Here is a 72,089-nt window from a genome sequence, read left to right as displayed (position 1 = left end):
TTTCGCTCACTCGTGCTCACTTAGTCTAAAAATATACACAGGATGGTGGTTAGGATTCAATAAGTATTTATAGGTCTAGCGTTAGTCTTGTGTAAAACATATTTGCTGCGACAATCAGGAAACAGAAGCATACGAAAGAAATTGCAAGTACTAATATAGTAAACAGTAGATACATTTTTACCATAAGAAGATGAACCTACAGTTCAGATACAGTTCAGATAATATAGTAGCCCTTGCATATTTCTAAAATGTGCTCCCTACATAATTTGCCTAAATGTACCTAGCCTAGATATGTAGGTGTAGCATGTATATGCGTATGGTTATATATAAATCAAAAGAATCCCCTAAGGAAAAACCAACCCCCTCACCTGATGGTAGAGAATAAAGGACCCCTTCTCTGCTCAAAAGGATGGCTCTCTGATAAAGATGGCAGGAATCTGTTAGCATGAGCTGAAAGCCATTTTGTACTTGGCAGACATTTTAGTTAGCCATGTGCTTGCCATGTGCTTTCCCCCTCTTCCAGAGCCTTGCACATGCTCAGAGGGTCCTAGCTATTAGGATGTACCTGCTCCTGGAATAGAACTGTCAGGCTATTCTTGCTGATCTAAGGAGAAATGTCTCTCCTCCCACTTTGTTGAGCAAGCACATTTTGTATACCCATATTAGTCATTTTGTATGCTGGTATGTGCCAGGACCTCCCCTTGGTTTTATGCTGACCAACTTTTTTACAGTAAAGGATTTAGCTGCTAACTCATTTCTTGCACATTGGCCTATTGTAAAGTTGTCAGTACATGGGTTAGTCTGAATAGAACCTCATCAATACCCAAAACAGCGAGTTAGGGCAAGAGCATACCAGTTAAGTGAGCAAAAGCATATGCCTGATTTAAAGGGTTCCCAACAGAAAATGGTCACATTTAACAAGGATTAATTTAATGATTAAGTATTTAAAAACCACACCATGACCTCTGGTCGAACAGTTTTTCCTAATCCCAACTTGAAAATCGTTTACTGTCTTATGAACCCCAGTTCACTCCTTATGCCTTTCCAAGTGTCACAAATTTTACTTGACGCACCCAGGACATTTGTTAGGAGCACATGGGGATATCACTGTTTTCTTGAGATATAACACAAGTGTAGGAAATGTGCAGGTAGGGTTATCCTATTGAATAACATTATCAAGGGAGAGCAGCATTTGTAAGAAAAGGAGGCAATGGGATTTAGTTTGAATTCATGTGCCCTCATGTTACAACTAGTATAGTTGCTAAATGAATTGGTGGTTGGTTATTAATGTTTTCTAGCTAGCTAAATGTGCTATTTACCTCCTACAAGTGTATTTGTGTCCATCTGCCACAGATAGAACTGGATAGTGTTGACAGAAGTAAAACCTCTTTCAGGTTTTCTTTTTGTCGAAATGGGGGAAGAAGGCTAGCGCCTCTACAAATTAAGGGTAGGCAAATTTATGTTTTCTCTCTCTTTTTCTCAATCTCTTTTGAGCCTGTCTAAGCTGTCTGTGAAATAGCCATGAGACATTTCATTGGCTATTCAGTAATACTGTTTAAAAAATTGTTAGCATTAATAAAATGAATATATAAATATGCTATGTTACTTCCCATCCTGTCTGATGAAATTATAAAAGGATGAGTAGTCTAGATTGCTGTTCCCTTATTTGACCTTTAAGGGGAACTAGATGTGGGTAGTTTTTGTTCTAAAATTCTTAGGTAATAACACCATTATTGTTTATGTTATTCTCATGCTACATAGTTTTGCAAGGGCATTGCTAGTTTGTATTAGCTAGTCTGTGTAAATAAACTGACAGTCCTTATTAGAGCTGATGTTGCATAGTCTGGATCGTGAAAAGTAGAATGCAGGAAAGACGCCCATGTGATCCTTAGCAAACATTTTTGAAGAAAATATTGTTCCTTAGGAGTTTCTTTGTCGCAACATGTTCTGCTAGAGAAATTTATGTACCCACTATGTTGAAGTTTTTTTAGTTCTTTATGTAATAGGAATCCCTGTTAAATTAGCAGTTTTAGATTTTCCTGCTGCTCCTATAACGTGAGAGCATGGTCCTAAGCGTACAATGTAAGTGCTTTTATTAAGAAAAATCATTTTAAAAGTGTCTGCAGTCCTGTACAAGTAATGCAAAGTCTATGAGTAAAAGTGTAGAACATTTCCTTTTTCTGAAGGGTCTTCAGATTAATAATATAGGAATACACCAATATAAGGATTGGGAGTATGTCTGTATTGTTTTTCTCTTTTCCTCAGAATTTAGTAAATGAACATAGACTTCCTTAGCTGCTTCAAATAAAGTAATAGGTCCAGATTTTTTTTACTCTCAAATAGATGAAGTGGTTCTTGGGTGCCTTGTTAATATATGGGGCGTCCCAAGACTAGGAGGTATTCTGAGACTATCCTCTCTGTTGATAGATTATTTCTGTGCCTTGTCTAAAGACCTTTTGTTCTGTCTACCAATAGATATTTGCTGCCTTACAACCATTGCCAGAGGGGCCCGAACATCAGATCCAGCCTGGGGAGTCAGCGTCAGTCCAGCTTGAAGCCAAGGTGAAGGTAACCAGCACAGGCGTTGCTGGCAACTAGGACCTCAGTGAAGGCGGAAGCACTGGGATGTGAAGTGTGTACCCCTGCCACTGTCTTGGGCAAAAGACGGGGTCACAAAATCAGAAAGGAAAAATCGTGGATCAAGTTTTTGATGCCCAGCTGAGAGTCACAGACCGACCAGAATGGCGAGGAGGCTTTGCTTGAGTTGACCCCTTTTGAAACAAGGGTTGCTGTAGAGATCCTAGCATCAGGCCTCTGAATCCTGGTCCCAAAGTGAATGCAAGTTTGCACCTTTGCCTGTTGATCAAGAGTGCCTGGGCATATTGGATAATTTGTGGCCTCAACAAAAGAGCAGTGCGCCAACTGAGCAATACAGGAGTTAGGGAAGGACTTGAGTTTAGGGTACAGGTGCTGTATCTCTGGTGCCTTTTGACCTTCATTAGGAGTGACTGAACTCTTTTGTCATATGACTAAATTGTTTATAATAAGGTTTTGGTTTTCCTTAAAAAAGAATTAATGTTCTACACATTTAATTGAAAACATTTACTAAACACAAATTAGGGATTATCATTTACTGTTTATTTCAATTGCTCTTTTTGACAAAAGGTGTTTTATTGTATGTTTGTACAGTTGGATGAATGTGGAATGAATGTTTGAGAGGATGTGTGTAAATTGTAAATTGTAAATATGTATTTAGATTTTTGTGTTGCTATGTTTAACGTTTGAAATGTTCATACATGCACAATTAATTTGTGAAATCATTCACCAATAGAAAGTTAAACTAAAGAAAATAATAAAAATTTGGACTCACGACGTAATTTGGACCGTTATGTTTTGTTCATAAGGTGACCATAATAATCCCTAGGTAAGGGTATCCAGTACTGGCCTTTGTTTTGTTTTTTGGTATCTCTGGTGCCTGTTAGATTGAAGTGAATAAAACTGGTGCACTGCCTGAGACATTGGACAGGATAATTGAAAGATGTTTCCTTCTTAAACTGGGATGTGATGACTGATTTTCAAGTTGTGCAGCTCCACCACAGGAACAAGAGCCTGCCTGTGAGGCTCAAATGGACACAGGAAGTAGACTCCCCTCTGGCTGGTTGTACAGCGGCTTCAATTTCCCAAGGACTTCTTTTTTGTTAATAACGTACCCATTTGGTTGTCCCATTTTTGAGGAGGAGCAGCCCTTTGCTGCTCCTTGTCCTAATCCCTATGGCCCTGTGTGGTTCTCCTGGTCCCCAGGAACCAGGATTGTTTTTGAATACATTGATTGATACTCTAGTCCTCATAAAAGGAACACTAGAAAAGTCTATTGAAAATGTTTTTACTAGATGGTTCTAGGGTTTGCTTTTTTTTAGGGCTGGACAAATTGATAATTCTCTTTGTGATAATAGTCATTTCTCTCTCCTGCTATCTGTATGTTAATTATGACCCAATGATCTGTTCCCTTTGTACTCCTGCTTATACCTTATATATGCCCCCTTAATGAAATGTTTACAATGAAAAATGCCCACCTAGCTATAATTTAGGCTATTGATAAATTAATGAGAATAAATGAGCAAAATATTTTCTATGTTCCTACTAGATCAAAGGAATGTCTTTAGCTCATGCTAAAAGGACTATCTGTTAAAGATTGCAGGAATCTATTAGCATGAGCTGAAAGCCATTTTGTACTTGGCATCCACTTTTAGTTAGCCATGTGCTTGCCACAAGCTTTCTCCCTCTTCCAGAACCTTGCACATGCTCAGAGGGGCCTATCTATTAGAATGCACCTGCTCCTAGAATAGAACTGTCAGGCTATTCTTGCTGATGTAAGGAGAAATGTCTCTCCCCCCTCTTTGTTGAGCGAGCAAATTTTGTATACCCATATTAGATAATAGCAACAAGAGAGTGAGGAATAAACAGAGGTGCTTGTCCTTCTCCCCAGATATATGCGATACAACAACAAAGACAAAACCTCAGGCAGGTACTGGTCAGGGTCATAGCCCTTGGGAGTCAACAACACATTCTTGTTGTTTGGAAACCCCTCACCCACCTACCTAGTAGGTGGCATGCGTCATCATCGGGGCCCAGCTGGATCACCGAATGCGATCCAGCTGTGCTGCAACGCCTGTTTACAGCGGAGCGGGATTTTGTGTATAAGTGAACAGTGCTATGTGAGGTGAGGTATGTGTTAAAAATGCCTATAGGAAATGCCCTTGTAAAAGTTTTAATGAAAGGGTCCAATGGCATGGATAAAAGCAAAGATCGCATATATGTGAGGTGGTGATGCCCCTCTATATCACAGTAAAAGTGTGTATAGGTCTACTAGTTTCAGCCTTCTTCAGTAGTCGTGAGGCTTTCTTCAGGACCGAAAAGTGTGCGGTGGCCAAAAAAAGGAGTGGCCCCAGCTGTGTGTCTTTCATATCAACGCGCACCCTAAAGCGCGTTGTGTATGTAGTGGGTTGGTATACTTACTGATACCATTCGTAAAGCACCTGTAAAGAAAATAAAGCAATGCAAGGCATATCATATCAGCATAGAAACTATGACTGGAATGGTGCCTATGGTGAGTAGAAAGTGACCGGGTGCTGGTACCTGCATTATATCAAATGGTCCAAGTGCAGCATGCACGGTAACGCTAGAAAAGAAAAACCTTGCATGGCTATGATGTGCCAGCGTGGGCGTCTATCTGTGACTGATGCGTGGTTTTTTAGGTGATTTAGAAATATGACTATGGCACATCCTGTGTAGTTATATCTCTAGATATTTAAAATATTTAAAATCCGGTGTTACTATAATATGGCAAGCGCGTGGTTTATCAAGAACTTGAGAATCAATAACACATGTGCAGTGACAATACAGGACAGACTAACATGTAACAGAGAGTGCAATGCTCACGTTGTCTTTACTAAATAAGTAGCTACATGGAACCTGACTCGTAAAATGGATTACTGAGGGACCCTGTGAAAGAAATGGTTGGGTCTTAAGTGCCAAAGCGTCCGTATAGGTAATGCGGTGCTGACCTAGCGGCGAGAAAATAATGTTGAGCGCTATTTTACTCACGTTTGTCTCCTCTAGTAAAGACCATAAAACCTAAGACGAGTTGCAGGAACCGGCAGCTCGGCAGCTCGGTGGAGCTACACACTCGTACTTACAGGAAGAAGACGAGGTCACGTGATCTCAATGGCGAGTCACGTGGTAGAGGAAAAACTGAAACACTGACTGCCAGGAGCGTGGTATCTTCCTGGGAGGGTGCTGCGCATGCGCAAAGAAGTGGCAGAGAGCGGAGTCACGTACTCATAGGGGGGAGTCACGTGGTGCAGAAAAGCAAGAACGTTGATTGCCGGTGGCGTCTGGACAGGCGGAGCGCCTGCGCAAAGCGCTTCAAATATGAATGCAGGCATGCAACTATCAGAAGCCTGAGAAATAAGGGGATCTGAGCCCTTTGCCTGTGGTGTGGCTAAAGCACAAAACAATACAAATAAAAATATATATATAATCAAGTGGCTGTGCCTACGGTACGGTGTCAGAAGCCTGAGAAATACGGGGAACTGAGCCCTTTGCCTGTGGTTTGGCTAAAGCACAAAACAATAAAAATATATATATAATCAAGTGGCTGTGCCTACCGTATAAGTGTGGTGGCCACACCTGTGTATATGCCTCAGGAGATGATGAGGGAGTCCCTGAATGTGGACCCTGTAGTTTTGCCATCGGAGTGGTCTGTGGCATGTATAGACAAGGAACTGCAACACAGGCAGGGCATATCCATAACAAAATTGATCATTCTGGAAGGGAAAAGGTGTGTCCCTGAGTGTCAGAGGAACCCCTGTGCAATGTCAATAGAGAACGAACCAGTGTCACCAGGAGACACAGGAGATAGGTTGCACGGGTGGCTGATCATAGTGACAGGTCTTGGGAGGCTGTGTGTGAAGGCAGAAGCAACATGGTTAGGTTTCACTGTCTTTGTATCAAAGTCCAGGGTACCTCATCATTGAGGCCAGTATCATGGGTCCGGAGTCTATAGACCCAACGTTGTTCCTTCTCCAGAAGAGCGTTTTGTAGGTTGTGTCTATTGCTCTCTAGCTGTTCTATGACTACCCATGTCATGTCGTTCGTGGTGTGTCCTGTGGTCAGGAAATGATCAGTTAACTTCGTAGTGTTGCGTCTACATCGGATATTACTTCTATGCTCGCAAATACACGTTTTGACCTTCCTGGAGGTCATGCCGATGTATCTTAAGCTGCACGGGCATGTTATCATGTAAATCACGTTGGCTGAATTGCAGTTTGAATGTCTTTGGATTTCCCATATTTTGCCTTCTTCAAGGTTCAGGTTTTTTGTGGTCTTGGTCAGATGACAAACGCTGCAATTGCCGCAGGCGTAATGTCCCGTGATATTAGGTAGACCCCAGGAGTTGAGGACGATTGGTTCTCTGATCAGATTTTGTCTTGGGCGTGTAGATACCAGGCTGTCTCGAAGATTTTGTGATCTTTTATAGGAGAAAAGTGGTTTTTCCCATTGTATTTTCCCAGAGGTCAGTATCCTCCAGGTGCTCTGGATAATTTTCGCGACTTTGGTTGAGATTGAATTATATGTTGTTACACAGGTCAGTGGGGTGGCAGTCTCTTGTTTTGCTGTGGGTTCAAGCAGAGCTTCCCTATTTTGATTCCTGGCCCGTTTTTGTGCCTTCTGGACAATTCTCATGGGGTACCCTCTCGTAGTCAGTTTCTGTGTGAGGGCATCTGACTGTGTTTTATAGTCTCTGATCTCACTACAATTACGTCTCAGTCTGAGGTATTGTCCATACGGAAGGTTTTCACGTAGGGGTCTGGGATGGAAACTATCATACCTCAGAAGCGAGTTTCTAGCCGTAGGTTTAAAGTGTGTCTTAGTGGATAGTGTGCCATTGTTTGCTCGTATGTCCAGGTCGAGGAAGGTAATACTTTCCCTACTCACACTGTGGGTGAACCGAAGGTTGGGGTCCAGTGTGTTTATCCAGGCCAAGAATTGTGTCAGTTTCTCTTCTGTGCCTTGCTAGATGAACAAGACATCGTCGATGTATCTTTTATAGAATACCAGCTCATCATGGAAAGGCGATGCAGTGTTAAGAACATGTTTGGATTCAAAGTTGGAAACATAGAACCCCGCCACACTCTGTGCGAATGTGCTGTCCGTAGATGTACCATACTGTGTAGGTATAGTGTGCCTTCATAGTCGAAAAAATTGTCTTTTAGGGCTAGTTCTGCACATTGTAAGATGAAGCTCCTCGGTGTTCTGTGCGGCCATTCCACTTGTTCCAGAGCAATCTGGAGGACCTCCAAGGTGTCATCTTGAGGCAAGCTGGTGTACAAACTCTCAATATCCATACTAGCCATGATGGATGTAGTAGGATCAAATGGGATGTCTTGTATTTGTGCTAGTAGGTCTTTGGTGTCTTTTAGGTATGCAGGTGTTGCCTGTACCAGGGGTTGTAAGAAGAAATCACAGAACCGTGATAACGGTTCTAATAATGATCCGATGCCGGAAACAATGGGTCGACTCGGTGGAGAGATTTTATTTTTGTGAATCTTCGGTATTGTGTAGAAGTAGGGGATTCTTCTTTCTCCATAGGTCAGGTACTGTGCTTCATGTCTGCTTATGTCGCCATTTGCTTCCGCTTCGTAGACCAGAGTGTTGATTTTAGTTTTCAGCATATTTGTGGGGTCTTGGCCCAGTTGTTTGTAGTTTTTTTCATCATCCAGTAATCGAAAGCACTCATGATGGTATGCAGATTTGTTCTGTAGGACGATGCCCCCTCCCTTGTCCGCCGGTTTAATGACAATTGTGTCATTATTCTTCAGGGTACTGATCGCCGTGTACTGTTTGGCACTGGTGTTGCGGAATACTGGTTGTTCAGATAGGTCTTCAATTGCATTGTAGGTGGCTTGCTCAAATGCCAGAAGTTCGACTGGTGTTGTATGTGGTGGAGGGGTGAATGTGGATTTGACTTTAAGGTTTTTGTCTCCTTTATCCACTGTTTGTATCGTGGATTGCTCCTGCTTCTCAAAGAATGCTTTGAGCCTAAGTTTACGGAAGAACTCAGATAGTTCACACTGTAACTTGAATTTATCCAATCTGGACGTCAGTGAGAAACCCAGGCCTTTATTTAGTAGTTCCTCCTCATCAGTGGTCAGTATGTGATCAGATAAGTTGGTCACTAGTGTTTGGAAGTGCTCGGGCCGTTTTGTTTGCTCCGTGTGTTGGCACTCGGATTCTCGTTGTCTTCCCACTGTACTTGATTCATTCCTCGTCTTCTGCCTCGGCCTCTTCGGCCCTGGTCTAAAAAAGGATACAGTTGGTTTGGGTTCCCGAATTGCATTTGAGGTGGAGCAAAAGCGGGATTCCATCCATACATCATGTGCGGGTTCATGGGAGGTAGCATAGGTAGATGACTCCCAAGGGCTATGACCCTGACCAGTACCTGCCTGAGGTTTTGTCTTCGTTGTTGCATCGTATACCCATATTAGTCATTTTGCATGCTGGTATGTGCCAGGAACTCCCCTTGGTTACATGCTTACTATGCTTCCTATGTTAACCTATGCATATGTAAGGCCCCTGTTCTCTGTACTCCTTAGAATGCTTCCTACAGTGGACTGAGGGTACCGTATGATGCAGTCTCCCTCATCGGAGGTTAATACATATGTATTCTTTATTTTTACAGCTTCTGTGCCAATATCTCCTTTGTTGGGTAAAAGAACCAGGTGTATTAGTGAACCCCTATAGCAGGTTTATATTTCTTCAACTCCACAAGGGATGTGAGGCCTCTGTGTGTAGAAGATTCAGCATACAGGACCCCGTGTCAGCGTGGAAATAATGTTCCTCTGAATTGCAGGGGGAAATAAGGGTCTTATATACTAGTGGTCACTACAGGGTTTCTTCTAGAATCGATAGGTATTGAAAACAATCATAAATGTTTTGAAAACAATCATAAATGTTTTTCCAAACAATGTGATCATGCACAGCGGGCCTGTTAGCCAAGGGGGAAAAAAGTGGTGACTCTTATACAGAATATTTATGCAGTGCCTGAGGAAATGTTTATGTACGTCAGGTACAGGGATTATGATAAAAATAAGAGCCTGAAATTGAAGAGACAGGAGCAAACTGCTAGGTAAAAGGTCACCTATTCAGAACCTTCACCGTTGTGTGGATGGGACAATGTATGCAAAAAGGGGCATACATGACAGGACTTGCCTTAAGGACATGACAACCACCCCTCATGAAAAGGTCAAAAGGGTCAGCTAGGTAATAATAAAGCTAAGGCCATGAAAAGCACAAAAATCATTTATAACTAAGAAACAAAAAGCATGTCCATAAAAGAAAAGTCATATTACCTAAAAGCGTTCACAAGGTCCTCTAAACTTGTATATGAGGTTAATATTACCCACTGAGCACCTTGAAAGCCATTACGCTCGGTTAGAGCAGAGAAGAAGAAAAATAAAACAAAGTCAGTTTCAACCTTCAATTGGGTAAATGTATATAAAATGGCCGAATAGTTGTGGCTAGAAAGCAATGATTGTAGCGTCCAGCTTAAAAGCATTATGGAACTCAATTGAGATTGCCCATGTTGTAGAATAGACAAATCTTGTTCCATTATGTCAATGGCTGAGGACAAAATGTAGCCCAGTGAAAAAATACATGAAAAAAATGTGGTCATTCCATTGTCTACCACAGCAAGGCCTTTTCTAGGTTAATTCCATCAATCTCATGTAATCTCTCAGCAGCTTTCTGTTGGGAGACTTTCCATAGTTCCTTGTAGATGGCATATGAGAAGCATCTTTTACGCGGTTTCTAGGGACCTAGCAAGAAATCCCTAAGATCCATGTTATCAGACAGAAGGGACAAGTATTGGTTCATCTGTAATTGTGTTGAGGTTTTTAGCCATTCTAGGCATAACTTCCCAACGCTATAAGAAGTCACTACCCCTGGGTCGTCTGTGTGTACATAGCGTGAGTCAGGCCTATGGATACTAAATCCTCCAGTGGTACCCTTGAATCTTGATTGACACCTATTTGTGTCGATAGGCCAAACCAACCATCCCTTCCAATTGAGAGCTGATGAATTGTATATATCATTCCGTATCATTGTACCCCATACCTCCTCACTTATCAGTGTATCATTCGAAATACCTTCAATAGGTGTGGATGACAGGATGCGTGCTGTTTTCAGGTATTTTAGTTTTGCGAACCCGTAGCAGGTAGTCTATTCCACTGTTCTGTTCAGGAAGATTATCTGTAATGGTATGAGGCAAGCTCTATTTAAAGCCTCAGATCCCTGAACCTGCCATTTTTCCCCCCAATGGAGTTTGTGTCTATTGTGTCCCTCCAATATACGAAACCTTGAATAGACAGTTGGGAGATAAAAGGTGCTGAATGTACAAGCCTGGTGGTTGTCAGCATAATTATTTTCGCAGTTGCATTTGTTCGTGCAAGCTTATAGTGATATGACTTTGGGTCTATTGTATTGAACCCTGAAAAGTATGCAGATTTCTGTCTGAATGTGGCAGAACTACCTTTTGGTGGTGTCGGGCAATGTTCCTATTGATGGTCAGTCTTAACAGTGCATGTGACACTTGATTTGTCCAAAAAGTGAAGAACATAATGTTGGTAACAATATATGGTATCAAAATCAGGTGTATCTTCATACAATTCCCTGTAAGAAAATGCAGCAGATTGTTCTAAATCTGAGAGCATAGTATTTACAGTTTCAAAGTCCCAATCATTAGAGAGTGTACTCTGGGCAATGAAATCATTCAATGAAATTTTAAATACATTTGGAAATATTTTAATGTTCAGTAGGACCAAATACATCATATGAAACCCTATCCCAAACTATACCACCAGGCACTGGAACTACTGCAATATTCTCTGAGGACTGGTCTCTCTGTTCATGGTGTGATGCCATATGTGGTTTCAGGACGAAAGTTCACAGACTGTACTACAGAGTGGTATGGGAGGTAATGTCCATTCAGTAGTAGGAAAAAGACGGTTACTATACCCATCCAAATTATCAGGAACAGGATCCCTATTGCAAACCAAAGATGCAACCAAGGGGATAAAAAGTAAGTCTTTCTCAGCCAGAAATAGAATTGTCAAAATTGTTATTTTTTTTAAATGGGTGGCGTTTGCTCAGGTTCACTTGGATCTGAAAAAAAGTCATCAAAGTTGTTGAAGTAGCCAGATGCAATTCGATCTATCTTTGGGAGCTCTACAGTGTTTGTAGAACTTGCAGATGTCTCTTGTGAAGGCACATTGATGTTGATGGTATTATTGGGCTGAATTGTAAATTGCATTTCAGTTGTATTTAGATGTTGTTCAATTTCACTGGTGTAATTTGTACTCTGTTATTTGATACTCCTGCATTTTGCACAGGGGAGTCTTGAAACGTTATTAATCTTTCCATCTGAACTTCCTGTATAGTAGCAAGGGGAGATCAGTAGGTGCTCAGAATTCCATGCGGCCTACTATTGGGAATTGGCCGCATATTGTGGTTTGATCAGATCAATGGAGATAAATCTTCTTTCTTTTTTTGCCGGCAAGGCGTGGGAGAAGTTCTATTCTTGGTCCTTCAACTGCCAGGACAGGCACAGGTGTTCTGTAAGATGGCCCAAACTCCTTTTTGTGTGTGAAAAACAAGGACCCCCTGATTTGGATCAAATTCCTGGGTCAGGGTAAACAATGTGTGTAAATTAACGCACCCAGGCAAACAAACTAACTTCTGGCGCAAATTAAAAGGCAAACAAACCACAATTAATAATGGTATACAACTGCTTTAGCATATAAAGTACTTTTTAATTACATACAAGAAACATCATTCGATAAAATCGTTAACTCATTAATACGACTTGATAAAACATTTTTGCATTATCACATATGCATTCATTGATAAAAAAGGGTATGGTGTAAATAATGGATGGTTTCCTGTCTACGCGTTTCGACACTTGGACCGTGTCTTCCTCAGGACTTTACCATCATAATGCTGAAAGAAAATTTAAAAATCTTTACAATTTTGTCTTTTTATGCTAAACAGTTGACAATGTTAACTATAGTTTGCCAGAAATCAAAAGCCAGTAAATAATTCGAAATATATGATGTACCGCTTAAACAATTGGTTCAACATGCTAGTTGGTATCGTCAGGACATGTTTGCAATTACATAAATGGAAGCAGTTCAGATATATTTTCCACAGTAAAAACAGTTCAAACTATGAACAATATATACATGCTTACTTTTCTTAGTATTTCTATTAATACAAGGACAACTGACGTTTCGTGTACATTCTATCAATATAAAGGCAACTGACATTTCATATACATTCGTCCAACTTTGAAGTGTGAACCTATGGAATAACTTGATAACTATCTCACTAAGAAAAGAAAAGGAAAGAAAAGGAAAAAGGGATGAGAAAAAATGATATGAGCTAGGAAAGAGGTTTATATCTTAATTCCTATCGGGTACTACATTAATTGGGATTTAGAGAGAAAGGAAAGCCTATTTATACACTACGATGGTGTCGTTATGTCTACACCTTACTATTCACTACAAACTTAGGGGTCTACTAAGGGATCCAAAAGTGATCCTCTCCTCAAAGTAACCTTATCAATAGTACAAGGGTACGATGACAGTGACACTCACAGACCAGATCACAAGATGTGAAGAACCAATAGCGTGAGTCACCCCTGGTTTAGGATTCCCATCAACGGTCTTGTAATGATCAATGTTATCATTTGGTAATCCTTATCGGGTATTGTGTCTCTAGATCATTGAGACCGGCATACCCAGATAACCAGATACGGGGTAGCGACCCACAATCACTCGGTACTACCACATGATGTTGATGTGATGGGAAGTGCAGTGTAAAAATATATGTAAGTGGTGGTCTAAAAAAGGATAGGGAGCTCAACCAAGGTAAATTTTAATAATTGTTGGCCCCTTCCCTAGTAAAAACAAGAACAGTATAGTATCATCATCGCAGTCCACACAAATAGCTGCGAGGAGACCAACATGTTTCAGCCACTAAAGGTTTACTCCTCTGGCTTTCGTCAGGGTCTCTGTTCAAATAATATACTACTGCTTAGAAGTGAATAAGGTGTGAAAAAATATACAAAAAAACAACACACACAAGTGAAAACCAGTAAAGGATATAATGTTCCATAAACTGTATCAACTCCTCTCTTCGGCACCTGGTTGAGATTATACTGTGTAAGGAGGACAAACGTACAGGAAGATCACAATCAGCTACACTGGTCTGTAGTAAACATAATATTGTTTTACAAAAATAAATCTACTTGCTTACTCACCCAGGGTGTCCGGGGAGTGGACCTCACCTCTTCCTGGACCTGGCTCAGGATATGTGAGACCCCGCTCTACAATAACACAAACCGGCTACGTAAATTACAAAGACCAGGAGGTCAAACATTAATTTACTCTGGCGGTGAATATACTGTGTATGGAGCTTATTAACAACCATCTAGAGATACTCCAAACCACCCTCTCTCCACTCCACTATCAACTTAAGGCTGAACAAACTGTCAAATTCAATCATCCTTTAGTCCAGCAATTAACTGGCAATATGAAGAAAAGCCTGATAACAAGATAAAAAACTAATAGACCAGGTGGACCAATTCTCCTACCTGTCCGTCGTTGTCTCAGGCCGTGACTGAGTCAGGGGGAGGCACAGTCTCTCCTGTCCACTGACTACTTCACTGTGCTGGTAGGTGTCATCCAACCAATCACCCCCTGCAGGGGAGGGGGCTGGCCCTGTCGCCGCCTACACAGGGAACACTTGTCCAACACTACCAGGGTGACTCATCTGGCGCTTAGACTGGCAGAAGTGCCCATCGCTAAAGTCAGGACTAACAAATCGCCCAGTGCTCAGTACTCGCACTTCCTCAATCACCAGCTCATTCCCGGCCTCGCGCTCGTACTCACGCGAGACTCGCCCGAGTAAAACTACCGAATGACGTCACGTCGGCCATTTTGGTAGTTTAATAGTTATAACTACCGCATTGCGGACTGTCCCACATTTACCCACCGAGAACTGTGTGTCCCAAATGGCACAAACCCGAATCCACCAGGGATAGTACCGAGATAGAGACAGCCTGTCCACTGGGGGCATCCATGCCCCGCGACCCGGCCTCGCGCTCATTCTCTCGCGAGACTAGCCGGATGGAAACTACAGGATGACCTCACTGTTTCAGTGTCTGTAGTTCCCAATTCTTACATCCGTGTAGCGGACTAGACCAATGTCTTCTCGATGACGCAAGCCTGCGTGCATCGATAGTAATGCCACAATTGAACCATCGCCCCCCCGGAGGGTGTAGTCCCCTAGTACCCAGGGCTGAGGTTGAGTCATATCAATAGTGGAAAGTCAACATTGGTCATGTAGTTGACCTGAATAAAAACTTAAGGTTAGTTAATAGTGCCCAAAAACCAGGGTGACACGGCTCGCAGTCATGCCATCCAGGAGGCACCGAGGATGTCTCCAACAACCTACTGCCCTCAGCCCAACCGAAATAAATATTCACGGTCATGATTACTCCAGACCAAAAGTCAAGTTCTACCTAACCGGCCATGCAATAGGGGGCTTATGGTGATAGCTAGCCCTCAGGTCTCTCATATATTGAGCTTCATAGAGAGAATGCTGTTAGGAGCAGGGTCAGAAGGTGACCAGTAATTAGCTCTTTACCATGTGCTTTTACACACATGACCACACGTGCGCCCATGAATGGGCGATATATCAGGTCAGGGAGAACCACGGAATGTCATCGTTCAGCCCTTGTCTGTCTGTCCCCAATTTGAACACCCACTTTTGTTCGCGAATGAAAAGGTACCGGGACACATCGCTCACATGTGGTGGAATGTATGGTTTTTCCAGAACATGCCACATGAAGTCTGTTTCTGCATGATTCCGTGTGATAAAATGCTTGGTGAGTTTCGAGATGTCTTTCTTGCAGCGAAAAGTGCTTTTATGCTCCTGCATCCTCACACGCACCTTTCTCGTGGTCATGCCCACATATCGTTCATTGCATGTGCAAGTGATGAGGTAGATTAAGTTGGTACTGTTGCAGTTTGTAAACTGCCGCAATTCCCATGGCCTATCTGTACCAATGTCCACACTGATGATTTTAGTCGTTAGAGGGCAAATCGAACAGCCACCACACGGATGGTGCCCTACCACCGGGGGGAGATCCCATAATGTGCCTATCTCTCTCCTGGGTGTAGCTTTAGGTCGGGTGTGTACCAAACGATCCCTCAGGTTAGCTGAGCGTTTAAAAGCGAAAAGTGGGAAAGGGATTTTATCTTTGCCACTGTTCAGAATTTTCCAATGCTTTTTAATCACCTTCTGAACATAGTTCGATTTGGTGTTGAATGTGCTCACTAGTGTTAGTCGGTCCAAAGGTGGTTTCTCTACACGTGGTTCCAGAAGGGCAGCACGATGATTATTTGCTGCTCGTTTGTATGAGCGCTGGACCAATTTCTTTGGGTAGTGCCTCTCTCTCAATTGCTTGGAAAGATCATCTGCGTGGCGTTTGAAGGTTTCTGGGGTAGAACAGTTCCGATGAACTCGAAGAAACTGTCCAAAGGGCAGATTATCCCTCAGGGACTTAGGGTGTTGACTCTCGTACAGGAGAAGGGAATTCCTTGCCATCGGTTTCCTATACAATTCACTCTCCAGGCCCCTCGTGGTGCTATAAATTGAGAGGTCCAAGAATGGAAGTCTGTCTTTACTCATTTCCATAGTGAACCGAAGGTAATTGTTCTGCCTGTTCAGCCATTGGTGAAACAGTGTGACCGATTCACTCGTCCCTCTCCACACCATCAGGATATCATCAATATATCTTTTCCACCAAATTATGGATGGAAAGAAGGGGTTGGTGGGGTGCAAAACTGTAGTCTGTTCAAATTCATGGACGTATAAATTCGCCAGCGAAGGCGCAAAAATACTGCCCATGCTGGTTCCAGAGACTTGGTGATATATCTGATCCTCGTACATGAAAAAAATTTCTTTCATGGCTATGGTAGCCAAAGCCATAATGAACGGTACTGGAGTGATGGAGTGCAATTCCGATTCACCCAGGATGGATCTGATAGTGTCCAGAGTCGCATCCTGGGGAATGGAGGTATACAGGGACTCAACATCAAGAGAGACAAGAAAGTCCGTCTCTCGATCAAAAACTATATCTGGAATCACTCTCAGGACATCGGTGGTGTCCTTGAGAAACGTAGGCATCTTGCTGACCAAAGGTTTGAGAAAATAGTCAGCAAAAGCTGAAAGGGGTTCAAGAAGTGACCCTTGGCCTGAAATTATTGGCCTCCCTGGAGGCGGTCTCTGTGGTTTGTGCACCTTGGGTAAGGTGTAGAAATAAGGCATGGTGGGATGTTTAGCCTGCAGGAATTGTGCCTCTGCGGAAGTAATCCAGCCTTCTCCTAAGGCTTCTTCAACCAGGACTTTAATTTCACTCATCAGTCTTGAAGTCGGATCAACAGTCAGTGGACGGTAAGCATTGCTGTTACTCAACTGGCGGAGGCACTCTGCCCTGTAAGTATCTACATTTTGGACCACAATGGAGCCCCCTTTGTCGGCGGGCTTCACAATAATAGTCCCATCTTGGGTCAAGGTTTTGAGACCCTGTCTCTCCGCAGTGGTAAGGTTGTTGTACCCTGATCTAGAACTATACTGTATACAATCTATATCATTTTTCACAGCCAATTCGAAAGTTAGTACTTGAGTTGGTATAGCATGTGAGGGGGGTGAGAAAGTAGATTTATTCCTCAAACCAGTATTCGTGTCCTTGTCCTCCTCTAATTCTTCAGTGTTCTTGTTTTTAAAGAAATAATGGAGCCTTAGCTTCCGAAAAAACTGTTCTAGTTCCATTTGTAGGACAAATGGATCACCCTCATCAGTAGTCACGAAACCTTAACCCTTATTCAGCACAGCCTCCTCTGTGTCTGATAGAATTCTTTGACTGAGATTGACCACCAAGCTCTGTTCAGGTCTATTTATTGATCTTGGGCATTCCTTCTCGTCTGACTCCGAGTTCCTGCATGGGGGCCTGATGTATCCTCCCATTGGACTTGAGGTTGTCCTTGTGCCGGTCTTCTTTTGCCCCGTGACCGTCTGGGGCCACGCGCTAAAAAAGGCTGGCTATTGAAGTTTTAAAAACCAGGAAAAGGGCCCATCGGTGGCGCAAAGTTACCTGGATAACCCCAGGGTCCTGGTGGCCACCAAGATTGGCCGGGCATGTTGTAATGGCCCCTATAGTTTTGTGATCTGCCCCCTCTGCCACGATTGTTACCGGCATTAGGTGGCTGATTACTAGCCTCCGAATCACTTCCTGTCTCTGAGCTAGATCCTGAGTAGTTGGATCCATACATTCTCCCTCGTTTGTTGAAGTCTGGGGCTTTGTAGTTGTCGCTGGTGTAGGGATAGACAGTCTCCAAATTGAACTTGGCCAGATCTTTCTTAAACTTCTCAAGTTTAGTCTGAAGTATCGAATCAGCAAATTCTTTGTTGGCTTTATCTGATTCGTCTTTGTTTTTTTTGAAGGTGGCACTAATGGTGGCCTTGATTTTGCCCTCTAGGACCTGTATTTCTACTAAGATCGCGTCTGCAACCCGTTTGGCTGTGCTGATAATCAAAATTAGCCAATCACGGGTGCAGCGCCATGCAATCATTGACCAATCCTTCAGGAATGGTTTGTCACTTAGAAATAATCGTGGAGCATTGGTTACTATAAGCCCGGGAGGTGCACAGCTGGCTCGCATATACTCAGCCATGATAATCCCGTGTGTCTGAGTCCGAGAGTGCGACTTTTTCAATGCTAGGACTTTAGTCCAGTCGTCCGTTGCACTGACTGTGGGTGTAGGTAGAGTTTCTAAGATACTCGGCATGTTATCTAAGATGGAATGATACATGGAGTCATCATACGCCAAACCATGGCGTTCAGCCATTATGGCTATACAGTGGAAAGGATAAGCAGGTGTAGGAAACCTCAAGACAAAAGTCAATATAAAACACACTTCTTCTTGTTAGAAATGAAATGATCACTATGCATTAGATCAACATGTAATAGCCCGCAGCTGCACGCTGCTCTAAAAATGGAAAAACACACTATCTTGCAGGGCTAGAGGGATGTTTATAGACCATGCCTAAGTATTATCCCCCGAGAAAATCAACGATCAACTACAAACTTAGGGGTCTACTAAGGGATCCAAAAGTGATCCTCTCCTCAAAGTAACCTTATCAATAGTACAAGGGTACGATGACAGTGACACTCACAGACCAGATCACAAGATGTGAAGAACCAATAGCGTGAGTCACCCCTGGTTTAGGATTCCCATCAACGGTCTTGTAATGATCAATGTTATCATTTGGTAATCCTTATCGGGTATTGTGTCTCTAGATCATTGAGACCGGCATACCCAGATAACCAGATACGGGGTAGCGACCCACAATCACTCGGTACTACCACATGATGTTGATGTGATGGGAAGTGCAGTGTAAAAATATATGTAAGTGGTGGTCTAAAAAAGGATAGGGAGCTCAACCAAGGTAAATTTTAATAATTGTTGGCCCCTTCCCTAGTAAAAACAAGAACAGTATAGTATCATCATCGCAGTCCACACAAATAGCTGCGAGGAGACCAACATGTTTCAGCCACTAAAGGTTTACTCCTCTGGCTTTCGTCAGGGTCTCTGTTCAAATAATATACTACTGCTTAGAAGTGAATAAGGTGTGAAAAAATATACAAAAAAACACACACACAAGTGAAAACCAGTAAAGGATATAATGTTCCATAAACTGTATCAACTCCTCTCTTCGGCACCTGGTTGAGATTATACTGTGTAAGGAGGACAAACGTACAGGAAGATCACAATCAGCTACACTGGTCTGTAGTAAACATAATATTGTTTTACAAAAATAAATCTACTTGCTTGCTCACCCAGGGTGTCCGGGGAGTGGACCTCACCTCTTCCTGGACCTGGCTCAGGATATGTGAGACCCCGCTCTACAATAACACAAACCGGCTACGTAAATTACAAAGACCAGGAGGTCAAAAATTAATTTACTCTGGCGGTGAATATACTGTGTATGGAGCTTATTAACAACCATCTAGAGATACTCCAAACCACCCTCTCTCCACTCCACTATCAACTTAAGGCTGAACAAACTGTCAAATTCAATCATCCTTTAGTCCAGCAATTAACTGGCAATATGAAGAAAAGCCTGATAACAAGATAAAAAACTAATAGACCAGGTGGACCAATTCTCCTACCTGTCCGTCGTTGTCTCAGGCCGTGACTGAGTCAGGGGGAGGCACAGTCTCTCCTGTCCACTGACTACTTCACTGTGCTGGTAGGTGTCATCCAACCAATCACCCCCTGCAGGGGAGGGGGCTGGCCCTGTCGCCGCCTACACAGGGAACACTTGTCCAACACTACCAGGGTGACTCATCTGGCGCTTAGACTGGCAGAAGTGCCCATCGCTAAAGTCAGGACTAACAAATCGCCCAGTGCTCAGTACTCGCACTTCCTCAATCACCAGCTCATTCCCGGCCTCGCGCTCGTACTCACGCGAGACTCGCCCGAGTAAAACTACCGAATGACGTCACGTCGGCCATTTTGGTAGTTTAATAGTTATAACTACCGCATTGCGGACTGTCCCACATTTACCCACCGAGAACTGTGTGTCCCAAATGGCACAAACCCGAATCCACCAGGGATAGTACCGAGATAGAGACAGCCTGTCCACTGGGGGCATCCATGCCCCGCGACCCGGCCTCGCGCTCATTCTCTCGCGAGACTAGCCGGATGGAAACTACAGGATGACCTCACTGTTTCAGTGTCTGTAGTTCCCAATTCTTACATCCGTGTAGCGGACTAGACCAATGTCTTCTCGATGACGCAAGCCTGCGTGCATCGATAGTAATGCCACAATTGAACCATCGCCCCCCCGGAGGGTGTAGTCCCCTAGTACCCAGGGCTGAGGTTGAGTCATATCAATAGTGGAAAGTCAACATTGGTCATGTAGTTGACCTGAATAAAAACTTAAGGTTAGTTAATAGTGCCCAAAAACCAGGGTGACACGGCTCGCAGTCATGCCATCCAGGAGGCACCGAGGATGTCTCCAACAACCTACTGCCCTCAGCCCAACCGAAATAAATATTCACGGTCATGATTACTCCAGACCAAAAGTCAAGTTCTACCTAACCGGCCATGCAATAGGGGGCTTATGGTGATAGCTAGCCCTCAGGTCTCTCATATATTGAGCTTCATAGAGAGAATGCTGTTAGGAGCAGGGTCAGAAGGTGACCAGTAATTAGCTCTTTACCATGTGCTTTTACACACATGACCACACGTGCGCCCATGAATGGGCGATATATCAGGTCAGGGAGAACCACGGAATGTCATCGTTCAGCCCTTGTCTGTCTGTCCCCAATTTGAACACCCACTTTTGTTCGCGAATGAAAAGGTACCGGGACACATCGCTCACATGTGGTGGAATGTATGGTTTTTCCAGAACATGCCACATGAAGTCTGTTTCTGCATGATTCCGTGTGATAAAATGCTTGGTGAGTTTCGAGATGTCTTTCTTGCAGCGAAAAGTGCTTTTATGCTCCTGCATCCTCACACGCACCTTTCTCGTGGTCATGCCCACATATCGTTCATTGCATGTGCAAGTGATGAGGTAGATTAAGTTGGTACTGTTGCAGTTTGTAAACTGCCGCAATTCCCATGGCCTATCTGTACCAATGTCCACACTGATGATTTTAGTCGTTAGAGGGCAAATCGAACAGCCACCACACGGATGGTGCCCTACCACCGGGGGGAGATCCCATAATGTGCCTATCTCTCTCCTGGGTGTAGCTTTAGGTCGGGTGTGTACCAAACGATCCCTCAGGTTAGCTGAGCGTTTAAAAGCGAAAAGTGGGAAAGGGATTTTATCTTTGCCACTGTTCAGAATTTTCCAATGCTTTTTAATCACCTTCTGAACATAGTTCGATTTGGTGTTGAATGTGCTCACTAGTGTTAGTCGGTCCAAAGGTGGTTTCTCTACACGTGGTTCCAGAAGGGCAGCACGATGATTATTTGCTGCTCGTTTGTATGAGCGCTGGACCAATTTCTTTGGGTAGTGCCTCTCTCTCAATTGCTTGGAAAGATCATCTGCGTGGCGTTTGAAGGTTTCTGGGGTAGAACAGTTCCGATGAACTCGAAGAAACTGTCCAAAGGGCAGATTATCCCTCAGGGACTTAGGGTGTTGACTCTCGTACAGGAGAAGGGAATTCCTTGCCATCGGTTTCCTATACAATTCACTCTCCAGGCCCCTCGTGGTGCTATAAATTGAGAGGTCCAAGAATGGAAGTCTGTCTTTACTCATTTCCATAGTGAACCGAAGGTAATTGTTCTGCCTGTTCAGCCATTGGTGAAACAGTGTGACCGATTCACTCGTCCCTCTCCACACCATCAGGATATCATCAATATATCTTTTCCACCAAATTATGGATGGAAAGAAGGGGTTGGTGGGGTGCAAAACTGTAGTCTGTTCAAATTCATGGACGTATAAATTCGCCAGCGAAGGCGCAAAAATACTGCCCATGCTGGTTCCAGAGACTTGGTGATATATCTGATCCTCGTACATGAAAAAAATTTCTTTCATGGCTATGGTAGCCAAAGCCATAATGAACGGTACTGGAGTGATGGAGTGCAATTCCGATTCACCCAGGATGGATCTGATAGTGTCCAGAGTCGCATCCTGGGGAATGGAGGTATACAGGGACTCAACATCAAGAGAGACAAGAAAGTCCGTCTCTCGATCAAAAACTATATCTGGAATCACTCTCAGGACATCGGTGGTGTCCTTGAGAAACGTAGGCATCTTGCTGACCAAAGGTTTGAGAAAATAGTCAGCAAAAGCTGAAAGGGGTTCAAGAAGTGACCCTTGGCCTGAAATTATTGGCCTCCCTGGAGGCGGTCTCTGTGGTTTGTGCACCTTGGGTAAGGTGTAGAAATAAGGCATGGTGGGATGTTTAGCCTGCAGGAATTGTGCCTCTGCGGAAGTAATCCAGCCTTCTCCTAAGGCTTCTTCAACCAGGACTTTAATTTCACTCATCAGTCTTGAAGTCGGATCAACAGTCAGTGGACGGTAAGCATTGCTGTTACTCAACTGGCGGAGGCACTCTGCCCTGCAAGTATCTACATTTTGGACCACAATGGAGCCCCCTTTGTCGGCGGGCTTCACAATAATAGTCCCATCTTGGGTCAAGGTTTTGAGACCCTGTCTCTCCGCAGTGGTAAGGTTGTTGTACCCTGATCTAGAACTATACTGTATACAATCTATATCATTTTTCACAGCCAATTCGAAAGTTAGTACTTGAGTTGGTATAGCATGTGAGGGGGGTGAGAAAGTAGATTTATTCCTCAAACCAGTATTTGTGTCCTTGTCCTCCTCTAATTCTTCAGTGTTCTTGTTTTTAAAGAAATAATGGAGCCTTAGCTTCCGAAAAAACTGTTCTAGTTCCATTTGTAGGACAAATGGATCACCCTCATCAGTAGTCACGAAACCTTAACCCTTATTCAGCACAGCCTCCTCTGTGTCTGATAGAATTCTTTGACTGAGATTGACCACCAAGCTCTGTTCAGGTCTATTTATTGATCTTGGGCATTCCTTCTCGTCTGACTCCGAGTTCCTGCATGGGGGCCTGATGTATCCTCCCATTGGACTTGAGGTTGTCCTTGTGCCGGTCTTCTTTTGCCCCGTGACCGTCTGGGGCCACGCGCTAAAAAAGGCTGGCTATTGAAGTTTTAAAAACCAGGAAAAGGGCCCATCGGTGGCGCAAAGTTACCTGGATAACCCCAGGGTCCTGGTGGCCACCAAGATTGGCCGGGCATGTTGTAATGGCCCCTATAGTTTTGTGATCTGCCCCCTCTGCCACGATTGTTACCGGCATTAGGTGGCTGATTACTAGCCTCCGAATCACTTCCTGTCTCTGAGCTAGATCCTGAGTAGTTGGATCCATACATTCTCCCTCGTTTGTTGAAGTCTGGGGCTTTGTAGTTGTCGCTGGTGTAGGGATAGACAGTCTCCAAATTGAACTTGGCCAGATCTTTCTTAAACTTCTCAAGTTTAGTCTGAAGTATCGAATCAGCAAATTCTTTGTTGGCTTTATCTGATTCGTCTTTGTTTTTTTTGAAGGTGGCACTAATGGTGGCCTTGATTTTGCCCTCTAGGACCTGTATTTCTACTAAGATCGCGTCTGCAACCCGTTTGGCTGTGCTGATAATCAAAATTAGCCAATCACGGGTGCAGCGCCAAGCAATCATTGACCAATCCTTCAGGAATGGTTTGTCACTTAGAAATAATCGTGGAGCATTGGTTACTATAAGCCCGGGAGGTGCACAGCTGGCTCGCATATACTCAGCCATGATAATCCCGTGTGTCTGAGTCCGAGAGTGCGACTTTTTCAATGCTAGGACTTTAGTCCAGTCGTCCGTTGCACTGACTGTGGGTGTAGGTAGAGTTTCTAAGATACTCGGCATGTTATCTAAGATGGAATGATACATGGAGTCATCATACGCCAAACCATGGCGTTCAGCCATTATGGCTATACAGTGGAAAGGATAAGCAGGTGTAGGAAACCTCAAGACAAAAGTCAATATAAAACACACTTCTTCTTGTTAGAAATGAAATGATCACTATGCATTAGATCAACATGTAATAGCCCGCAGCTGCACGCTGCTCTAAAAATGGAAAAACACACTATCTTGCAGGGCTAGAGGGATGTTTATAGACCATGCCTAAGTATTATCCCCCGAGAAAATCAACGATCAACTACAAACTTAGGGGTCTACTAAGGGATCCAAAAGTGATCCTCTCCTCAAAGTAACCTTATCAATAGTACAAGGGTACGATGACAGTGACACTCACAGACCAGATCACAAGATGTGAAGAACCAATAGCGTGAGTCACCCCTGGTTTAGGATTCCCATCAACGGTCTTGTAATGATCAATGTTATCATTTGGTAATCCTTATCGGGTATTGTGTCTCTAGATCATTGAGACCGGCATACCCAGATAACCAGATACGGGGTAGCGACCCACAATCACTCGGTACTACCACATGATGTTGATGTGATGGGAAGTGCAGTGTAAAAATATATGTAAGTGGTGGTCTAAAAAAGGATAGGGAGCTCAACCAAGGTAAATTTTAATAATTGTTGGCCCCTTCCCTAGTAAAAACAAGAACAGTATAGTATCATCATCGCAGTCCACACAAATAGCTGCGAGGAGACCAACATGTTTCAGCCACTAAAGGTTTACTCCTCTGGCTTTCGTCAGGGTCTCTGTTCAAATAATATACTACTGCTTAGAAGTGAATAAGGTGTGAAAAAATATACAAAAAAACACACACACAAGTGAAAACCAGTAAAGGATATAATGTTCCATAAACTGTATCAACTCCTCTCTTCGGCACCTGGTTGAGATTATACTGTGTAAGGAGGACAAACGTACAGGAAGATCACAATCAGCTACACTGGTCTGTAGTAAACATAATATTGTTTTACAAAAATAAATCTACTTGCTTGCTCACCCAGGGTGTCCGGGGAGTGGACCTCACCTCTTCCTGGACCTGGCTCAGGATATGTGAGACCCCGCTCTACAATAACACAAACCGGCTACGTAAATTACAAAGACCAGGAGGTCAAAAATTAATTTACTCTGGCGGTGAATATACTGTGTATGGAGCTTATTAACAACCATCTAGAGATACTCCAAACCACCCTCTCTCCACTCCACTATCAACTTAAGGCTGAACAAACTGTCAAATTCAATCATCCTTTAGTCCAGCAATTAACTGGCAATATGAAGAAAAGCCTGATAACAAGATAAAAAACTAATAGACCAGGTGGACCAATTCTCCTACCTGTCCGTCGTTGTCTCAGGCCGTGACTGAGTCAGGGGGAGGCACAGTCTCTCCTGTCCACTGACTACTTCACTGTGCTGGTAGGTGTCATCCAACCAATCACCCCCTGCAGGGGAGGGGGCTGGCCCTGTCGCCGCCTACACAGGGAACACTTGTCCAACACTACCAGGGTGACTCATCTGGCGCTTAGACTGGCAGAAGTGCCCATCGCTAAAGTCAGGACTAACAAATCGCCCAGTGCTCAGTACTCGCACTTCCTCAATCACCAGCTCATTCCCGGCCTCGCGCTCGTACTCACGCGAGACTCGCCCGAGTAAAACTACCGAATGACGTCACGTCGGCCATTTTGGTAGTTTAATAGTTATAACTACCGCATTGCGGACTGTCCCACATTTACCCACCGAGAACTGTGTGTCCCAAATGGCACAAACCCGAATCCACCAGGGATAGTACCGAGATAGAGACAGCCTGTCCACTGGGGGCATCCATGCCCCGCGACCCGGCCTCGCGCTCATTCTCTCGCGAGACTAGCCGGATGGAAACTACAGGATGACCTCACTGTTTCAGTGTCTGTAGTTCCCAATTCTTACATCCGTGTAGCGGACTAGACCAATGTCTTCTCGATGACGCAAGCCTGCGTGCATCGATAGTAATGCCACAATTGAACCATCGCCCCCCCGGAGGGTGTAGTCACCTAGTACCCAGGGCTGAGGTTGAGTCATATCAATAGTGGAAAGTCAACATTGGTCATGTAGTTGACTACACCCTCCGGGGGGGCGATGGTTCAATTGTGGCATTACTATCGATGCACGCAGGCTTGCGTCATCGAGAAGACATTGGTCACGGATGTAAGAAGTGCGAGTACTGAGCACTGGGCGATTTGTTAGTCCTGACTTTAGCGATGGGCACTTCTGCCAGTCTAAGCGCCAGATGAGTCACCCTGGTAGTGTTGGACAAGTGTTCCCTGTGTAGGCGGCGACAGGGCCAGCCCCCTCCCCTGCAGGGGGTGATTGGTTGGATGACACCTACCAGCACAGTGAAGTAGTCAGTGGACAGGAGAGACTGTGCCTCCCCCTGACTCAGTCACGGCCTGAGACAACGACGGACAGGTAGGAGAATTGGTCCACCTGGTCTATTAGTTTTTTATCTTGTTATCAGGCTTTTCTTCATATTGCCAGTTAATTGCTGGACTAAAGGATGATTGAATTTGACAGTTTGTTCAGCCTTAAGTTGATAGTGGAGTGGAGAGAGGGTGGTTTGGAGTATCTCTAGATGGTTGTTAATAAGCTCCATACACAGTATATTCACCGCCAGAGTAAATTAATGTTTGACCTCCTGGTCTTTGTAATTTACGTAGCCGGTTTGTGTTATTGTAGAGCGGGGTCTCACATATCCTGAGCCAGGTCCAGGAAGAGGTGAGGTCCACTCCCCGGACACCCTGGGTGAGTAAGCAAGTAGATTTATTTTTGTAAAACAATATTATGTTTACTACAGACCAGTGTAGCTGATTGTGATCTTCCTGTACGTTTGTCCTCCTTACACAGTATAATCTCAACCAGGTGCCGAAGAGAGGAGTTGATACAGTTTATGGAACATTATATCCTTTACTGGTTTTCACTTGTGTGTGTGTTGTTTTTTTGTATATTTTTTCACACCTTATTCACTTCTAAGCAGTAGTATATTATTTGAACAGAGACCCTGACGAAAGCCAGAGGAGTAAACCTTTAGTGGCTGAAACATGTTGGTCTCCTCGCAGCTATTTGTGTGGACTGCGATGATGATACTATACTGTTCTTGTTTTTACTAGGGAAGGGGCCAACAATTATTAAAATTTACCTTGGTTGAGCTCCCTATCCTTTTTTAGACCACCACTTACATATATTTTTACACTGCACTTCCCATCACATCAACATCATGTGGTAGTACCGAGTGATTGTGGGTCGCTACCCCGTATCTGGTTATCTGGGTATGCCGGTCTCAATGATCTAGAGACACAATACCCGATAAGGATTACCAAATGATAACATTGATCATTACAAGACCGTTGATGGGAATCCTAAACCAGGGGTGACTCACGCTATTGGTTCTTCACATCTTGTGATCTGGTCTGTGAGTGTCACTGTCATCGTACCCTTGTACTATTGATAAGGTTACTTTGAGGAGAGGATCACTTTTGGATCCCTTAGTAGACCCCTAAGTTTGTAGTTGATCGTTGATTTTCCCGGGGGATAATACTTAGGCATGGTCTATAAACATCCCTCTAGCCCTGCAAGATAGTGTGTTTTTCCATTTTTAGAGCAGCGTGCAGCTGCGGGCTATTACATGTTGATCTAATGCATAGTGATCATTTCATTTCTAACAAGAAGAAGTGTGTTTTATATTGACTTTTGTCTTGAGGTTTCCTACACCTGCTTATCCTTTCCACTGTATAGCCATAATGGCTGAACGCCATGGTTTGGCGTATGATGACTCCATGTATCATTCCATCTTAGATAACATGCCGAGTATCTTAGAAACTCTACCTACACCCACAGTCAGTGCAACGGACAACTGGACTAAAGTCCTAGCATTGAAAAAGTCGCACTCTCGGACTCAGACACACGGGATTATCATGGCTGAGTATATGCGAGCCAGCTGTGCACCTCCCGGGCTTATAGTAACCAATGCTCCACGATTATTTCTAAGTGACAAACCATTCCTGAAGGATTGGTCAATGATTGCTTGGCGCTGCACCCGTGATTGGCTAATTTTGATTATCAGCACAGCCAAACGGGTTGCAGACGCGATCTTAGTAGAAATACAGGTCCTAGAGGGCAAAATCAAGGCCACCATTAGTGCCACCTTCAAAAAAAACAAAGACGAATCAGATAAAGCCAACAAAGAATTTGCTGATTCGATACTTCAGACTAAACTTGAGAAGTTTAAGAAAGATCTGGCCAAGTTCAATTTGGAGACTGTCTATCCCTACACCAGCGACAACTACAAAGCCCCAGACTTCAACAAACGAGGGAGAATGTATGGATCCAACTACTCAGGATCTAGCTCAGAGACAGGAAGTGATTCGGAGGCCAGTAATCAGCCACCTAATGCCGGTAACAATCGTGGCAGAGGGGGCAGATCACAAAACTATAGGGGCCATTACAACATGCCCGGCCAATCTTGGTGGCCACCAGGACCCTGGGGTTATCCAGGTAACTTTGCGCCACCGATGGGCCCTTTTCCTGGTTTTCAAAACTTCAATAGCCAGCCTTTTTTAGCGCGTGGCCCCAGACGGTCACGGGGCAAAAGAAGACCGGCACAAGGACAACCTCAAGTCCAATGGGAGGATACATCAGGCCCCCATGCAGGAACTCGGAGTCAGACGAGAAGGAATGCCCAAGATCAATAAATAGACCTGAACAGAGCTTGGTGGTCAATCTCAGTCAAAGAATTCTATCAGACACAGAGGAGGCTGTGCTGAATAAGGGTTTAGGTTTCGTGACTACTGATGAGGGTGATCCATTTGTCCTACAAATGGAACTAGCACAGTTTTTTCGGAAGCTAAGGCTCCATTATTTCTTTAAAAACAAGAACACTGAAGAATTAGAGGAGGACAAGGACACGAATACCGGTTTGAGGAATAAATCTACTTTCTCACCCCCCTCACATGCTATACCAACTCAAGTACTAACTTTCGAATTGGCTGTGAAAAATGATATAGATTGTATACAGTATAGTTCTAGATCAGGGTACAACAACCTTACCACTGCGGAGAGACAGGGTCTCAAAACCTTGACCCAAGATGGGACTATTATTGTGAAGCCCGCCGACAAAGGGGGCTCCATTGTGGTCCAAAATGTAGATACTTACAGGGCAGAGTGCCTCCGCCAGTTGAGTAACAGCAATGCTTACCGTCCACTGACTGTTGATCCGACTTCAAGACTGATGAGTGAAATTAAAGTCCTGGTTGAAGAAGCCTTAGGAGAAGGCTGGATTACTTCCGCAGAGGCACAATTCCTGCAGGCTAAACATCCCACCATGCCTTATTTCTACACCTTACCCAAGGTGCACAAACCACAGAGACCGCCTCCAGGGAGGCCAATAATTTCAGGCCAATTGTCACTTCTTGAACCCCTTTCAGCTTTTGCTGACTATTTTCTCAAACCTTTGGTCAGCAAGATGCCTACGTTTCTCAAGGACACCACCGATGTCCTGAGAGTGATTCCAGATATAGTTTTTGATCGAGAGACGGACTTTCTTGTCTCTCTTGATGTTGAGTCCCTGTATACCTCCATTCCCCAGGATGCGACTCTGGACACTATCAGATCCATCCTGGGTGAATCGGAATTGCACTCCATCACTCCAGTACCGTTCATTATGGCTTTGGCTACCATAGCCATGAAAGAAAATTTTTTCATGTACGAGGATCAGATATATCACCAAGTCTCTGGAACCAGCATGGGCAGTATTTTTGCGCCTTCGCTGGCGAATTTATACGTCCATGAATTTGAACAGACTACAGTTTTGCACCCCACCAACCCCTTCTTTCCATCCATAATTTGGTGGAAAAGATATATTGATGATATCCTGATGGTGTGGAGAGGGACGAGTGAATCGGTCACACTGTTTCACCAATGGCTGAACAGGCAGAACAATTACCTTCGGTTCACTATGGAAATGAGTAAAGACAGACTTCCATTCTTGGACCTCTCAATTTATAGCACCACGAGGGGCCTGGAGAGTGAATTGTATAGGAAACCGATGGCAAGGAATTCCCTTCTCCTGTACGAGAGTCAACACCCTAAGTCCCTGAGGGATAATCTGCCCTTTGGACAGTTTCTTCGAGTTCATCGGAACTGTTCTACCCCAGAAACCTTCAAACGCCACGCAGATGATCTTTCCAAGCAATTGAGAGAGAGGCACTACCCAAAGAAATTGGTCCAGCGCTCATACAAACGAGCAGCAAATAATCATCGTGCTGCCCTTCTGGAACCACGTGTAGAGAAACCACCTTTGGACCGACTAACACTAGTGAGCACATTCAACACCAAATCGAACTATGTTCAGAAGGTGATTAAAAAGCATTGGAAAATTCTGAACAGTGGCAAAGATAAAATCCCTTTCCCACTTTTCGCTTTTAAACGCTCAGCTAACCTGAGGGATCGTTTGGTACACACCCGACCTAAAGCTACACCCAGGAGAGAGATAGGCACATTATGGGATCTCCCCCCGGTGGTAGGGCACCATCCGTGTGGTGGCTGTTCGATTTGCCCTCTAACGACTAAAATCATCAGTGTGGACATTGGTACAGATAGGCCATGGGAATTGCGGCAGTTTACAAACTGCAACAGTACCAACTTAATCTACCTCATCACTTGCACATGCAATGAACGATATGTGGGCATGACCACGAGAAAGGTGCGTGTGAGGATGCAGGAGCATAAAAGCACTTTTCGCTGCAAGAAAGACATCTCGAAACTCACCAAGCATTTTATCACACGGAATCATGCAGAAACAGACTTCATGTGGCATGTTCTGGAAAAACCATACATTCCACCACATGTGAGCGATGTGTCCCGGTACCTTTTCATTCGCGAACAAAAGTGGGTGTTCAAATTGGGGACAGACAGACAAGGGCTGAACGATGACATTCCGTGGTTCTCCCTGACCTGATATATCGCTCATTCGTGGGCGCACGTGTGGTCATGCGTGTAAAAGCACATGGTAAAGAGCTAATTACTGGTCACCTTCTGACCCTGCTCCTAACAGCATTCTCTCTATGAAGCTCAATATATGAGAGACCTGAGGGCTAGCTATCACCGTAAGCCCCCTATTGCATGGCCGGTTAGGTAGAACTTGACTTTTGGTCTGGAGTAATCATGACCGTGAATATTTATTTCGGTTGGGCTGAGGGCAGTAGGTTGTTGGAGACATCCTCGGTGCCTCCTGGCTGGCATGACTGCGAGCCGTGTCACCCTGGTTTTTGGGCACTATTAACTAACCTTAAGTTTTTATTCAGGTCAACTACATGACCAATGTTGACTTTCCACTATTGATATGACTCAACCTCAGCCCTGGGTACTAGGTGACTACACCCTCCGGGGGGGTGATGGTTCAATTGTGGCATTACTATCGATGCACGCAGGCTTGCGTCATCGAGAAGACATTGGTCTAGTCCGCTACACGGATGTAAGAATTGGGAACTACAGACACTGAAACAGTGAGGTCATCCTGTAGTTTCCATCCGGCTAGTCTCGCGAGAGAATGAGCGCGAGGCCGGGTCGCGGGGCATGGATGCCCCCAGTGGACAGGCTGTCTCCATCTCGGTACTATCCCTGGTGGATTCGGGTTTGTGCCATTTGGGACACACAGTTCTCGGTGGGTAAATGTGGGACAGTCCGCAATGCGGTAGTTATAACTATTAAACTACCAAAATGGCCGACGTGACGTCATTCGGTAGTTTTACTCGGGCGAGTCTCGCGTGAGTACGAGCGCGAGGCCGGGAATGAGCTGGTGATTGAGGAAGTGCGAGTACTGAGCACTGGGCGATTTGTTAGTCCTGACTTTAGCGATGGGCACTTCTGCCAGTCTAAGCGCCAGATGAGTCACCCTGGTAGTGTTGGACAAGTGTTCCCTGTGTAGGCGGCGACAGGGCCAGCCCCCTCCCCTGCAGGGGGTGATTGGTTGGATGACACCTACCAGCACAGTGAAGTAGTCAGTGGACAGGAGAGACTGTGCCTCCCCCTGACTCAGTCACGGCCTGAGACAACGACGGACAGGTAGGAGAATTGGTCCACCTGGTCTATTAGTTTTTTATCTTGTTATCAGGCTTTTCTTCATATTGCCAGTTAATTGCTGGACTAAAGGATGATTGAATTTGACAGTTTGTTCAGCCTTAAGTTGATAGTGGAGTGGAGAGAGGGTGGTTTGGAGTATCTCTAGATGGTTGTTAATAAGCTCCATACACAGTATATTCACCGCCAGAGTAAATTAATGTTTGACCTCCTGGTCTTTGTAATTTACGTAGCCGGTTTGTGTTATTGTAGAGCGGGGTCTCACATATCCTGAGCCAGGTCCAGGAAGAGGTGAGGTCCACTCCCCGGACACCCTGGGTGAGTAAGCAAGTAGATTTATTTTTGTAAAACAATATTATGTTTACTACAGACCAGTGTATCTGATTGTGATCTTCCTGTACGTTTGTCCTCCTTACACAGTATAATCTCAACCAGGTGCCGAAGAGAGGAGTTGATACAGTTTATGGAACATTATATCCTTTACTGGTTTTCACTTGTGTGTGTGTTTTTTTGTATATTTTTTCACACCTTATTCACTTCTAAGCAGTAGTATATTATTTGAACAGAGACCCTGACGAAAGCCAGAGGAGTAAACCTTTAGTGGCTGAAACATGTTGGTCTCCTCGCAGCTATTTGTGTGGACTGCGATGATGATACTATACTGTTCTTGTTTTTACTAGGGAAGGGGCCAACAATTATTAAAATTTACCTTGGTTGAGCTCCCTATCCTTTTTTAGACCACCACTTACATATATTTTTACACTGCACTTCCCATCACATCAACATCATGTGGTAGTACCGAGTGATTGTGGGTCGCTACCCCGTATCTGGTTATCTCCGTATGCCGGTCTCAATGATCTAGAGACACAATACCCGATAAGGATTACCAAATGATAACATTGATCATTACAAGACCGTTGATGGGAATCCTAAACCAGGGGTGACTCACGCTATTGGTTCTTCACATCTTGTGATCTGGTCTGTGAGTGTCACTGTCATCGTACCCTTGTACTATTGATAAGGTTACTTTGAGGAGAGGATCACTTTTGGATCCCTTAGTAGACCCCTAAGTTTGTAGTTGATCGTTGATTTTCTCGGGGGATAATACTTAGGCATGGTCTATAAACATCCCTCTAGCCCTGCAAGATAGTGTGTTTTTCCATACACCTTACTATTACCTGCATGTGTCACAGGCAAACCGATGGTATAATACTGCTGTAAATAAATGATGATGATATTCTCTATAAGTTCTTACCTGTCTAAAAACGTTTTAATGGATGTTATATATATATATATAGTTCTTTTAGGTTCTCCTATATCTTCTCCTATGTGGAACAATGAGAGTTCTTTGCTGAATTGAGTAAAAAAAAGATGACCATCTGCAAATAGATGACATAATTGTAGGGCCTGCCTTTATGTAATTGCAAACACAACAGTGATGGACAGAATGTGGATCAATGTCACACATTCACCCCAGTCAAAAGATCTGGGCCCAAATCCATCGTTTTTCCACTCCACACCATCCTGGGTTAGACAATGGCGATATGCAAATCAGCGCTGACCCTGTGCCCCATGGGAACAGTCCAGTCCGAACTACAAAAGCCATGTCCTTCCCAGAACGGAAACAAGCATCCGAGGACCGGCCCGGTTTCGAGGTAACACCTCTCATCAGCCCGGCTAGCTTGACTCCAGTGGTGTGGAGTGCCTGGGACTCACGTCTGAGCATCCCCAGTACACTTAGAGCGGTAATTGCAAACACAACAGTGATGGACAGAATGTGGATCAATGTCACACATTCACCCCAGTCAAAAGATCTGGGCCCAAATCCATCGTTTTTCCACTCCACACCACCCTGGGTTAGACAATGGCGATATGCAAATCAGCGCTGACCCTGTGCCCCATGGGAACAGTCCAGTCCGAACTACAAAAGCCATGTCCTTCCCAGAACGGAAACAAGCATCCGAGGACCGGCCCGGTTTCGAGGTAACACCTCTCATCAGCCCGGCTAGCTTGACTCCAGTGGTGTGGAGTGCCTGGGACTCACGTCTGAGCATCCCCAGTACACTTAGAGCGGTAATTGCAAACACAACAGTGATGGACAGAATGTGGATCAATGTCACACATTCACCCCAGTCAAAAGATCTGGGCCCAAATCCATCGTTTTTCCACTCCACACCACCCTGGGTTAGACAATGGCGATATGCAAATCAGCGCTGACCCTGTGCCCCAGGGGAACAGTCCAGTCCGAACTACAAAAGCCATGTCCTTCCCAGAACGGAAACAAGCATCCGAGGACCGGCCCGGTTTCGAGGTAACACCTCTCATCAGCCCGGCTAGCTTGACTCCAGTGGTGTGGAGTGCCTGGGACTCACGTCTGAGCATCCCCAGTACACTTAGAGCGGTAATTGCAAACACAACAGTGATGGACAGAATGTGGATCAATGTCACACATTCACCCCAGTCAAAAGATCTGGGCCCAAATCCATCGTTTTTCCACTCCACACCACCCTGGGTTAGACAATGGCGATATGCAAATCAGCGCTGACCCTGTGCCCCATGGGAACAGTCCAGTCCGAACTACAAAAGCCATGTCCTTCCCAGAACGGAAACAAGCATCCGAGGACCGGCCCGGTTTCGAGGTAACACCTCTCATCAGCCCGGCTAGCTTGACTCCAGTGGTGTGGAGTGCCTGGGACTCACGTCTGAGCATCCCCAGTACACTTAGAGCGGTAATTGCAAACACAACAGTGATGGACAGAATGTGGATCAATGTCACACATTCACCCCAGTCAAAAGATCTGGGCCCAAATCCATCGTTTTTCCACTCCACACCACCCTGGGTTAGACAATGGCGATATGCAAATCAGCGCTGACCCTGTGCCCCATGGGAACAGTCCAGTCCGAACTACAAAAGCCATGTCCTTCCCAGAACGGAAACAAGCATCCGAGGACCGGCCCGGTTTCGAGGTAACACCTCTCATCAGCCCGGCTAGCTTGACTCCAGTGGTGTGGAGTGCCTGGGACTCACGTCTGAGCATCCCCAGTACACTTAGAGCGGTAATTGCAAACACAACAGTGATGGACAGAATGTGGATCAATGTCACACATTCACCCCAGTCAAAAGATCTGGGCCCAAATCCATCGTTTTTCCACTCCACACCACCCTGGGTTAGACAATGGCGATATGCAAATCAGCGCTGACCCTGTGCCCCATGGGAACAGTCCAGTCCGAACTACAAAAGCCATGTCCTTCCCAGAACGGAAACAAGCATCCGAGGACCGGCCCGGTTTCGAGGTAACACCTCTCATCAGCCCGGCTAGCTTGACTCCAGTGGTGTGGAGTGCCTGGGACTCACGTCTGAGCATCCCCAGTACACTTAGAGCGGTAATTGCAAACACAACAGTGATGGACAGAATGTGGATCAATGTCACACATTCACCCCAGTCAAAAGATCTGGGCCCAAATCCATCGTTTTTCCACTACTTTATGTAATAGCATATTAATGAGGCAATGCGTTTGATCTTTCTTACCTATTTGGCTTCACTTAATACAGTAGTATGGCCACCTTGTTGATGGTATGTTTCTACTCAGATTACCGGTTCTCTGGAACATAGAAGTTACCGTGTATCAATGTCTAGTATGATGCGATATTTTTAAATGGGGTAGCATGATGATTACGAGAATTACATTGCTCACCTGTTCAGAACAGACCAGGAATATTTCAAAGTTGCATGTTTGTTCGTGGGCCTGCTGATACGGGTTTTGTTTGTAGGGTGACGATTGTCTGCAATTGAATAATTTTCTGTGAAAAACTTTCCCTCCATATTTCTGAGAAAAAGACACGAATAGGTTGCTTCTTACCCAAAGTTTGCGTTAGTCAATTATGTAATGGACAATAAGCGCGGAACGTGGTGGTTCGAGCTAAACGAGGTGGATGGACTCACATTTATCTATAGAAAAAATAGTCGGATGAGCGGTTTAAGTAGGAAAATTAATTGAACTTTGGCTAAACACTACGAGTGTTTCTATTTCTTACCTATGCCACATCATCAAATTAGGTTCCTGATTTATAGTATTTGTCAGGTGATGACGGTTTGCGGTCACGGACTTGCGGCTTATCTAGAGTTAAAAAATAACCATATATTGGTTTTAATATTATGTAATATTAGCTGGTTCTACTTTTCATTAGTTTCTATTTATCATTTTACCGTGCCGGATGAACACTTTCTGGCGTCTTGGTATTCAGCGAAAGAACCACAAACGGTCATTTTGCTTGATTTATATAACCTGTTTGGTCATTGGTTAAGGCGGTTGCCTGGTTTCTTAAAGGTGTATACCGAAACTGAGCTGGTATTTATTAAAAGATGATGATAGAGTTACCCCAGTTTCTTAATCCTGGGAGAAAAATATGACCTACGTAATAGTGTTTGGATATGACAGTGTGCAGAATTTCGTTTTTTATTCAGGTTAAATCATTTTTAAAGGAAGTAGGAATCGAACACTTATTAAGCTGGTCAGTGTATTAAGAGGCGAATGGACATCGACAGGAGACTAATGTATCCTATTGGACAAGATGAATTAGCAGTAATGTCCGGGTTTTAGAAGCCCACCCAATGAGCATCGGCTTGTTGTAGAGTTTTTTTAACTGAGTTCATTTTAAGGTCAACAAAAATTTATTGGGCCTTTTTTACAGAGCGGTTTATTATTCAATAAATATAGGATAAGATACTGGTTTCTCTAAAGGATCGCATTCTCCCATGGTAACTCATTATTTAGACCATGGGTGAAAGTCCCAAAGGAAAAGATCCAGAAAACTTCTTTCTTTTTTCTTATTTTGTCACCGCCATTGTTATTGGGTGTGTGGATCTTTTCCAAGATCTGCCATCTTATGTCAGATGGAGAGTGTTGGAATTCCGAAAAGTGACTCACAAGTGGAGCTGTTAACTTGCGTGTTTTAATAGCGGACCTGTGCTCTGTAAGGCGGGTTTTTATTGCTCGGGAAGTTTCACCTACATAGCCCATATTGCATGGGCATAAGATAAGATATATTATATTACACGTGTTACATGTCCATGATTCCTTTGCTTTTATATTAAATTGGTTAAAGGTGAATATTTCTCCCGGTATAATGCCGTCACAGGACTGGCAGGAACCACATCTGTGGGTGCCCTTGATGGCATTTGCGCCTTGTATTGATTTCTGTACAAAGGGGGTCTTAGTTGTTGTTCCAGTAAATCGTGATCTAACTACATGGTCTTTTATATTTTTGTTCCGCCGATGCGCAAACATTGGTTTCTTAGGTTTTGGTTGTGATGATTCTATATTTAGTAAATGCCAGTTGGCATTAATGATTTGTCTAACTGTGGCATTCAACGTGGAATGCTTTGTTATGCAAACCAGTTTTGGTTCTTGTTGCTCTTTTTCTGACTTAAGTAAGGCATCTCGATCATAAAATCGGGCTCTTTTATGTGCTTCTCGGACAAGGCGATGTGGGTATCCTCGCTCGAGAAACTTTTGTTTCATCTTTACGGATTGGGAATCATAGTCTTTAATGTTTGTGCAATTTCTTCTTACTCTAAGAAATTGCGAAAAGGGTATACCATCTTTTTGATTTCTCGGATGGTAACTTGAGAAATGAAGTAATGTATTCCTTGCTGTAGGCTTTGTGTATAAGTTTACCTCCAGTTTGTTTGATTCATTCCTGATATATATATCCAAGAATTCAACTTGTGTTGCATCAATATGTGCAGTGAAGAGACGGTTATTATCTGCAAGATTAATCCACTCTAGGAATTCTTGTAGTGTCTGTTCCCCATTGGTCCAGATGAAAAAAATATCATCAATAAACCGGTACCAATGGGAAACAAACTCAAAGAATGGGGCCATTTCATTGTGTATGTGACGAGATACAAAAAGGGCCATATATATATTTGCTATAGATGGGGCTATTGCTGCCCCCATACTGATGCCTTTTGTTTGTTGGTACATATGGTCACCGAATTGAGAGACATTTTCCTTGAGTACTACTGATAGGCACTCAAAAATAAATGGTTTGCTGCATGGTATTTGGTGCAAGTCTATAAACCACATGGTAGCCTCTATTGCTCCTTTCTGGGGAATATTACTATATAAGGATTCGACATCCAGAGTAACCAATAGGTCGCTTGTTCCATTGAAGGGTAGATGTTCGACCTTTGAAATGATTGCCCCAGTATCTTTAATGTATGAAGGAGTAAGCGGGATATATGGTCTGAGAATATTGTCCAAATATTTTGATAGGGCCTCTGTTGGGGTACCTATGGTGGAGACAATCGGACGATATGGAGGATTTTGCTGATTGTTATGCATTTTTGGTATCCCGTAAATGCAGGCTATCTTTTTTTGTGATTTATTCAAAAATTCAAACTCCTTGTTATTTATTATATTTTCATTAAGAGCCTTAGTTGTAATTTTTTGGATTGTTTTGATGACTCTATCTGTAGGGTTACTGGTGACTTTTTTGTAAAACAAAGGGTCGTTCAACATATTTAGCATATTGGTCTCATAGGTGGTAGAGTCAATAAGGACAATGCCTCCTCCTTTGTCGCTGCTCTTCACAACAATGGATTTGTTGTTCTTTAAGTTGTTTAAGGATATATGTTCCTCTTTGGAGATGTTATATGAGGCTTAGGTACATACCGTAACGCTTGTTCTAATTTGGTTAAGACAACTTTTACAAATATTGCCATCTCTGGGCCTAATTGGTCCAATGAGGGAGTGAACGTGGATGGTAAAGCTACGATGTTGTTGGTTCTAGTGTCTTGGTCTGTATCTACTTTATTCATAAAAATCTTTTGTAGTCTTATCTTCCTAAAAAAGGAGTGTATGTCCTGGTGCAGTTCAAATAAATCTACATTTGAATGAGGAACAAATGTTAGTCCTTTTGTCAGTACAGATACATCAGATGCATCCAAATTGTACTTTGAAAGGTTAAAGATAGGTATTACATCCATTGTCTTTGGTATTGCTTGCGGCCTCTCGATTGGGGTTAAAATCGTACTCTTTGTCACCCTCGTTTCGCACCACGATACCCCAAAAAAGGCTGGCGTGTATTACTACGTCCATTATGTGGATTATATGGACCCTCTTCCTGATAGTTAGAATCATTATCTGAGTCAGGATCTGAGGAATCTGAAAAGGTGTTTATCTTTTGTGGGTTGTAGTTTGTTCCTCCTTGATGATAATCTGTTTTATAAAAATTGTCTCCAAGATAAGGATAAGCACGCTCTACTGTGTAGAATCTTTTGTCCTTTGTGAATTTCTCCTGTTTCCTTTTTGCGAGATATTCAGCAAAGGACAAAATATCTTTTTTCAAGGCTTCTAACTGTTTATCAGCCTCCTCTATTGTTGAAGATTTTTTTATTTTATCCTCTAGTTCTTCTATTTCTCTCTTTAGATCTGAGGCTAGCTCTTAAGATGTTGCAATAATGAGGATCATGAGATCTCGCGAACATCTGCTGGCTATCGTACTCCATTTGTGTAGAAATGTTTTTACATCTACAAACAGGCCTGGGATGTTCCTAATTCTTAGGCCTAATGGAATAATGCCTGCTTTTAGATAGTTGAGCATAAATTCTCCATGGGCCTCTATCCTTATTAGTTTTTTCCTAAGGTTGGATAATTTATCTATATCGCTATTATTCTGGGGATTAGATCTAAAGCTATAACTGGAGGGTACAGTAGTGCCTACCAGTGTAGCAAAGTCCTCATCGGAGAAACCAAATGTCTCCATTTGGGCCATGATAGGAACGAATGAGCAAAAGAGAGATTAGAAAGGCAAAGTACACAGATATGGTAATTGCAAAACAATGTCTAGGTGGTATACGAAACTGGAACACAGCGGTATTTTAAATATGAGCAACAACTCAGTCCCACACGGATTACCGTGGGTATCAATGTGTGAAAAACAAGGACCCCCTGATTTGGATCAAATTCCTGGGTCAGGGTAAACAATGTGTGTAAATTAACGCACCCAGGCAAACAAACTAACTTCAGGCGCAAATTAAAAGGCAAGCAAACCACAATTAATAATGGTATACAACTGCTTTAGCATATAAAGTACTTTTTAATTACATACAAGAAACATCATTCGATAAAATCGTTAACTCATTAATACGACTTGATAAAACATTTTTGCATTATCACATATGCATTCATTGATAAAAAAGGGTATGGTGTAAATAATGTATGGTTTCCTGTCTACGCGTTTCGACACTTGGACCGTGTCTTCCTCAGGACTTTACCATCATAATGCTGAAAGAAAATTTAAAAATCTTTACAATTTTGTCTTTTTATGCTAAACAGTTGACAATGTTAACTATAGTTTGCCAGAAATCAAAAGCCAGTAAATAATTCTAAATATATGATGTACCGCTTAAACAATTGGTTCAACATGCTAGTTGGTATTGTCAGGACATGTTTGCAATTACATAAATGGAAGCAGTTCAGTTATATTTCCACAGTAAAAACAGTTCAAACTATGAACAATATATACATGCTTACTTTTCTTAGTATTTCTATTAATACAAGGACAACTTACGTTTCGTGTACATTCTATCAATATAAAGGCAACTGACATTTCATATACCTTCGTCCAGCTTTGAAGTGTGAACCTATCGATTAACTTGATAACTATCTCACTAAGAAAAGAAAAGGAAAGAAAGGGAAAAAGGGATGAGAAAAAATGATACGAGCTAGGAAAGAGGTTTATATCTTAATTCCTATCGGGTACTACATTAATTGGGATTTAGAGAGAAAGGAAAGCCTATTTATACACTACGATGGTGTCGTTATGTCTACACCTTACTATTTCCTGCATGTGTCACAGGCAAACCGATGGTATAATACTGCTGTAAATAAATGATGATGATATTCTCTATAAGTTCTTACCTGTCTAAAAACGTTTAATGGATGTTATATATATAGTTCTTTTAGGTTCTCCTATATCTTCTCCTATGTGGAACCATGTGAGTTCTTTGCTGAATTCAGTAAAAGAAGATGACCATCTGCAAATAGATGGCATAATTGTAGGGCCTGCCTTTATGTAATAGCATATTAATGAGGCAATGCGTTTGATCTTTCTTACCTTTTTGGCTTCACTTAATACAGTAGTATGGCCACCTTGTTGTTGGTATGTTTCTACTCAGATTACCGGTTCTCTGGAACATAGAAGTTACCGTGTATCAATGTCTAGTATGATGCGATATTTTTAAATGGGGTAGCATGATGATTACGAGAATTACATTGCTCACCTGTTCAGAACAGACCAGGAATATTTCAAAGTTGCATGTTTGTTCGTGGGCCTGCTGATACGGGTTTTGTTTGTAGGGTGACGATTGTCTGCAATTAAATAATTTTCTGTGAAAAACTTTCCCTCATTATTTCTGAGAAAAAGACACGAATAGGTTGCTTCTTACCCGAAGTTTGCGTTAGTCAATTATGTAATGGACGATAAGCGCGGTAACGTGGTGGTTCGAGCTAAACGAGGTGGATGGACTCACATTTATCTATAGAAAAAATAGTCGGATGAGCGGTTTAAGTAGGAAAATTAATTGAACTTTGGCTAAACACTACGAGTGTTTCTATTTCTTACCACATCATCAAATTCCGGTCCTGATTTATAGTATTTGTCAGGTGATGACGGTTTGCGGTCACGGACTTGCGGCTTATCTAGAGTTAAAAAATAACCATATATTGGTTTTATTATCATGTAATATTAGCTGGTTCTAGTTTACATTAGTTTCTATTTATCATTTTACCTTTAACAGGCGAAGATACGGCGTGCCGGATGAACACTTTCTGGCGTCTTGGTATTCAGCGAAAGAACCACAAACGGTCATTTTGCTTGATTTATATAACCTGTTTGGTCATTGGTTAAGGCGGTTGCCTGGTTTCTTAAAGGTGTATACCGAAACTGAGCTGGTATTTATTAAAAGATGACGATAGAGTTACCCCAGTTTCACAATCCTGGGAGAAAAATATGACCTACGTAATAGTGTTTGGATATGACAGTGTGCAGAATTGTGGTTTGTTTGCCTTTTAATTTGCGCCAGAAGTTAGTTTGTTTGCCAAACTCCTTTTTGTCCATTATCTTTTTCTCTGACCAGGTTCCCAATCTTTGGGACCCAGACAGGCCTTACCGGAACCAGTTTTGCTTACCCAGTGGTGGTGCGTTTTACTTGGACGTTGCTTTGTAATGCCAGAAATTCATTGGGTGCCTGTAAAACAGCCAAATGATCATTCAATTCAAATGGTTTTATACCCACCACTGTACTGGCACACTCGAGGTCAGGTACCCACATTCTTGTCCCAAACAAGATCTCATAGTGGGTACGTCCTCCCAATGATTTTCTAGCCATGTTGTTAAGTGCCCTCTGGCCCCCATACAGGTGATTGACCCAAATGCTGCACGCACCTAATACCCTTGCTGGTAACGATTGCTTTAGGTCCCTTTTTTTCTCTCCACCACCAAATTTCCCTAGGGATGGTAGGGGGAGGAGTACCACATGGCCACGCCCATACTTTCCATTGCTTCCTTGCAAGCCTGTGAGCTAAACGCAGGGACAAGGTTGAAATGTAACCTGCTAATTGCGTTTGACATGATGAAGATTCTCAAGTCCTTTATAACATTTTGCGCATCAGCAGAGAGCTGAAGCCAAACCCAGAGGATTCTAGAGCATGGATCCACTGCCACCAAAATATACTTGTAGGCCCTATCTGAATTTAAGGGGGCCGCAGGGGTCCAAATAGACACATGCAAGAGGTCTGTCTGAAATGAGTAATGGTGATTGCAGTGTCTGTGTAGCAGTGGAACCTTTCTGGCAGATGTCACTCATTCAGGACATAACCTTTGGTTTGTTTAGACAAACCTGGCCACCAGAATCACCACTTCAGCAATAAATTATGACAGTGACTCCTGCGTGTGCTGAGCCCAGACCCTCGTGTGCAGCTAGAATCAAACCAAATATGTGATCTATGTTTGCTATAACTCTATCCCCCACTAATGGAATTTGAGCATACAGTGTATTTTGTGCAGATAATTTATAGGAGTACTTGAGTGGAAAGCTCTTTGGCACGGCAGAGCCATTCTTTGAGGCATTGACAGCTATCAGTCTGTCTCCGTCTATTCTCGTGCTACATAGAGTGATTGCAGCAATGGCAGCAGTTCATACTGTCGCCTTGGTGGCTTCATCAGCCAGTGATTTCCCTTCAACGTGTACGCCAACCCACTGATGTCTCAAGGTGTGAATAACTTGAGGCTGTGGCAGACATTCCTTCAGCTTTGCCACTTGTTCCCATAACAATTTATGCTTAATTGTGCAACCCGTGAAATCTCTAAACCCATTCTGACCTCAGTAATGAAGATATTCATTATAAGACTGTAAAAAATCAAATGAATCGCACACTATCGGTGTGGGGAATTCCCAATCTGTATATTGTAATGCTAGTTAATATCAGGGCTTTCAGTTTTGCCAGCTGCGCTGCACAATCTCCAAGAGATTGTATAGTTGTATAGTTGGGATGGAACTTACCGTCCCACATAGGTCCCTTCACTATAGCACATGCTGCGCTATACTGTTGTTTACTTCCAATGGCTGACGGAGCAGACCCATCAGTGTAAATGATGTACTCATATTTTTCTAGAGGCAAGACTTTCATTCGGGAGAGGGTATTCTTGTTTGTACTGCAGGAACACTTGTGTTTTCAGTATAGGATCATATTTGTAATCTACGTCTGTTACAGTGAGAGAATTATCCCATTGTATCCACAGTGGATGCAGTGTTTTTCCATTTGGAATGCTTGCTTTGGTAATAGTTTCTAATGTTGGCACCAGGGTTACAATGATTATGCCTTTCCCCTGTGCTAGAGCTCTTTCTCTCACTATAGCAGTCTGTACTGCTATCAGTATTTTTCCGGTGGCCTGAAATCGCATTTCAGCATTTGTGTATCAATGTGATTTGTTTGCAATTGGGACTGTCTCACCTTCATTGAAAGTTATGTATGTATATCCTGATAAACCAGGGACCACCCGAATCACCAAGTTGGTAGAATTCACACATATGTGCAAATGTTTTGATGCTATCGTGTCAGCCTGAATGGAATGGAGAATATCTGTATGTTCCTGTGTCCACTGATGTGCTGTGAAATCAGGTCTGATTAAGTCATAAAAATGTTTTACTCTTTCAGCATAATCCAGAATGTATGGTCTGGCAAAATTTAGGTTGGAGCAGCATGCACCTTTCTAACAAGTTGGCTTCACTTGATAGCTCAGATCCCAAAAATAGGACATTGAGATGGGCAATTTCAATTTTTTTAAATTAAATTAGTAGCCCAAGTTGGCGAAACCCACAATTATGTGGTTCACTCTGCATAAGTGTTCAGGTAATTCATTGTCTGTCAGATAGATGTCATCTACATAGGACACTGCCTCCTCGTCGAATGTTTGTAATAATTCTGACACTCTTACCAAGAATAGCACCAGGCTGTTCTTATACCCCTGGGTCAAACGACAAAGGTGACACTGAGTGCCAAGGGCGGAAAATGCTGTCAAATATCTGCTTTCTATAGCTCTATTTTGGCAGAAGAATCCATTTGAGATATCTAATGTCATTTTGTATTTCTTCTGCACAATGTTATTCATTTAATGCAGCACTATCTGCATTTTAAACTGCAAATGTCCATGTCTTTGTGTTTTAATGTCGCTAATCTAAAACTAGATGATATGAGTTGTCAGGTTTCATTACAGGAAACAAAGGATTGTTCATTGGGGAGGTGCAAGTCTCAATCACACCTTGGTGTTCAAGTTGGTCCAAGATTTCTTTGACCTGTCTTTTCGCATAATTTTTAATAGGGTATTGTCTCTGTGGATTTGGATTAGATTTTAATGGGATTTCGAGGTCAGTAGACTCCACGTCCCACCCTACATGGTTGTGGTATAATACTGGAGCTAGCGCTAGCATCCACTTCTGCACGTTTGAACTTTTTAGAGATTCTGAAACAAGGTTGGAGAAAGCAGGCAAAATGACGCTTTTTCCTTTTGGGCAATCTATCACAAATTCCAGTGGCCAATCTTAAAAACATAAATGCTAAAAGCATTTTATATCCAAATGTTAAGTTCTCCCAAAAGAGTCCTTTAACTTTTCTTGAGATGTCCCGCCCTATTTGGAGTGTAATTTTGTATAGTCGATGTGGGACACTAACTCTTCTATCAGGTGCTTTCACCTTGATATGTTCATTCAATACTGCTGTCACCAGATAATCTTTCAGGTTCTGGTGAGCTTTTGTTACTTCTGCCATGCTGTCTAGCATTGTCAGAGCCTATTACACAGTAACATGCAAATATTTAATTTTCAAATCAGCTACTTTCATCTTTTTGAATTGAGGTTTTGCTTTAGGTTGTTCTTCCTGTTTGATAATGTAATCTGAATTACGATGTGTTTCCACTTTTGTCTTTGGTCGATCTTCAGTCTTTTGGTCTGATCGCCCGTCCCTCTCTGAATTGTTTGCTGAACCCTGAAAGGAACTAAAGGAATGTGTATCAGTGTCCTGATACCTGTCAGGTTTTCCAATGTTATCATGATTCCCAAGGTTATACCTTTTCAGAGGATTTCTGTTGGGGAGCTCCACCCCTTGATAATGAATTATTTTTTGTTATTTTTAGATTGCTTGTTATCCTATTTCTTTTTAGAAGAAGAGGTTGCTTGCTTTGAGTTGTCCTTGTCAGGACTACCAGTCATTTGTGGTTTCCCTGGTTGGATCCCAAACTATCTCTACCTAATTTGGCATAGGTTTCTTCGATAGTTTTTGGTAACTCTCGCTCTTTATCTATAAGAGCTATTTCCCTTTGTTGGTGGTGTACAGCCACTGCTGCTGCCTCCCCTTTTATGTTGCTCAGAATGATTTTGGGCAAAATTACCCATCAGTTTCATCCCCAAGTCCAGGGCAGGTCCTGCCCCATACTCATTCTGTATCTGATGCAATACCTCTGGAATGACTGCTATAGAAGGGGTACCGTGTATTCTGATGTAAACGGCAGCAAAGATTGTTCCCCAAGTGACACAAACTTCAACCGAGGGAACCTTCCCCATTGGCAAGCAAATGGTTAGCATTCTATGTTTTTCCTGCAGACCCGTAGGGGGGAATACTGCTTCCAGCTGTGCAATTTTTTGTGCTATCCAGAACAGAATTTGCTCCTGTTAGGAGGGGCTTGTTTCTATCATTGAATTTAGTGTCTTTGGGCTAATTGTAGGTGTGGTCTGATGTGGACCAACTGGAGCATGTCTGGCAGGTTGGACTGTTAATGCTTGCATGACAAATTGAACAATGTATCTGTATAGCTGTATTATGTCCTTGTATATTGGACTTCATCCACTGGTAGTGTATCTATCTATGGCTGTGGAGTGTATGTCGCTAAGACCGGCCAGGTTGCTCCTTCTATGCTGAGTGGACCGAGTCTTACGACAGATGTTGTGTGTGGGAGGGCACTTTTAAACCAGTTTCTGTGTTGCTGGTAATTTAACAGGACTTCAATGTCTTCATATGAAATGTACTCTTCCGGTGCTTCAACTACAATGTATGTGTGTAACAATTTAGTCTGTGGATCTGCAGGCGGGAACTGAACCCATAAATAGAATGCCTCTGATCTGAACACCCCATGTGCCTCAATCCCGAAAGTATCACAGCCACCTGTTCCGGGTTCACCGTGTTCTAACAATTTTATAATTACTGCATGTCTGCAGTTTTCTGTGATGTTGAGAGTGTTTGTAAACTCGTCTTCCCCCGAACCACTCACAATGCAGGCATTTTAAAAGGGAAAATAAGAAACGTTTTAGTAATTTGGGGTTTTGCACAGTGTGGGAACCTTCTATCCTTATAAGCTTGTTTAAACCTTCAGAAAATACACAGGGTATATCTGCTCAGCTGAGGCGGATCTTCCTTCCCACTTTACACGTCTCTGAAAAGTGTGAGCAGGGCTGTCTGAAAAAGCAAGAACTACTCAGATTTTAAATGCTAATTAAAGAACCAAATCCAATGTTGGGGGCTCTGTAGTGTGGTTTCTAGGAATTCCCAGGATCTGTGTGTTTTGGGTGACCTAACCTGAGGGCCTGGTGTCCAAACTGATCCCAGACACCCCCACAGGCTATGTCATCCATTAGACCAGCTAGCGCTACAGTGCCACTACCACCCCCTGTATTCTACAGTGGTGTATGTAGTTTCTGACAACCACTGAACATGGCAACCCGGATTCCTCAGGGATCGTGGGAAACAGTACAGTACTTTTCGCTCAGTCACTCGTGCTCACTTAGTCTAAAAAAATACACAGGATGGTGGTTACGACGTTTCAATAAGTATTTATTCGTCTAGCGTCAGTCTTGTGCAAAACATATGTGCTGCGACAATCAGGAGACAGAAGCATACGAAAGAAATTGCAAGTACTAATATAGTAAACAGTACATACATTTCTACCATAGTGCTATCAAGATAAACATATACAGTTCAGATAAAACAGTAGCTCTTGCATATTCCTATAATTCGCTTCCTAGATATGTAGGTGTAGCATGTATATACGTATGTATGTAAGGTATGTAAGTATATATATGGGCTGGTGGGAGGAGCAGGTGGCCCTTGTCGGGGACAACGTCAAATGGGCAGGACATATTGTGGTGTGGTGTCGTTATATTGACGACTTGTTCCTAGTGTGGAGGGGCTCCTCCGCTGAAGCTAGTGATTTCATTATGGACCTTAATAATAACAATTTACATCTAAAGTTCACAGCAGATATCAATAGGGAACAAATACATTATTTGGATCTCAGGGTATTTGTCGGTGACGGGAAGCTACAGACTGCCCTTTATAGAAAATCCACGGCAGGGAACAGTATTCTTCATGCCGAGAGCAGCCATCCATCTAGCCTCATATGGAGTATACCGTATGGCGAGCTACTCAGACTAAGAAGGAACTGCTCACGTGACAACGACTTCATGTCAGCAGCAAATGAGAGCATACATAGGTTCCTTTTGAGAGGCTATGATCTGGACCTACTCAATAGAACCTTAGAAAAAGTGGCCAGAATCCCGAGACGAGAATTATTGGATTGTGATCAGAAAAGGAAGAACTATTCTGAAACTGAGAACAAATTCAGGATGATCACCACGTACTCGGAGGGGGTTAATGCCCTTAGAGGCATGCTCTCAAGAAGCTGGCATATCTTGCGCATGGATCCAGTTATTGGATGCGATGTTCCTACAAGACCCCTGATCACCTTTCGCAAATCTAGATGCATAAAAGATATGGTAGTCCACAGCCATCTAGCATCGACCAAAATTCCAGCACAGGGTACCCTCAAGGACATGGCAGGCTTTTTCCCATGTGGAAAATGTCGAGCATGTGAAAACAGCAAGAGGGTCCTCTCCTACCAGATCCCAGGTCTAGCCCATCCTAAGAAAATCAACAAGTTTATCACATGTACAACATCTTATGTGGTATACTGTCTGGTGTGTCCCTGTGGCCTCAAATATGTGGGCAGCACGATTAACAACGTTAAGATGCGAGTGTTGGAACACCAACGGGCCATAATGAATAAAGATGCATCTTACCCCGTGGCCAGGCACTTTGCGCAGGAACATCAGAGTAACCGTCAGTTACTCCAATATTTTGGTTTAGACCATGTTTCACCTAACCCGAGAGGGGGAGATAGACTGCTATGTCTCCGTAGACTGGAGTCACGTTATATAATAGACATGCAGACTAAACAGCTGGGTGGGCTCAATATTGGGGAGGAACTCACTGTGCATCTGGGCAAATAAGGCATTGGTTTTGCTGGTTTTTGGACTCCATGTACTGAAATGACTGGATCAATAGGAACACGCTGTGAACTTCTGGGAGAGGATAGATTGTAGAAATGAGTTATGGAATTGAATATGAATCTGTATATAAACAGTCTTTCTCTCTCTCTGTTTCTTCTTCTTTCTCTTCTCTTCTTTCCTTTCTCTCTCTCTCTGTAGACACATTCTTCTTTTATTTTTCCTTTTTCATATATTTTTTCATCTTTTTTCATCTTCCATTTTCCCCTGGTTCTCATCATTATCCTTTCTTTTGCTGCTTTATCTTTCCTTTTTTCTTGTGTTGAATTTTCCTAATGTTGAACTGCACGTACCTTGTCAAATTTTGCTTAAAACTCATTCTGAGTGCATGAGTAATTTTCTCATGATTGTTGGCCAGGTGATTTATAATGGAATCTCACATGCTATTGACCTGCATTAGAATCTGGTTTAACCAACTCTCCGAGATGCAATTGATGGGGAGTCTATGGTCATATGTGGCTGCGGTGGTCCATTGGCGGCCAAATTATGAGATTTATGATTTTGCGGGTGTCATGGGTGTATCATGTAATATGTTGCAGTCTCACTGTCATTACATTAGTCGGTGAGGTGCCGATACACGGCATAATTATCTCTTTTTTCACCGACAGGGGATCAATTCCCATTTAATGGGTTAAAATCACATTAGTGTACAAACTGGTATGGAACCCCGTGTAATTGACTTAGGACTGCACACCTTTTTGTTAGATACCTTTGCGGTGTGGTGTTGGAATAATCAAAAAGTTGATTTACTTGATTGTAACGTTGTAAAATTGCTAAATTGGGGCAAGTAACTGTCGGTAATATGCTGATGCACAGCTAGATCGATTTCAATTATACCGACAATGGCACAATTTAATAATGCTTGAAGTGTTTCTCACATTGTATATAACATTAAGAAATGGCCGCCACATTAACTGTTTACAAATGTCCATCTTTCATTTCACTGACAGGAAGTGATGTGCATATAATGTGTCAGATAGACACGGGAGTGTAAACACTGATGAAGGACTTTAGGTCTGAAACGCGTCTGTTTTGTCTGTCCGTGGCAAATTAAAAAATTTGCTGCATGAACCCCCGTGAGTGCGTTATCGTTTGTGGTGAAAGAAAAACGATTGGAGCTGCCATATATATATATATATATATATATATATATATATATATATATATATATATATATATATATATATATATATATATACAAGCTCCAAATTCCCAAAAATACCCAGCCGGGTTTCAGGAAACTAAGAAGGAACTGCTCACGTGACAACGACTTCATGTCAGCAGCAAATGAGAGCATACATAGGTTCCTTTTGAGAGGCTATGATCTGGACCTACTCAATAGAACCTTAGAAAAAGTGGCCAGAATCCCGAGACGAGAATTATTGGATTGTGATCAGAAAAGGAAGAACTATTCTGAAACTGAGAACAAATTCAGGATGATCACCACGTACTCGGAGGGGGTTAATGCCCTTAGAGGCATTCTCTCAAGAAGCTGGCATATCTTGCGCACGGATCCAGTTATTGGATGCGATGTTCCTACAAGACCCCTGATCACCTTTCGCAAATCTAGATGCATAAAAGATATGGTAGTCCACAGCCATCTAGCATCGACCAAAATTCCAGCACAGGGTACCCTCAAGGACATGGCAGGCTTTTTCCCATGTGGAAAATGTCGAGCATGTGAAAACAGCAAGAGGGTCCTCTCCTACCAGATCCCAGGTCTAGCCCATCCTAAGAAAATCAACAAGTTTATCACATGTACAACATCTTATGTGGTATACTGTCTGGGTGTCCCTGTGGCCTCAAATATGTGGGCAGCACGATTAACAACGTTAAGATGCGAGTGTTGGAACACCAACGGGCCATAATGAATAAAGATGCATCTTACCCCGTGGCCAGGCACTTTGCGCAGGAACATCAGAGTAACCGTCAGTTACTCCAATATTTTGGTTTAGACCATGTTTCACCTAACCCGAGAGGGGGAGATAGACTGCTATGTCTCCGTAGACTGGAGTCACGTTATATAATAGACATGCATACTAAACAGCTGGGTGGGCTCAATATTGGGGAGGAACTCACTGTGCATCTGGGCAAATAAGGCATTGGTTTTGCTGGTTTTTGGACTCCATGTACTGAAATGACTGGATCAATAGGAACACGCTGTGAACTTCTGGGAGAGGATAGATTGTAGAAATGAGTTATGGAATTGTATATGAATCTGTATATAAACAGTCTTTCTCTCTCTCTGTTTCTTCTTCTTTCTCTTCTCTTCTTTCCTTTCTCTCTCTCTCTGTAGACACATTCTTCTTTTATTTTTTATTTTTCATATCTTTTTTCATCTTTTTTCATCTTCCATTTTCCCCTGGTTCTCATCATTATCCTTTCTTTTGCTGCTTTATCTTTCCTTTTTTCTTGTGTTGAATTTTCCTAATGTTGAACTCTGCACGTACCTTGTCAAATTTTGCTTAAAACTCATTCTGAGTGCATGAGTAATTTTCTCATGATTGTTGGCCAAGTGATTTATAATGGAATCTCACATGCTATTGACCTGCATTAGAATCTGGTTTAACCAACTCTCCGAGATGCAATTGATGGGGAGTCTATGGTCATATGTGGCTGCGGTGGTCCATTGGCGGCCAAATTATGAGATTTATGATTTTGCGGGTGTCATGGGTGTATCATGTAATATGTTGCAGTCTCACTGTCATTACATTAGTCGGTGAGGTGCCGATACACGGCATAATTATCTCTTTTTTCACCGACAGGGGATCAATTCCCATTTAATGGGTTAAAATCACATTAGTGTACAAACTGGTATGGAACCCCGTGTAATTGACTTAGGACTGCACACCTTTTTGTTAGATACCTTAGCGGTGTGGTGTTGGAATAATCAAAAAGTTGATTTACTTGATTGTAACGTTGTAAAATTGCTAAATTGCGGCAAGTAACTGTCGGTAATATGCTGATACACAGCTAGATCGATTTCAATTATACCGACAATGGCACAATTTAATAATGCTTGAAGTGTGTCTCACATTGTATATAACATTAAGAAATGGCCGCCACATTAACTGTTTACAAATGTCCATCTTTCATTTCACTGACAGGAAGTGATGTGCATATAATGTGTCAGATAGACACGGGAGTGTAAACACTGATGAAGGACTTTAGGTCTGAAACGTGTCTGTTTTGTCTGTCCGTGGCAAATTAAAAAATTTGCTGCATGAACCCCCGTGAGTGCGTTATCGTTTGTGGTGAAAGAAAAACGATTGGAGCTGCCATATATACATATATATATATATATATATATTCACTGAAAAAACCATAGGTTATAGACCATATATAGTTAGGAATTCGCATTTACAAAACCTTATTTTACTCACACAAAACCATTGAAATTCCATATATAGTTAGTTGCACTAACTATATATCGCGCACCCGCAATCCACTGCTGATGATGTCACATATTACATCATTCATGACACGGTCAGTGACATCACTGATGACATCACTGATGACATCTCAAATGACATCACTGATGACATCTCAAATGACATCACTGATGACATCACTGATGACATCTCATTTGACATTACTGATCACACCACTGATGATATCATTCATGTGATAATACGATGAACCTCTTCAGACTCTAATATAACCTTAGATACAATCAGTGTAAACAGACACTCACAGACTGTCACTCATCCATGGAGTTACTCACACACCTAGTCAGTCATGCAAAGAATCAATCACACCTCCATTTCCTCAACTATACAGTTATACAAACTTTACTTATTCAAACATATACTAACACATATTTACTCTCTTATACAATCCCTGATACAAGTTCACAATGATCCATACCGCCACTCACACATTCACTGGCTCTTATGCACAGTTATTTATATATGTCAACTCTCACATGTACTGTGTTTTACATATGTACTTACTTTGACATGTAGCACTGAGATATCCATTCACTCACCAATACACTCATGCACACAGTCAACCGCCCATACAGCTGTTTCCACATGCACTTTTGAAACCATACATCTAGTGAATCAACTGCTCACACATCTATGCACAGAGTCATACACCTCCCAGCCACCCACACACACACTCAGTCTCCCATACAAATACTTGGGCAACCAATCAATAACCCATATAGTTACTCATATAGCTACTTATCAACACATGCAACAGTTTACAGAACAACAGACATAATGATGCACAAATTAAGACAGTTTAGTCACTAACCCATGCACTCAGGGAGACACATTTAATCACTCACTCATACAGTCAGTCATGCACCTACTAAATCCTTCATCCAGACACTTATACATCCACTCATTCTTCAATATGTAACTTTACAGAAACATACAGTCACTGGATGTTGTCATCAGTGATGTCATCAGTGATGTCATTTGAGATGTCATCAGTGATGTCATCAGTGATGTCACTGACCATGTCATGAATGATGTAATATGTGACATCATCAGCAGTGGATTGCGGGTGCGCGATATATAGTTAGTGCAACTAACTATATATGGAATTTCAATGGTTTTGTGTGAGTAAAATAAGGTTTTGTAAATGCGAATTCCTAACTATATATGGTCTATAACCTATGGTTTTTTCAGTGAATTTTCAAGGTTTTGTAAATGCTAATTCCTAACTATATATGGTCTATAACCTATGGTTTTTTCAGTGAATTTTCAAGGTTTTGTAAATGCTAATTCCTAACTATATATGGTCTATAACCTATGGTTTTTTCAGTCAATATATATATATACATACATATATAAACATATATCATCTGTATATCTATATAAATACAAACATAAATGCATGCATACATATACTTATATGCATACAGATGCATGTTATTTACATGAAAGTTGAAAAAACACTTATAAAAGCAAAGCTAAAAAGCCACCTCATTACAAACAGAATGGCTTTAACTTAAACGAGGGCGAGATCTATTGCATTTTCAATGCTTGTTTACTTTGGTTCCATCAAGAAGGCATTCAGATGTGTCACACATTTGCCATAAATTGTGAATGTTAGCACTCTAGTTGCACATTAGATCACTGTAGTAAAGCTACTGCTCACCAGGGACGTCTGCTGCTGGTATTCAAAGTGCATGTTTCAGTCTGCATGTCAGAATTTTTTTAATGAAATTGAAGAGGGTTTGAGAAGTCACTCAAAATGTGCCCTAATTTTTCTTTCTGCAGCACTAATCATAATTCATATGGTAAAATATACCCCCTCATTTTGTTCCTTTTTAAATTAAATGTTTTAAGAGTTACCACTTTATTCCAATCAAGATGGCTTCAGGTGTGCCATACCTTTGTAATAAGTAGGACTGTTAGCGCTCTAGTTGTTCTTTAGAACACTCTGGGACATTCTGTCATTGGGCTATACTTGGGCTACATCTGGGTGATATTTGGGCTACATTTGGGCTCTTTTGTCTCTGGTGGCCATTTTGGGAGACTGCATGTCAGAATTTTTTAATGAAATAGAAGAGGATTTGAAAAGTCACTCAAAATGTGCCCTAATTTTTCTTTCTGTAGCACTAACCATACTTTCTATGGCAAAATATACCCCCTCATGTTGTTTCTTTTTAAATTAAATGTTTTAAGAGTTACCACTTTATTCCAATCAAGATGGCTTCAGGTGTGCCATACCTTTGTAATAAGTAGGACTGTTAGCGCTCTAGTTGTTCTTTAGAACACTCTGGGACATTCTGTCATTGGGCTATACTTGGGCTACATCTGGGTGATATTTGGGCTACATTTGGGCTCTTTTGTCTCTGGTGGCCATTTTGGGAGACTGCATGTCAGAATGTTTTAATGAAATAGAAAAGGATTTGAGAAGTCACTCAAAATGTGCCCTAATTTTTCATTCTGCAGCACTAATCATACTTTCTATGGCAAAATATACCCCCTCATGTTGTTTCTTTTTAAATTAAATGTTTTAAGAGTTACTACTTTATTCCAATCAAGATGGCTTCAGGTGTGCCATACCTTTGTAATAAGTAGGACTGTTAGCGCTCTAGTTGTTCTTTAGAACACTCTAGGAGGCTGCAGTAGAACACAAAGGAATCAACTGACAGTCTCTGTCCTTGTTGGATGTACATGTTTTACTGAGAATGTCAGACTTCATTTTCACATGACTGAGAAAGATAATGTGAATTTACAGAAAATATGCTTTCAGTTTAGCTTATAGATCCCCTTCCAAACCACTGTGGGAAAATCATGAGATATTAGTTTTCTTTCAAACAATATTCATGATATCACAGCAGAAGGTTTTTTCACATGGTAAAATCACCTTAGAACCCACCACAATTCCTAAAACGAGTATGGTACCATCAACAAATGATTTATAATGTAACTAAAGTCCTAAAACCCTCTATTAACTACAATGCTTTTTAATGAGGTGCTATCATGTATATTGGTCCCAAGATGGCTGCCAACACTTCTTGGATGAAGTGCTGACAGCCAATCAGATCAGATGTGTGGTTAGGCTCCGCCCAGATATATATCTTTTTTTGAACCTAAATTACTCAAAATCCACTGGAGCACATATATTGAGACCTAGCAAAGGCACATCGGGCTAACAGTCCCTACAATTTTGCCAAGTTTCGTGCAAATCCATTCAGCCGTTCGAGCTAAAAGTGAGGCCAACCGCCCTATGGAAATTAACATGGGAAAAACGCGTTTTGGGACCCCCCTTTTTTCTCGGCCCCCCCTTGATGAAACCCCCCCAAATTGTCAGGGGCTGCTCAGAAACAAAATGTTCCATTTTCCTGAACATTTCAGCCAATTCCGTCCACAAACGCCAAAGTTATTAGACATAGAATTTTCAAAAATCCCATAGAGAAAAAATCCTAACTATATATACCTACTGGCGACCGCCGGTAGGTAATATATATATATATATATATATATATATATATATATATATATATATATATATATATATATATATATATATATATATATATATATATCCAAGAATCCCCTAGGGAAGAACCAACCTCCCTGCCCTGATGGTAGAGAATGAAGGACCCCGTCTCTCCTCCGAGGATGACACCCCGCAAGGGATGTCAGACTGCTGCTTGTCGAAGATTCATCATGCAGGACCCGGTGTCAGCGTGGAAGGAATTCTCCAGTTTGCAGGGGGAAATAAGGGTCTTATATACTAGAGTGGTCACTCCAGGGTTTCTTCTAGAATTAATAGGTTTTGAAAACAATCGTAAATATTTTTAAAACAATCGTAAATGTTTTTCCAAACAATGAAATCATGAATCATGAACTGTTGCACAAGGATGAAAAAAGTGGCGACCCTTATACAGAATAATTATGCAGAGCCTGAGGACATGTTTATGTACGTCAGGTTCAGGGATTACAATAAAAACGAAGAGACAGGAGCAAACTACTAGGTAAAAGGTCACCTATTCAGAACCGTTATCATGTGGATGGGACAATGTATGTAAAATGGGGTCATATATGACAGTACTAGCCTAAAGGACATGACACCACCAATGCAACCATTAGTAGCCATACCATCCACAACAGTATTGGCCCCATGCTAGCACTGGCCATGCGACCTTGACAGCAAATTGGTGAGAGAAAGCTGGGGAAATAGTTTAAAAGCTCTCATCAGGTTGACAGAGGGCCCACGCCAATGATGCATGGCTCAGGTAGGCAAATGGAAAGTCAATTGAAGTTGAAGTGTACCATCAAGTCACCCCAAATACAATCATTGCATTCCCCTCCTGTAAAGAATCCCAACCACAATGTGTTCCCTGAATATCAGAACCACAATATCTGTGACACACCATATGAAGGACAATATATCAAAAATAAAACATCAAAAGATAAGTAAGTCTAGATTTTCTGTACCTAACTACACATATATGTACCTGCATGGTACATATATCTTGAAAGTAGGTCGATGTGGAGTTAGGAATAGTACATTTATTCTTCGCTATATGCAGTTACCTATAAATATTTTGTCCCTCAATATTCTGTCCTCAGTATTCTTGCACCATGATATTGTTGGTGTTAATATTCAGTAGTACAATCACAGCCAAGTGGCAAGACTTGGTAAATGTTAACCTGATTAGGAAATTAGAAATTCAAAGCGTTGATCCAAATATTTAATTAAAAGTGATCTAGAAGAACAGGAATGTGGCGATATAGATCCTCAGTGTCAACAATGTCATGAACTCCACTGGCAGGACTAGTAAAATGATGAAAAGAAGAATGTATACTGACTTCACTGTGTCAGAGTTGACCAATCATAGATATTGCTCTGCCCATGCAGTGCACACTCCCCAGTTTCAGTATGGAGTAACCAGTATATGCCTTTCACAACTCCTGTGAGCTCATAAGTACAAAGAAGAGCAAGCATTCTAGCTTCTTTCATGACTCACACCTTCAGCCATGCGAGGTAGTCTGGCCAAACAATTCTACCTGCAGGCCGATGGCCATCGCCAAGCATGGAACAAAATAAAACCTGCAAGCAGATAAGAGCCAGCTAACAAGGGCTCAGGGCAGCATCTCTCACCAAGACAGAAGCAAAACAGCAGTAGTGGGGGGTGGACTTCCTCCTGGACCAGGGCGTGAGGGAGGAGCCTACTGGTGTGAGGACCCTGTTCAATTTGAATTCGGTGTGCAAAGCGGTGCCTGTCTGGGAGACGAAAACACCTTTCTACATAATAAGTGGGAGATAATAAGTAGTAAGTAGTTTATCCACCTTCCAGATCTGAAACTCTTCTTCATCTGCTGTTTTCTGGTTCACCACCTCCGAGGCATGAAGGAATGATTTCTATGGCGTGCGATTCAAACTCTCTAAATAAATATATAAATATAAGTCTCGGAGAAGGAAAACTTCAGAGGACAGGACATGCACTTCAATCGAGAGATCAACTCTGCCTTGGTGGAATACCCTCATATTAATGTAATGAGTTGTGTAGCACTTTCTGCAGCATGGATTACTTTTTTGTGGCGCTAAAAAGACGAGTGGTATTCAATTTCTGGAGCCAGTTGTTAGCCTAATGGATAGTTTATCGAACAATAAGTGGATGTTAAAATTAATCTGGGATAATCCACTGAGGGACACCCCTGCTCTGGGTTCAGCAGCCTTTAACTGACCTAGATCTGTTAGGTCAAATTTTGCTAAGCAATCGGATAGTTGATCTCAGAATAGAGGTGCATGCTCTTTAACAAAAATGTAAACGATGTATGCAAGGAATCCAAGCTTGACCAGAGGGAGTCCATCCTTGGCCCGTACGCCTACAAAGTTCATCTGTAAGGATAAGACCCCATTTAAAGAGCTGCACCACTGTCTCCTGCCAACTGAACTCATGCACTGCATTCTGCAGTTTTTAGTACTTGAAACAAAAGTAATGCAGAGATTCTTATGTAAACATTCGTCTGAGAATCTGGAAGTTGTTTTGTTTCAAAATGTAAACTATCTATCTTACTTCTTAAATGTAATTTGTTTCATCGAGAGAGAAAAAAACTGTGTTTTCAGTTCTCCCCTCTGTCTTACTTTCCTGTTTAATTTCTTGACTTTTAATTGTTCCTCTGGAAAGCTTGTCTCTGCGCTGTAAAATGCTTTCGACATCAGCCGAGGCCCACGCCGGGCGGAATAGCAGCGACATTAATACCAAATGAGAATTCAGTCCCTGATGGAAGTTGGGCAGAACGGTACGCAGATGACTTATTGCAATTATAGCAAAAAATCACCATGGAGACTGGAGGTAAACAGGCGCTGTTGTGTGCAGTAGACAGGCTGTCGAAGGAGGGAGGGGGAGAAGTGACAAATTGGAAGTCAACGGAGTAATAGACAGAGGCGGAGGGCAATATTAAAAGAAAATGAAACAGGAGCAAGTCAAAGAAGGTGAGAGAAGAAAATGAGAGACAGTGGAAAGGAAAAGCGATGAAAGATAAAAGGATAGCAAGAGAAAGTGTACAATGGGACAGATGAAGAAAAAAGTAAGGTGGAGGAAGATAGAAGTCAGAGAATAACAAGCATTTGCAATGCAATCGGTCTCGCCTTTGGGACCTTATATATATCTTTAACTATGTTGCAAGTTAGCCTCGGTGCTGAAACATCTACTGTTCTTTTTACATGGAGGGGAAGTAATCACCAAACTGCATGACACGCCAGGTATGGGAACACATGGAGAGAAATATTGCCTTTTAGTGGGAAATTGTATAGTCCAAAGCCTTATTTTTAATTTAAAATCAGGGCCTTCGGAGGTCATATCACTGAAAATACAAGATTTGAAAAAAATATTATTGTCTACGGGTGGGTTCTCATGGAAGACAATTTCTATGGACTGAAATTTAGAGAATGGTAAAGTGATTCTGATATTTTACTGACCTCTGCTGGTCGTTTTCTATCAAGACAATTAAATAGATGCAGTGGAACAAGCAGAAAGCAATTGTGGTATTTTACCGACCTCTATTGGTCGTTTTCTATCAAGACAGTCAAATGGAGGCAATTGAATAGAAAAGAAGTCCCTAAGCGGAGCAGACAAGTTCTAGGGATGATCTCCAGAGCCCACGATGTACATACACATATAAGTATATACTAAAGTATATACAAGAGGTCTCAAATACTCGTCCTAAAAAATAGATAGTAGGGAAAGAGAGAACGTAAGTGGGAGAAAGAAAAGGGAAGAGGGAATCGAAAGAAATTAGAGTAAAAAGTGAGAGTTAGTGAGGAAATACAAGAATACAGAAAGGGTAAAATGAGACAGACAGAAGCAACAGAAAGATAAATCGAGCTCTAGAAGGGCAAGAGCACTAGACCTACAGGAAGACACAGACAGAGAGAGAAAAGGGATCGAGAGTGCAAGATAGCAGTGAAGGGATCAAGAAAGAGGGGATGAAAGAGAACGGAAGAACAGAAATAAAACAACAGATAGGGAACAAGTGAAAAGACAAACTGGTACAATAGAAGGACACACTAGAGAAAAGGTTGAAGCAACCAGCAGGCTGGATTGCAAAATGGAAGTGATATAAATGAAAAGGAAGTGGCAGAGAGTGAGGGAAAGATATTTTGTACGATCAGTTATGAAGTAGAAGAAGAATCAGAGACTTATAGAAAAAGGAGGGATGGAGTGAAGTGCAAGTGAAGGAAGCGGAAGGGAGGCTGAGGAATATATAAAGTTAGAGAGATTTTTGACAGATGGTTATGCACTCCCACTCCCTGCAGGGAAATTTCTCCTCTCTGGGTAAACACCCCTTTCAGTGGATTTCCCACCTCACTAGCTGCAGCCATGTTTATTAAGGCTGTGTCACTTCCTAGATCCCTCATGCCGCACAGACTTTGTGTACCACCCGAACTTTGCAATATTGTTAGGAGTCTCTAGCCTTTCAACCTGTCTGCAACTTTTGTGAGGAATGTGCCCCATTACATTAAGACATACTTATGGAAATCCATACACGGTTTGAACAATGGCTAGAAGACTTTGTTTCTAAAAAAACAGTATTATTGAGTTTTATTGATTTTGTCTTTAAGCAATTGGAACAAAAACAGATGTATAGGAAGGGGTGGCTATCATTTTATTTTTCTGTGACTGCCTTACGCATGCGTGCAGTGTGGTTGGGGCTGTGAGGAGTGGTGGACACTTAAAAGTGTGCAAGTAAGTTTGGCCACAGTCCTAGGCCGGCAGGGCCGGACTGGAAAGGCATACTGGCCCCGGCAATTGAGTCGGACGGGCTGGGGGGGATGGGTAAAGGTGCGCTTGGAAAAGACTGTTGGGGCTTTTGTTACAGGGGACCAATATTGCAGCTATACTGCAAAACCGCCCGGTAACAAAATGGCCCCCCAGGGGTACAAAACCAGTCCACACCCAGGCAGCCCACCGGGGTGCCTGCTACAGCCAGTCCAGCCATATAGGTCGGCCAAACAGATGTGTGCACTTCTATTGCTCCAACCCAGCTGTGTTCACAGGAGGGTTGGAGAAAAGCCACATGCTCCCAGGGACTGTCTGTGCAGCAGAGAAGGCCGCTCAGACCAATCCAGATGCTGCTCTCATAGCATGAGAGCAGCATCTGGATTGGGTAGGGAGCCTGCTTTCCCAGAGACTGCTGTGAGATCACCAAGGCGGGCCTCGGTGGTAACGGTAGCAAGAGGAAAGGTATGTTTAAAAAAATATATTCATTCACCCCTGGAGCCCCCGACCATCCGTCCCCTGCCCCCCACTTTTGTTTTATAGTGGCCACAACTGGTAGTAGTCCTTGGCAGTGCCTTTACACCAGACCAATGCATACTTACAGAAAATAAGCATAAAACAATAAAGTAATGGCGGGTAAAAAAAGCAGGAAATGTGAAATAGGCAATAAGAAGCAGCGAACATCAAAAGAAAAGAATTAGATTGTAATCACTTTAGGTAATAATCAGACACCAGAGAAAGTAACAGCCAGGAATTAGTGAGTATAGATAATAAATACGGTTTTAGTGAGTAAATATTATGAATACACCCGGACCCCATCATTAAAAAAGTTCATTTCACCAGAAGTAAAGAAAGGAGCATAACAATTAGCCAGCTCCTCTGTAACATAAAGAATTGCGAGTAATAATGGGAGAACTAAGCTATATGTCTTCCAAATTCACTGGTCAACATCCGTCAGGGGGGATTACCATTGTTTGTTTTAGGTAAAAGTAATCTCATAGCATTCTATTGTGCCAGTCGTGTTTGGTCATCCTGCTGTCTCTGGTGACATGCAATTGTATTAGCTTCAGCCTCAAATGTTTCTGAGAAGGAGGAACCAAGAACTTTCACTTCTGAGTAATACGCATTTTCCCAGTGCCAAGGCCGTATCAAACTTTTTTCATACTTATTGTGGCGTTATGGCCATGAAGAATAGCCCTAGGTCCAGATTTATCATTGTATTGTGTTGCCCTTAGGTCGCGCATAGTCTCACTAGGGCAACGTAATACTCAAGTCTGTTTGCCAAGCAACGCAAGTCCAGCTCGTATGGCTCTGTGTGGCTTGGTAAATCTGGAGAAATGCAAGGCAGCGTAAGTGTCTGCCTTGCGTTACTCTGTCTTAGGAAAGCATTCCATGCATGGAGCATGGGTGTTCCCACACATCTACCCATGGATTTTGGCGCATTTCCATATTTACCAGGACTGGAAAACCTGGGAATGCGTAAATATTTTATGCTTTCCCAGGAGAAGGGCAACAGGATAAATATCTTTATTTCTCCGTGTTGTTTATGCTTTCTAAGTGTACTGCATTCTGCCACACACTAAGGCCCTGATTATGAGTCTGGCACCCCGAAGACCGCCAGACTCGCAGAGGTGCAGTGGCGGTCCAGCCACTCTCACACTGGCCGTCCGACTGCCTTACTTTGATTGTCATATATAGTCATTTCTTTGAGACTATTCGTGGTCATATCCAGTAATCCAAAATTAAAAAATAATTCAGATATTGCTGATGACGTCCTATTGGTGAAGGACAGGGTTCATTATTCCCGATCAAGTAGTGTTATGCGTTGTGCTTTGGAGTAAGACCACACAGCAAAGGAATCTGAATTATTTTTGCATTTGGATAACTGGGCATGACCAAGGGTATTCTCGATGGATTAGAGAATTCCAAAATAAAACTTGAACAAACAACAGATATAGGAGAAAAATATGTTCATTTAAGAAGGAATTCCGAAAGAGCCCTGAAGAAGTCCAAGAGGACGAAACCCGTTGGCTACGATTTTAAGTTGAGTATCAAAAAATGAAAATAAACAAAGAATTGCCAACAAAATATGTCTGAAGGATATTATGTATTGAATAGAATATGCACTATATACAATTCATTTGTGAGAATCTTGCTGTACTTAACACAAGAGATACGTTTAGTCCTTTAGGGTGCTGAACTGCCAAGGATTAAATCAAACTTGGGAGTTCTCTCCTCTAGAAGTTGAAAGGTGTTAAACTCCTGGTTCTGTGCACAGTACTTAGCATATAACAATTACCCTCACTGTATGGCAGGTGCAGTAGGTTATTTTCTCCACCCCTTTTGAATTCTCGGTAAAATAATTGTAGAGATATTCTTTTTTTATATGTGTTTTTGTATCCTTAGAGAAATAATTTAGCTTGGCTAAAAATTGCTAATCCAGGCCGAATTTTTCTGGATGACATTTTAAAAAGTGGCAGATGTTTTGCATAGAGGATGTAATATTTCAGGAACCATGAGACCTATATACTTCATTTTGGTGTCAAAACATAGGTTTTGGAGGTCAAGTAGTCTTATAAAGACAGAACCTAACTCCTCAGAGCAGCCCTTCTAACATTTTCCAAAATGGCGGCTCTAGAATGGTGGGTATTTTAGCTATCATATTGATAATTTATTGTAATATTGTTTATGTTTCAGGTTTTCTATTGATTAAAATTTGTAAACATGAGTAAAGCAGGTGGTAGCAGAGGATCTTTACCTCCTGACAGAGTGTTGCTAGCTACAAAATCTGAGGACTCCTTCAACAACGAAAAATGTGTAATACGACAAAGTAATCACACGCAAAGCTAACATCAACTGCAGCTGGGAAGAAGAGAGTTCGGGATGCTGCATAAATGTAAGACGGCGTTCACAAAAGAGTGAAACTGATAGATGAATAGGGTCAAATATTTTATCATTGTGACAACAAGTTCTACAAGTCATATACAATGGAAAAAAGCCTGGAAAAAATTCATCAACAAATAGCAGAAGCCAGTAAATTACAACAAGAATCTTCTGAAAAAGCGACGGCAACCAAACCCAATGCCCATCCACTTAGCATATCGATGGCTACCCCTCATCCACATTCAAAAACTGACTAGAAAGCAGAGGATCTTTGATGTGTTATCTGTGGTTTAGCCAGAACAAGGGCGAAAGGAATTGATGAAAGAATAAAGTACAGATTATGTGAGTTTTAAAGGGCAAACATGTTTTTATCTGTATGCTAGTTTATTCCAGTATGAATTTTTCAGCCAAGTGGCAGCGAGGTGAATGAATTTGCAGTGGATTGTATGCCCAGCTGAACTGCATGCAAGCATACTTTCAAAAATATCAATGTACAATGAGCCCCAGCATCAAAGTAACCACCAGCCTGCAGTTAAGTTTGCACTCTTTGAAAAAGCAAGTTACGTTTTAAAACCACTCTTGAGTGTTGGCTATGGGGTCACACTCAGTGAGATCAGAGACATAATGGTCAACTTTGATTAAACTGTATTGATTCATAATAATGAAATTAAGATTCTTCTGGTGAGAATGTACAATGAAAAAATATATTTTTGCCAGTTTAACAAAAAGAATGAGCCACTTATGGTGTTCTCAGCTGATTTGACTCCTGAAGTTCTTGCTGCCGAAAAATAAAATCACAGGATATAGTAAAATCAGCAGGAACCATTTTAAGAAAGACTTAGATTTTGGACTAATGACAAATTTTGGGATGCCCCAGAGCTTCACAAATCATGGGAGTCAACAAGAATGGCTGATGTTTTCTTAACATTTTTTACATCTTTGTTTAATATGATCAAAGCAAAACTGTTATAAACTAAAGTTCTTGAGTTTGGAACAGAAGCCAACAGCATTGATGATGGTTATGAAGATAGAAGCGAAGAAGTGGAAGACAATCCCATGAGCCAACAGGCTTATGCTGTGCAAATATACTGTCTTTTGTGAATCATGTTTTCTGAATTACATCACAGCAAAAACATACAGAGCTAACACTTCAATGAATAGTATTGGTGCATGAGCAGGAACTTGTTAGCAGTCTTTGTTGTAAAATCTTGTGACTGCGACAGCACACCACTTCTGAGTTGCTTTACCAGGAAAGGATTTACAATTGTTGCTCATGATAATTTTGATTCTGAAGACAGCTCTTCTTTGTCTGGAACATCCAGCACACATTATACTGCCATGGTGCTTTTTCAAGTCTGTTCCAATGAAGTAGCTGCTGGAAATTAAGCTGTGTCAGCTGTAGGCATAAACAAACATAGCTACAAACGTATAACGCAACTGCCTTGCCAACACGTGCAAAATCACTGCAAGCCATCAACACGTCCCAGTCTAGCAGAAAGTTTCGAAGTGGCTCAGGACATGAATCTTCTTCTACCTGATGCTGTGGTCTGCAGAGCTGATTTAACGGAATTTATCATATTGTTTATTCGGTGCGAACTGAAGGATGAAGAAAAGCCAGTTCCTCTGTGGGCTGGAGTTCATGCTCTGATCTCCAAGATTACTGTTTCACTGAAGAAGGTTGGGATTTTACCAGTAATACCATCTACAATCACAAACTACGCAACAGTATACACAGCTCTAAAATATTGAAAAAATGTGCATGCTCACCTTGAAGACCAGCCTATACTGCCAATTTTCTGCTATTGAGGTGTTTTCCATATTGGAGCTAACATTTGAATGAGCAATCCAGTAGAATTTGTTGACCTTTACCAATGACGGGTTTATTCTACATAACAAAAGTTGTGTTGCAGTGTGCATGAAATTATCTCAGTGGATGTGGCATAGAAAATGCACTTAGTGAGGCAGAAAACTTTGGAAGCAAAACTGTCCCATCAGTATTGAGAACTCATTGTGTTTGTTCATTACAAGGTATGCTCATCATATTGGAGGCTATAGAAACTTTGTATTGGAATGCATTCTGGAACAAGAATGACACATTAGGTTTTGCATAGCTTATCTCAGAAGTGAACAAGGCACACAGTGCACTTCATTTAAAAGTCATTATGCAAAGCCAGGCAATGTTCAATACACTCAGTTCAAAATCAGAAAACCAAGTTTGTAGAGTTTGTCAAAGAATGTGAAGAAAAATCATAACTTTGCAAGTACTGGGGAAATGATTTACACATGATAACTCTAGTAAACAACTTGGTACATGCTAATCAGGAAGGTAATGGGAGCTGCACGTGATGAATGTGGAGTCACTGATTACTGTGTTTCGCAAATTCGATTACATAAACTACCTGAAATATGAGTCCTGGAATTTGGAAAGAGCGAAGAAGCTAGAACTGGAAAAATAATACCTCTAGGGAAAATTCATCCAAAGACATTTGGTGGTGATCGACAAAAAGGGCAGGTTCAACGCTGTGGCTCCAAATATGAACCTGGAACATACAATCCAGAGATCACAGAAAAGCTCCAAGATAATTGTTGGTCAGTACGTAACAGTGGATATGTTTCTCAATGGAAGCTAGTTTACCATGAAGTCCTTTTTATTTGCAATGTTTTCGGAGAGATGAGAAATTCAAAATTAATGGGCCACTGTGAAACTGTTCCTGATCAAAAACGTGTGGGAAAGAAAGGGGGACGTTTTAATAAACATGCTGACAGCCTTCGTCATTTCATGCAGCAGCAAGGAAACCCCTTTGAAATGACTGAGCCTGTGTGACTACACAACTTTCTGACCAAACTTTATGTGGATAATGATATAAAGATACGTCTACTAGATGTCCTGGAACATGGATCGAGATTATACGCAGAACTGAAGCAGCAGAGATTTGCACTGAAAGAGAAAAAGCTGTGTTGAGAAAAAGCTGTGTTATATACTCACTAAAGCTACATTTCCACACTTTTATTGCCATAGTAAGAGTTTAATCCAACAAGCCACTACAAAACAGCTTTCAAAAAAATTACTTTTGCAAACACATAGAGAGAGATGGATGTAGCAAAGGAAAGGGGTGAATTTAACAAGGACATTCAGTTGCATGATCGTCTTCCAACAAACGCATTATGTGATGGAGATGCTGCTACCAAACCAGTGAAAAACAATCTCATACTAGAGTTTGAAAAAAAACTTTCACCTTAAGAATTTCAATTGTAAAAGGTGTCTTCATTGAAAACTGCTGTTGTTGTGGCAATATGTCACAATTGCAAATGGTCAAGATTTCATCCACAGAAAATTTCGGAGAGGTTGTTCCAACAGTTCTACAGATTACAGTCAGTGTGAACCTTGCAAAAACTGCACATTGTCTTTGACAGTTATCTTGAAATAACTGTCAAAGAATATGAGAGAACCAGACCTATGTCTACAAGTGGGACAATTGACCTTGACTGCATCAAAAATCCAACACCAGGGCAAACTTGATAAATTCTGGTCATCAACATGGAACAAGATGAACTTGAAGATGCTAAATTGCCGAAACATTTCTGATGCTTCAGTGAGCACTGAAATTCCAATTACTGCACATAGAATGATTATCGATGAAGAGTTGGTGGCTGCAGAGGTATATTCAAAAGGTACGGGCCATATTAATCAAGTACTTAGCAGCAAAAATTCGTGTTCTGCCACATGTTGAGTGGGCTGTTCGACATGGTTCGAATTAAATTATTGTACTATCAAATGACACAGATGCTAATATTGTGCTACTTAGATTTGTTACAATGAAGTCAAGGATAGTCAGAGATATCAGTACAATATGGGACAGGTGAAAAAAGACACTTAATCTCACTTCATATTCTGTACAAGAAACTTGACCAGAGATGCACAGCTTGGAGCTTTATCTGCTGAACAAGTTAGGCTTATAAAAGGTTTTGCTGGGACAGAAGAATAATGTGACTTTAAAGATGTAAAACAATATCTTGTGCATTTGCGGAAAGTGAGTTCTGACTGTCACACATTTGACGATCTTCAGTTCAGTGAGTTCAAGAGGTCAGTCCTACTAAGAGACCTTCGTCTGATGTCATATTTTGTGCATGGACACATTAAAAGAGAGTTCTACTTGATTGATCTAAAGATGTGTAAATGGTTTTGATCATGCATATGTAGAGAAAAACCAGTGTGAATTTGGTTTGGGAAGATATTGATGGGGTGCTAAAACTTACGAAATTTCTAAAGTCTTTACCCACAGAATTTACACGTATATTTACTAGCAAAACATGTGCTACAAAAAGATGTCCCTGTCGATATGCTATTCTCAAATGTTCGACATTCTGCAAATGTACCACGAGCAATTGCGGAAACAAATAAATAAAGTGAACTACGAAAATTTATCTAAAACAAGAGTGCTAAACATAAATTTCTTTCATATTCAGACCAAAAATATTGCTTGGTGTATACATAAAAAGGATTAGGACCATTTTTGTTTGTTTCATTTCTGTATATGTCTCTTCTTCTTCTATTATAGCTGCCAGTTTGGAAAATAGCTTACGGGTTGCTCTGAGAAGTTATTTGTTATCTCTATCAGACTACTTGACCCCCCGAATCTACTTTGACACCAAAATGAAGTATATAGGTTTCATGGTTCCTGAAATATTACATCGTTGCTGCAACACATCTGCCACTTTTAAAAATGTTGTCCAGGAAAATGCGGCCTGCATCAGCAATGTCTACCCAAGCTAAATGTATTCTCTAATGATCCAAAAACACAAATCTTTGGACAGCAATTTTTTTACAAAGGTATATCAGGGGGCCAGGATTACAAGTCACCTTTGAGTTACTAAAATCAAATTTAGTCATTTGCATGAGTGCTGCATATAAGCTAGTGATTGCTTTCTTTGATCTATAATTGTCTTATAAAGCTTCAAATATCTGATGCATGGGGGAGGGATTGACAGCTGAGGTCTAATATCCTTTCAAAATCTGATCATTGAAAAAAATACAAATTGCCAATAAGATTGTGTTGTTACAGAGAACGTACATTGTACCCCAACATATGTGGAGGGTGAATCGAATAAAGGTGCTGGAAAAGATTATGGAGCAAGCATCAATTTGGCTATTGCAAGGAAAATACAAAATCCACCCACTAAGGCTTCAAAATATTGTTGATTCTTACAAAATAAACATATTGTTGTCCCACAAACCGATAATGTATCACTTTTATTATCAAAAAATGTATAAATATTCATAAATACAACAATTTCTTTTGAGTTAATTGTTTCATAGGTACATATAAACAACTGCATTCATGTGAATAATGACAAATCATTCAAAATAAAAAAGAGCCCACCAAACATAATGATCCAACGCATGACATAATTAGACAACAATAGATACAAACTAGACAACCAAACAACACAAATTCAGACACTGGACAAAAAAATAAACAACACGTTGACAAATAACCATACAGTAATACAATGATTATGTAATGAGTTGGAGGCAAGGCATAAAACAGTAGGACAAAATGCCGATGTGCGTTTCGGAACACTAAAGCACATAAACAGTTCCTCCTTCAGGGAGTAGACCTTGTGATACGTTTAACATTATCAAGCCATCTGTATGTTATGAAGAGACCACCGGATATGTGAGACAAGGGGCTCAATATTAAAAAGACATAATACGTCTGAGGGGACAACAAAAGCATAAATTAAACATAAAGCTTACTACTAAATATCAGAGCTTGACATAGACTTTAAAATCTCCCAAGAGATGAATGCCAGGGTGGCACAGAATACTATATACACGTGTAAAGTGAAGTGGGAAAAGACTTAAATACCCAAGTGCCCTAAATACACCACCATGTGGAATGCACATCTAAAGGTGAGAAGTGCAAAGGAAAAATAGACAAAGAGAATACACAATAGTAGAAAATATAGAGGAAAATAAAGAAAGATTATGTAAATAGAAGACAAACAATTTACCTACTTCCGGTAGTGGAGGCTCGAAGGAAAGATGAATAGTCGTTCCAGGACTTCAGGGGGACCCGAGACAAGCAGCTCAATAACCATCTGTACAGTGCATACGCAAAAGTCGAAAATTAAACCAGAGCCTGGACCTAATGTGCAACTATGTAGTTCATGTAGGATGTATAAATTACCATCTAATTACGATTGAGTGAAAATACTCATGTAGCCGGGTAGTGCTGTTGCATCTACGTGTCCGGATCGGACGCAGGGATACTGGAAAAGTAGAGAGATCAAAATGAGGACCTCTCGTTATGTATTCTCACGAATATAAGAACAAAAGGTAAACTAGCAGTAAGGAGCCTGAATGCTTCCACTACATTCCCCTAAGCGTGATAGCCACTGGCTGCACCAAGAGGCTAGGGTGTTAAATAAGAGCGGTTACTGTAGGGCAGGACCTGGGAGGACTTCCCATACGCCACAAACCATGGGTGCAGTAATAAATCTAGCGTCTAATCATGCCTAGAGGATGGGTGAGCAGAAAAAAATTTCAAATGACAAGATTTAAAAGGACGGCCATACTTACACAAAGAGAAGTATCTTTGCAGTGTCAAAGCCAAGTATCGGCGTACGGAATGTACTTAACAACATAGGACAAGGGTCACGGGCACCCGTACCTTGCTCCAAACAGCCTCACTTAGAGGGGTCTGAAAGAAAATAAAAGAAATAATTACACTCCTGAAGGTCGGTGGGGGCGTGTAGCTCAAAGATCTATCCTGTCTAGAGGGAAACAATGCCCAAAGGCACTTACCCGAAATAAGGTCGCTGTCCGCAACATCGCGTAGATCGGCATCCGCCCCAGGACACAGTGGTTGCGAGATCGCAGCTTGTGGTACATGTCCATTATCACATTGTATGTGGTGGAATGTGTTAATATAATTTCAGGTGAAGGCTGTCAGACGCCAAACACATTGTCTTGAAACTCATTAATGGTTGCATACAATGTCTGAGAGCTCAGACAACAAACAAACTAACAAATGAAGCTGTAGAGCTAAGAGTAGCAGTCAGATGATTTATACACCAACCTGTAAAACCAATGAAAACAAAATATAAAAGACATATTTGAACTGTAAATGTTTTTTAAGTTATATAAATCTAAATACCTTAAGGAGAAAGTGATGATAAATAGATATGATCCGTACATTTTAATCACACAGTATCAATATGACCATAAAAAGAAAGATAACAATAACACGAATGCCCTAAACATAATAGCAACTAGGACAGGACTCTCCAACAGATCGATCACTTGAGTCTGGGAGTTGCAGCTGCGAGCCTCCAGATTCGGTGTTTTTTTAAATTCTATGCACTGGTCCTTCGATACAGGGAAAGGGGACAGAAGCAGCAGCATCCCACCCTCTCCTTGAAAAAGCAATTCTGCTGACTTGGAAAGAAGCCTGGCCATACATAAATGTATGAGATCGGAGCACACTGTTTGAAAACTTTACCACTGAAAACTATTGCCTTAATGAACTTTTATTTCATCAGACTCGGTATAATATTGGGAAGATTATTAAACAAACATCCGAAATACACTACGCTTATTTTCTCATTTCCATCTTTCTTTTTTCTCGTCATCTTTCTTTCTGTCCCTCCTTTTCCTTTTCTTTCTTTCTTTCTTTCTTTCTTTCTTTTCATCTGTCTTTCTCTCCATTTTCTTTTTTCTATGTCTTTGTCTCTCTTTTGCATTATCTTTCCTTCAGTCTCTTAATTTGTCACTTTCCCTTCTTTCTCTTCTTCTTTCTTTCTCTCTTTTTCTCTTTCTCACTCTCTTACTGCCTCTTCATTCTGTCCTTCTTTCTTCTACTCTTTGTTGTCTTATTTCCAATCTATTTCTTTGATTCTTTCCTTTATATTGTCTCTACTTTGTTCCTTTCTTGCTTTCTCAATTTCTGTTTTCTTCCTTTCTTCCTTATTGACGTCAGTGTTCCCTCTATTCTTCTCCTTATCCCCTTCCATTTCATTATCACAATCTCAAATTGGTTCCCTTATCTTCATTCCATTCTTTGCTTTCCTATTTCTCAGCTTGGTTTCTTGTTTCCGATCATTCTTTTTGATTTTTATTCCTTATTTCCTTTTCTTCCCGTCTTCTTTCATTCTTTCTTTTCCATCTCTTCTTTGTTCATCTTTGTTCTTTTTTCCTTTCTTCCCTTGTCTATTTACTTCTTTCTATTATTTCTCCCTTTCTTCCTTTGCCCGTGCCTTTTCATCCTCTCCTTTCTTTCTTCCTTCCACCCTTTCTCTTTCCCTTTCTTCTCTTGTTCCTTGCTGCTCT

This window comes from Lissotriton helveticus, chromosome 11 (assembly GCF_964261635.1).
Source record: "Lissotriton helveticus chromosome 11, aLisHel1.1, whole genome shotgun sequence".
NCBI classification, from domain to species: Eukaryota; Metazoa; Chordata; class Amphibia; order Caudata; family Salamandridae; genus Lissotriton; species Lissotriton helveticus.
The sequence above is the reverse complement of the archived record's forward strand: the minus strand, read 5'-3'. Positions refer to the sequence as shown.